Below are 72,089 nucleotides of genomic sequence, written 5' to 3' on the forward strand. Positions count from 1 at the left end.
CTCAGAATGCAGGTAATTTGTTCCCTGACTAATTTGTGGAGATGGTGGTGTGTGTGTCTGTGTATGTGTGAGTGAGTGTCAGAGCGAGTGTGTGCCTGTGGAGAGTAAGTTCTGAAAACAGCTTGGTGGAATTGGATTTCCTCAAAGCCTTGTCATCGCAAAGGTGGATTGAGTGTAAAATCTGTAAGGCATTATGGAAAATTGCAGGGGAGAGAGAAGAGAGAGTGAAAGAGAACGGGTGGTTGGGTGGGTGTGAGGTGGAGGGGGTTGCGGGTTGTGGGAATGAGCTCTTATATCACTAAATCATCCTTTGATGGAAGTAAAGATACATGTCCTGTGCACCTTTTCTTAGACATATCCACATTGATTTCTGTCTTTTACACTTTTTGTCTCAGGGACAAATCAAAGATGACCACATGTGATGGATGGCTAATCAGGGATGCTCTTCTATGAGCCATCAGCTCCGAGATGTGCACTGCTGCAGATCTGCCACACCAGCACTTTCCCTACAGTACCTGTTGCCATTTTGAATTTGGCACGTGCTGCAAAAGTCTCCTATGTGAGGGTGTTTGCCGACGTGTTCCCAGAGTTTCCAGCCTTTGTGAAACAAGTCGAAATGTGGGGAATTTACTCCTTTACCCAGCTTGTGTCATTTTGTTGTACCACAGTATGCACAAACAAATCTAAAACAGGCACAGTGCATCAAAGCCGGGAGTATTTGGGCAGCTCCGGTTACTCCTGTTGTTTTTCCATCGCTGGTCTGAAGTCTTTTAAGCCTTTTATGCAAAATCATCATTTTACCATCTTTTCAGCTCAAGGAAAACACGCTAGCCTATAGCTCTATTTGCATCTTTAGTAAGTTAATGCAGGGCATTACCCGCTCCTAAAAACTTAGGAAGCACGCGCTTGTCTGCTCTTGCAATAATCAACGGGCCTGTTGGGATCAACATCAGCAACAAACCAGCTTTCAGTTTTTCATCCCACAATGCAGCTCTTCAGTCTTTCGACATATCGCACAAGACAAAATTAGCATTTCAGATCAGAGCATTAACATTCAGTTCGAGGCAGGCAGACTGGTATTTACATAATCTGGATGGGTTGTCTCTGCTTTGTTGCCTATGGCTATTTGTTTCAAATGTCCACACACAGACAACTACAGACTTTGGGTTCACTTCAGTTATTGCCGGCTGTAAAGGCAAAAAAAAAAACAATAACAGGTAATAAGGTTGTTAAAACAGAATGCTCTGAAAATAATGTGGGCTGGTCAGGTGTGTATCACTTTGGATTCTATAAGGTCAAGTTTCCAAGCAAAACCAAATCCAAAGTAGTTTGCTAAGACACGTGAAAAAACTACTTTGGCGCTTAGTGAAAGGATGAAGAGGTTACCTCGCAGAAAAAGAAGTTACCAGAGGAAAGTGACCTAGCTTACCTGCTTCTGATCAAAGAGAAATTCTGGATAACCCTAATTTTAACTCTGGAAAGTAAAGGTGACGAATAAAGGAAATAAACTTCTGAAATGCCTCTGGATTATGGGATCATGGGTTATCCAGGTTGTGTTTTTAGAATCAGCAATATCATAGAACTGCAAGCCCCTCTGTTGACTTTGAATATAAAATGCAATCTGAACTTAGGCAAAGTTTCACATTTTACGTCCAAGACAGTTGCATTTCACATCACAGCAGTGCTTCAGAAACACATAATTATCCCCTGAGTAGATGAGCTGCTTGTCTATTTCGACATGATTTTTTGTGGAGTTACTGTAGCAGTGCATCAGCATGACATCACAGATAAGGAAGTGATTTCAGTGCTCGGTTGCTGCAGGCTGTTGGAGACAGTGGTGCATGTTCACTTGCACAGACCAAACTGTCCCAGGGCACAGGAGTGGCAGAGCCGTAATATGAAACATAATAACTGCATTTCTCTAAGGGGGTTCGAATTACCAAGTAAGGCACTTCCAACTTTGAACTGAAATGTGGACTAACTGACTTGTTTTTCAAATAGGCCTATTTATCTTTTGACAGATCAGTGTAATTGTACTGGGAAACAGATGTACTGATGCTGTAGTAGAGAAGTAAGGTGTTGTTGTTACAGCGCCATCAAGTGATCAGTCTTGACAAGCCAACATCTCAATCTCATTCTGTTTATTCATGCGCCCTCTGAAACTGGTAAAACCGAGTACTGACTTTCAGGTGACCTAAACTTTTTTTTTTATATATATATATACATACATAATGTTACATTTAATAAATGTAATTTAAAGGGTTCACCTGCAGTAAAGTAAGAAATATTATGTAACCAAATTATTTTATTGTATTTTTGCTTTAGGATGTGATATAAACTTTATGAAGCTCAGTAGATTTTTTTTTTTTTTTACACAATACATGCTCCCATGGGTGAAATAGTGCCAGAGTATTACTTAGTGAACTATATTTGCCGATTTGCAGTCGGACCTTGGAGTTGATTACGCACGGCACGGTCAAAGAGCCAAGAGAGGCGATGAAAGGATAAAATCGCTTGTGTCTTCGTTTAGACTTCCTAAATACGGTTCTCTTAACCGGATCCAGGCTTGTTTTAAAGTGTGATTCACAGATTCTGCATTGACGTGTTTAAAAAATACATCCTGTCTTACTGAATAAGAAAAACGCCTGGGGCAAAATTACTCCACAATGGCGTCTTTCATGAGAAGATCTGGGGCAGCCAGGAAATAGAACTGTCTCACGACTAAACTGACTTTAAAAAAATACTTCATGTGAACGACAAACGCAGGTTTGGGTAAGTTACGAGCAAGTTGTACAGCGACACGAAGACGGCGATGTGTGCGAGGCTGAAACGCGCCAGGAGCGAATTCACACGGTGGACAAGTAGAGTGTTTGCTCGACAAGATCGTGTGTAATCCGCTGTTCGCTTGGACCAGATGTACCAAAGCTTCGTAAATTGTAGCCATACATTTGTACAGTAACTAAGGAACAATAGCCAGGAAGTGGTTAAATATGTTTAAAGAACTGTACCGCTCGAATCGCTTGGCACATGCGTAAAAGCTGCTGCGCCTCAATGTCCCAGTCCACCCAGCCTCGGAAATAATAGCAAACCAAATAAATCTCTGCTTACCTGAAACATAGAGCGGCATAAAGTATCTTTTTATGCACCTTTTCCCTCCGATTTGGCCCACGATCTGCTTCTCTTCCTACACCAGTGAGAAATGCAATAGCTTGGCTAAGGTAGACAGAACAAAATACAGAGAATACTTGCTCCAGGGCTCCGAAACCCCTCAAGGCAAAGATCAGGATACAATTAGCTCATGTCTCTGCCCCAGTCTAAACCAATCTGCAGAAAAAAACTCCCAGCAAAGGAAGAGATCACAGCAGCAGTGCCTTAGTCCTTGTTGAGTTTATGTTTTCATAAAATCAAATAAAGACATTTTTTTCTGCATTTACAACACCCTCACTCTTCCTGCCTCCAACTTGCCTATTGCCTCCCTCTCGCAGAGAAGCTGATTTTAATCGTTATGATTAGTTTTGATGTAACGTTCCCCGGGGCGATTGCTACAAATGGATGGAGTGTTTCTTTGCCAGGGAGGAAAAGCAGCAGATGATGATAATTATATAGATTGTTGGTGGAGTCCTTTTGATTTTTTTTCTTCTTCTCCTACCTCTCAAACATCTAACCCTGTCTAATGTGCTTCTTCAACGCATGCCATCCAAGCTGCATGTGTACCAGGCAACTTGTTGATTAGCTTGGATTCAACTTTTTCATTTAATGGAATGTGGGTAATGAAATTCCCACTCCTTTGTGATCTTTTTAGTCTCTTTCCTCCCTTTGGACAGCCTCCAAATGACGTAGTTGTATAAATAAGCACTTGCAGCTTGCCTTGCCCCAATCAAGTCTGAATCAGTGCCTGAGGGTGATGTGCGAGCTCATTTCAAATGTTCAACCATGCATGATTTCAGGAAGATTGAGGCACTTCGGAGGCTTTTACATTTACTTGGGGAATGCAGTCAGCAAACGAAGTAAATGTTTAAAGTCATTCCTTTTGTGAAATTCCTTCATGTGAACATGCATAATTCTGTCTGTGTCAAGAGTGCTATTTTGTGCACATCTTGACTCAGAATTGACAGTTATTTCTTTACATTCTCAACAGTTATCCCCATCTCATACACAGTGGAATAAGGCTGAAATACCCGCTTTTGCGCCCCCTACTGTTGAGAGCATCAACTTTTTAACAGCAGCTCTGAACAATAGTCAGCTTCATGCTACTCGCTCTGAAAGCAAATCAATTTTGCCAATGTTATTGTAACATTAACCAACTTTAAAAGCAGGGGAAAAATACAAGACAAGTATAGAACAAACAACCATTTGAAACAAATATGTAATGTTCATCCAGGGAGACAACTGATTCCAGGTTTGTTCTCAAGTTCAAGCAACAGTGGAATAAGAATGCCCCGTCAAGGGACTAGTGACTGATGGATGCAAGCATACAAACAAAAGCTTTTTCCAATTCTCATCATCAAAAGAAATCCCTCTCAAAACATCTTTGTAGATGATAAACAGAATTGCATTTGAGGAGCGGCCAGCCATTCCTTGCCTATCCGATCCAAGGGCCATTAAACTTTCCACTTTTTGACCGGCATGTCCCACAGGAAAACAAACAAAAGATTAAAGTGTTACAATGAAGTTATTTGCCCTAGAGGTTACTGGCTTTCGTATGATACGCCAAGCCCCAAATATCATCCCACACACACGCACACACACATTTTTATGCCATTAGTCTGACAAACTGTAGTGAACGGAGAACGCCCCAGGACTTAAAATCCCATGCGTTATCCATTTCTACACAAATGGAGCCCATTCATAATGGGGTCCTCTCACTTCAGTATTCAAAATATGCATCAGATGTTGCTAAGGCTAACCAGTGGAGATCTTTGAATGGTGTTTGGTACCAAAAAACAAAGCCGTTGTTCTAATGCCGCTGTGGAAGGGTAGTATTGTCCTTGGCTCTAGACCCTAACTGCTACAGCAGCAACAGCGGGCGAGCGCTGGCTGGCTGCACCACATTTTGGTGGGCAAATTATCCAGATTGGTTGCAGATGTGAGTATGCACCAAACAGAAACTGCCTTGCCTGAATGACATCATAGGGAGCATGCACACATCCACAGGAGAGAGGAAACCTGGAAAATGTGTTCTGCTAGGTGGAATTGAAGGAGAAACAGACACATAAAAACCGAATTAGTTTGGTTATCAATCTTTTATTCTCTCACAACTTAAACATTAACATTTAAACAGGTAAAACATTCTTCCTGTTACAAATGAAAACAATGAAACACACTCTCTCCTAATTGACTACATTCTAAAGCCTAACTTGGGTGGGACCCATAGCTCATGGTGGTTAATGTTAGCAAACATTAAATTTGTATTGGTGTACAACAACTCTTCTTTACTTGTGCTACTGTTAGACAGCATTTTAGCATTTAGCATATCCCTGTAAAAAAACTGACCATTAAAACATTGTTAAAAAAAAAAGGCCTATTGAATTATTATTAATTTAACAACAATACAGTCTAAATTTAATGGCATCTGAATGTTTTTTTTTATTATCTAGGAGCAAATATACTGCTTTTCTCTTTATGACCTTTATTGATAACGTCAGTTAATATTTAAGTGGCTGAACAACCGTTACACCTTCTGATTGACATCGGCCTTCCTGGGTCTCGCAAACCAGTCAGCGTGGACTAAGAGAGATGTTAGTTTTGCCTCAGACCATTTTAATAACTGCTGCTATACTCGCCACACCCTTTTAATGGCCTGTGGTTATGTAAGGGAGTGGGATGGATAAGGAAAAGTGCTGAAGCTGCTCCAGAGCCTGACTCAATCTGCCCTGCAGGGTTGTACAGTTTTAGGCAGAACTATTCATCGAATATTATCTTTGGCACAATGTAATTTAGCCGTAGGGAATAACTGTGTTGCTCAAATGTTGTCCCAGTCAAAGCATCAAGTATGACCTTTATAGGCTAAACATGAACAATGGTAGGCTAATCATATGACAGAGGAGCTCCTTTCTTCAGTTAGTAATGGCAAGGAGTACTATAGTTGTGTCTTTGTTCATGCTTTATTCTAGAAACTTCTAATATGCAAACTCTGTGGAGCTGTGCATGTACATGTCTGTGACTCACTGTTACAATTGTGTTATTATAGCTTACAAAGCAAGCATGGTACACACATAAGAGTCTATTCTGCTCATGAAATAGTTTCAGTTTTTTTATATGACAAATCAAGGTTTGAAAAGTCACTTTTTCTGTAACGGAGAAAAGATGATGATGCCCCTTTTTTGACTTTATGACTGGCAGCACCATTTGTTGACTTCCCTTTCAGTCCCAAATCCACCCGTCCCACCCACAGTGGACAGAGGAGTCAGTGCCATTTCTATGAGGGGAAGAGAGACAAGAGGAGGGGGCTGCTTGGGTAATGCTGGGAGGCGCTAATAAAATGTAATCCTATTACATGGTTCCCACTAGAGGGCAACAATAATAAAGGTTTCCCTAATAACACAGGCAGACCAAACCCAAATGGAAAACAGCTCCTCCGGTCAAGTCCCACACTTGTACATATATCCTCTCATTAACGCAATTGCTGTTGGGCCACATTACACCGACAGGCCTTCGAGATTTAGCCATGATGGCGCTGCAAGAGTTAAGTCAAACAAATGTGTTTCATCAAACTGCAGTTTGGGCTTCTCTGCATAAAGGAATTGAAGGGAGGGAGGAGGAGTGAGGGAATGTGTGCGGGTGGGAAGTTGGAAGCAGAGCCCCGAGGAAACCAATCAGAACTTCTCCACCCGCCCTTCCTGTGTCAAAGCCACCGGGGTCTCAGGTGTGCGTTACATGAGCTAATACCAACCAAACTTGATTGTATTTGTTAGAGTAATCACAATTTTGCAAATTACCATTTTGGAAATGATAGTCCTATCATTGGAAAACAAAATCACAGTACAGTAGAGGAACCCCACAAACTAGAAAGCACCAGATAAGACTTGATAGCTTAGTAAACCGCCAAATGATGATGGTGTTTAATTCTTCCTTGTGGGCCAAACAAAATGAAACATTTCTTAATGGTAAAGTTACAAAAAGCTGGAATTTCATCAGATGTAATTCTTTACAAACAAACTCTTTGCACAGGAACAGAGGAAGTGACTTTCTTTGACTAATATGTTATAAGAAATGGCAATCTCCCTACTGGAAAAAAAAGATGTAAACACAAACTCTCATATTTATATGATTTGATAATGTAATGAATGAGTTATACTGCTTCCTAGCTATCTCGCATAAATGCAGTAGAATATTTATCACAAGTGACAGGGTGAGTGAGAATATCAATCATATTCTCAAGACAGCTTGAGTTATTAAGTGAGCCAATGTAACAGTATTACAAAACCCAGAATAACATAGTTATTTCTCTCTCTCTTTCTCTGCATTTGTGTATGGGGAGTTGTGTGTGTTTGTGTATGTGTATGTGTATGTGTGTGTTTGCGTACATGTATGTCTGTGTCTGTGTTTACGTGTTTGACAGCATCAGACAGAGAGAGAAAGAGTGTCGCATGCCTTCCTGTTCCTGTACCACCCTCCAACCCCATAGCCGCAGACTCAAGGCAGTTTCCAGAATCAAACAATTTCACGCAGCTACTGGAGGAGGAAATGAACTGAGCCCAGAGCAATAATAAAATTATACAAATGTTATTACAGACTCGCCTGCTACTGTCCTACTTTAATTCAAATTTGGGCACTCCAGGCGGTGCTGGTGGCAGAGACCTTCCTGAATAAATCAACATTAGCTTACGTCTAAATTATTAAGGAAGTGGGAGACTTTCTTGTTTATAGTATGAATTATTAAACAAGTGTTTAACGCTGTTTTTCTTCATGAATCCCCAAATATTAATTGCTAATGATCTTTAAGGTGTGTGTTTTATCTTTTTCCCCTTCTGTTGTATGCTGGGAATTGAAAATCAGAATGTTCAAGTCGCAAAAAAAATGTCTGTTCTCAGTTAGATAAGCATGAGATGCATTTTGAGATACACTTTCCCAGCCTCTGTATGATGTGCAAATGAAGCTCTAGTTACGACAATGGTTCCATCATATAGCCATTGTTGGTGTTTGCAATGAATGTGAATGTAAATTAATGAATTATGGAGGCAGCCACTGTGAAGGCTATCCACACATTCTCAGTTTTCTGCTCATCTCGCTGATTGGTCGCTATGTTAACAAACAGACTGCTGGAAAAGTGTTGGTCTATCGTTGGCTGTCACTTTTTATTTGCCATTTCGTAAGTGAGGTGCCTGCAAACAAGCCGTTGAAAGTTTGTCGACAGACAGAGAGGAGAATATTTTAATGACATGTTAGAATTTGATTGGCACTTTACAGCATCTGATCATTTATGTAAGGAGTTTCAACAGGATATTGCTCTGTATGCACACATAAGCCACGCATAAATATTTTTACTCTTCATCCCCATTATGAAATCCATAACAAAACCCCATTTCAAATCCAACAGGGACTGCTCTGCTCACCTGTCTTCAGATATATGATCTTCAGATGAGCAAAGGCTAATAAATCAAAAACGAGTGAGCCCATTCCCCACCGTCCGTCCCAAGAGGATGTCATGAAACATTACATTTATGTTCCATTTATGTGGGCTATAAATATGATTAAAGGGAGGTGAGAGGTTGCTGGCCTCAAGCCACTGAAGCCCTAAGTGACACAGGCTGCATGCCGGCAGGTAAAGGATAGGGCTGATAAGAAAATCAGGGATGTTCATGTTCAACTCCAGTAGGCCTTGAAGAACAGCATTCATTACCATCAATAATCTAACACAACTCGAGGTAAATCTGTGACTGTAAACTGTCTGCAACCCTTTTAATAAAAAGTTTCGAGAGTGCAGATTTGGTGAAAATAAGAATCCTCTCAAAAAATTGTAAAAATGTTAAAAACACCAAGGTCAAAAAAGTATTTTAGTATGAGCTCAGGCTTCTGTTGGAGCACTGTGTTCCTGTTATAGAATGCTACGCAACACGTAATCCTCCTGTGTAGTTCTGAATTAATGGCCTGGACCAATTTCAAATGAAATGTGGCTCGAACTGACTTGCGTCTACCCACGTTTGCAGTGCAACCTGTACAACCAAGGCTCGTGGGTGCCCTCCCCTGGAGAAATACACATGGGAGCATTATTGCACAGTAGGTGATTCACACTGTAGCCAATAGGTGATGCTGTTGTCACGCACAAAGGCTGCGCTTGGAAGAAGCAGGTGACAGGGGGGAGTTAGTCAATATGGGAGTGAAAGCAATTTTGATTCAGTCTCTGAATTATACTGGCATTCTAGCCTTGCAAACACAATACTGTTGCACCATGTAGACAACTTCAATTGATGCAGCAGGATCACTGGAGCTGATCATTTCCTCCACATTACAAAAAAAGATTGAATTGCACCCGTTTTTTTAGAAAAGGAAATAAAGTGCAGACATAACAGATCACCTCTATTTCGTACCACAAAGTGGTATCATTTCCTGTGCTCTCTGCTGATGGAATGAGATTACATGAAGCTATTCTCAGGGACTTAACTCACAAGGAACACACGTCCTGGACATTTATCTGGCCACGGGGAGACATAATCTAAAGGTAGATGAGCCAATCCATCACTGATCTGAACCTTTCCCCTTCGCAGTGCCCAGCTCCTACAGAAGCAAGTGACTCAAGTGAAAGGCCTTGTGGGTAATGGTCACGAGATTTCATATAATTTTGAGGAAGAAAACCTTTCTGCATGTATCCTGTTCACCTGTTTTTCATCTGTGAAAACAAAATAACAAGCCAAAAAGAAATTATTAATAATGACTTAGACTTAACATTATTACAACTTAACATATTTTACATATTGCAGCAATGCTAAATCAGATCAGCCAAATATCTTATCAATAAGTTAAAAACAGGTATGACACACAGCAAATCATAGAGAAATAACAAATTGTGTTACAGGAACCAAATCTAGATCTATAAAATAAAAAAACAAGTATTACAATTTTTACGGAATACAAAATAAACAGACACAATAAAAAAAACAGAAACAGTGTTTCCACAACCATGCACTGGTTGTTTCCCTGACTAATGCACTAAAAATAGAGAGCACTGTAAAACAACTCTGGTAATAAAGCTTGTCAGAGCTGCCTTGCAGTGCTTGGGACCAGTAATGTGCTTGATGATTACAAGGAAAATTTCTCCTGTTACTATATACTGTGACAACTTGAAATCACCGTTGCAACAGCTGTTTGAAAATGCAGCGGAGCCGCCCCTTTAACACTGATTGTTTGGATTATTTTCCGGTGCGCAACAGCAAGGAGAGAGAGGACTTCTGGGGACTGAGTGGACAGAGTAGACGTTGGGGAAAACAGTACGCCGGGTCGGAGGAGCTACAGCTTAGTGCGCAGCAATACAAGTAAAGGTCGTTTTAATCCCTTAAACACGTTGTCTAAACCGCTACAGACGGCTCCGCTAAACCTCTGAACAATCACTCTGGATACAACTCCGGATCCAATTCCCAGCAGTTTACTGGAACCCGCTAAAACCAGGACCGGATTAGGAGACTGACAGGACTAATTGCTGACTGATTAGACTAAAAGTCTGTAAGTGTCCTTTTTGCTTCATGAAATGTTATTTCGGTTGTACGGTTGGACTGGGACTAAAAAACTGCTTCATATAATTAATTTTCTGTGTTTGATCTACTCCTCAAAACGAACTAAGTTAAAAAGAAAACCAAAAGTGGGTGTTTCATTGGATTTTCTATTGGGGATTGGACATTGCACTTATTCTGTGGGACTTATGTTGAGTGTTTGCTTAACTTTTTTCGTTTAAATATGAAATTTGATGCATTCGGGAATGTGTGGTGTTTGTGGGTTATTATTTCGTTTGTTTGGGTGTACATTTATATGTGCACGCTTGTGTGGTTACGTCTTTATCCTAGATATAAAACACAAACAAAAACTGAAACTGACTAAGATATCTTCAAACGTCAGGAGGAGACCTGGCGGGCACCCCTTGGACCATTTAAAACTGAAGAAAACAACAACAACAACCACAAATGGGATAAAGACAACAAACTGTCACAGAAAAATGGCACCCCAAATGGGACTGAACAGGTTTTGGGGTTTTAAGAACTTTAAATACGATTGATTTCAACTGAAGGAAAAAAACAAAAAACGTTAAGAGGAAAGACACGTGATCTACAAGGATGCTAGGTGGAACTGGAACACTTTCTAAGAGAGAAACGGCCCAAACAAATAAACAAGAGGCCTTGGAAGGGATCCTGGAAGGACAGGGTATTCTCTTTTGGACATGGAGATTTGTGGGGGATCTGAGTTTTTCGATCCACTGATTCTCTTGCCGCAGGAAAACCCCGGTAATGGAAAGGACTGGACAGATTGGAGTCCACTCCCTGCAGCTGGCATCATTGCCACATGGAGGAGCTAGAGAGCTGTTTTGGAGAAAAATTCAGAGAACGTTGCTACAATGCATAAAGCTCATTTAAAGGAACTAGAGGACACGATGAAAAGCAATTCATTACATCTAATCAAGTCACTAGTACCATAAATGGGCCTTAAACAATATCATGGTGAACTTTTAAATGATCTAAAATCCGTTGTTTCTCGATGGTATCGGAAATTCAACATTTGGGGGGGGGAAGTGACGCACTGTGCGGTGAAAGTAAACACGCGACAGAGGAAATGACCAGTATTCGCCGTTTCAAAACCTCATTGCACCCCCTGATCTTCTGAGGCATCTACACAGACAGTACTGTGGCTTCCCCCTATTTTGTCAACCTTTGCAGTGCAACGTCAAAGACTGCGTCTACAGTCCTGTGCCCGGGGGTTACTAAAGGAATTCCTTTTCCCCAGTGCAAACCGAGAAAAAAAACCCGGACACTAGCCCGGCCTACCGGGGAAAAAGTCCAATTAAAAGGCACTTTCCAATGTTTGGAAGAATGGAGGATAACCATGACCCCGCTATTTCGGGAAAAGAGCAACGTTTCCTGGCTCTAAATCCACTTTCTGACGTTGAACTTCTTCCCACTCACGCAATGTGTTGCACGGAACAGCTGGGATTGGTGGGGTGTTCCCCTCTTGACATTTCAACCTGGAAAGAATTTGAGAACGTTTCCAGTCGGCTTTTGGGTGAGGATTCCAGGACGAACTGGCGAGAGGGTCAAAAACAAGGATACAACAGGAGACTGAGAGCATTCGGTTTTTGCCTACATGTATAGGTCACTATGCAGAGGTGGAACCCGATGGTCACGGGAGGAAGTTGTTAAGGACGTTGAAAAATATTAACCCTGCGTGGCCAAGTCAGCTAGAGGTAGCAATATTACTCCCGTGGAGGCTTTGGTTCGTTTTGGTCAACAGTTGGGAAGGATAAAAAAAACCAAGTCGGTACGAACAAAGGAAAAGACCATTGATGCAAAAACCATCAAACCTGAAAATGTTTCTACAACAGACAACGTCGGGGTTTCCCAAGTTTACTGTTGGGCTGCAAAAACTCTCATTCTCCATCCCCTGCCCAACTTATCAACCGGGGAAAGAACCGGTTCCAAAACCATCGACCCCGGGGTTTAATGGGAAGCTCAAGAAATCCTCCTACTGTTAACGCACTCTCGCACTACAGAATACTCATTTTCACTCAACACCACCACGAGGATCTTGCACGTCAATTAGTGGCCCCCTACCCACTATTGGCCCCTGGAAGGATCAGCTATCGTAGATAGCGGGTCCTCTTACACTTTGATTAATGAGGTGTCTGGGAAGTATTGAGGAGGAGTGAAGAAGGTGAAACCCTGGTCTCAGGGTCCTTTGGTATCTGGCGGAGGAACAGGGAAATATCCTCTCGGCTGTGGTAAATTTGTGTTCAACATTCAGCGGCACTCTGTCAAGTACCTGTGGTGGCCTGCCAACCTCAGCTTTGCCCTTCCTGTTGTCCCCGGACTTGACTTTGTCTTCTTTCCGGATTCCAGTTTGACGTCTCAGAGAATCTACTGGTTCAAATCAGCCGCAATAGGAAATACGCCCTTCCAACAGAACAGGGCTGTTCCTGAGAGGCCGACAATCAACTTGCTTTCTACTCTGCAGTTTCTCCTAATACAGTGGTGCGAGGGTTTTCCTCAAGGATTTGAGATGCTAACCTGGATGCTGTACATCCAGGTTGCACATCGGATGAGGCTGGGAAGGAAAAGCTGGGAGCCAACTCCAAATGAACCGGGAGTTTGTACAAAACAATTGGCAGAACACATGTATCCTTCCACCAATTTGTTTAATGAAATTCCTATCAGACAGAAACCATACCGTTTTCACCAGCAAAACTCCAAGAAATGAAAAGATCATGTCGAGGAAAAGTTGGCAGATGGAATCATCACCCCTTTACATCACCATATGCCGCCCCCAGGGGTAGGTTCCTAAGAAGAACAATACCAAGTCCGATTTGTGTAGATTTCCGCAAGAAATGCTGCAATCGGACGACCCCATATCCCATTCCAAAATATTCAAGAAATTTTGGAATCAATTGGCTGGATCATTTTCTTTACTACCTCGACCTCAACATGGGTACTGGCAGGTGCCAATGGATGAAGCCCGCAAGGACAAACGGCTTATATGGCCATTGGCCCGTTTCAGTTTCAAGTAAGCCCTTTGGACTGAAAAGCACCTGCAACATTTCAAAGGCTGATGGAGCTGGTTCTTGGTGATTCCCGTGGCAAGATCGCATGGTTCTTGGATGATAAATTAACTTCATCATCACTTGAGCAGCATACTATGATCTACAAGCGTTTTGGACGTTGAGGAAGGTGGTGACATAAATAAAAAAAAGTGTCAATTCTGCAGACCTCTCTCAAGTTCCTTGGTATGTGGTTTCAGTAGCTGGTTACAAGTAGACGAGGAAAAGACTCAAGCTGTCAGGCTTTCCCCACCCCCAAGGACTATTAAAGAGTTAGAATTTCCTGGGAATGGTTGGCTGGTACCTCGCTTTGTGCACAACTCTCACAGATAGCAGATCCACTCAAAGCATTGAAAGGAAAGGTCAGATACATCTGGACATCTGCATGCCAAACTGCTTTTGAATCAGAAGCAGCCTCTTGTTCACCACCAATTCTCGGCCACCCGGATTTCACTTTACCCTTTATTGTCTACACAGATGCTAGCGATGTCGGATTTGGGGGCCGTCTTGGCCAGAAGATGGGATTGGGAAGTGAGAAAGTAATGCTTTGCAGTCGCACCTTGAACCAGCAGAGAGAAACTATTCCCCGACAGAACAGGAATGTTTAGCGGTGGTTGGGCGTGGGAGTGGCGCTATACTTGGAAGGAGAACATTCACGGGAGTCCCCGGATCATTCATCATGGTGTGGGGTTTTTTTAAAATCAGAAACCTAGTTCTCGTCTGATTCGGTGGGCACTACGTTTGCAGGGGTTCTCATTCACGTTGAGGTACGAAAAGGAAAATACAACACGTTCTGACGCCATCTAGAGCTCCCGTGATAGTACAGACTATCAGTTTCCCACTTGCGCAGCAGTCCAACCCGCTAAAAGGGAAACGTTGGAGGATCTCCAAATTTCAGATGAAGACCTATGGGAAAACTCAGCAGGATGACGCAGAGATCTTGAAACTGTAGAGACCATACTCGACTCCGGAGAACGAAAGTCAATTCAGCCGCTCGATTATGATCTTGGAGGACAAAGGTATAGGGTTTTAAAAAATTCCTCATAAAAATCTGTATCAGACTCATTCCAACTCACTTCGTCGCAGTTGCTATAAACTCCCATGACCATCCATTGGCAGGTCATTAGGGAGATATAAAACATATAAAAGATACCCAAACCCTGGCTATTGGCCCCGAATGAGTTTGGACTAAAACACTATGTCCAGTGCTGCCCCAAACCCGTCAGGTTCAAAACCAGAGAACGAAGACCCCCAGGTAAATTGCAACCAAACGGTGGTGAGTCGACCGTGGGGAAATGTTGGGAGTTGATCTTATGGGACCCTTTGCCTAGGAGTTCAGCTGGAAACATCTACTACTCGTCTTTGGGGGACTACTACTCAGTGGATAGAATTGTTTCCGCTACGTCGGCCACAGCAAAAATCGTTTCCAAGTGTTAAACAAGGAATACTTACACGTTTGGGGAAATACCGGAAAAACATTTTTTCAGACCAGGGATCCAATTCACTCAGCTGTCTTTGGAGAAACCTGCAGGAAATGGAACTTACTCAAAAGAGAACCACACCGTATCATCCCCAGACCAACCCGACAGAAAGAGTAAACAGAAAATTGAAGGCCATGATTTCCTCGTATGTGGTGGGAAGCATAAAACTGGGATAAGTATTTTCCAGAGTTCCGCTTTTCCCTCAACACGGCTGTGCAGAGTCCATTTGGGGTGACACCCGCAGAATTAATGTTAGCCGGACACTTAAAGGTCAATGGATTCGAGCTGAGGCCTCAGCTCGTACACCGGATGAACCATCCTACCACAAAATGGCCCCAAATAGCTGACATGCAAAAAATTGGTTTCAGAAACCCTACAGAAGGCAAAGAGGCGTCAGAAAACCAATTATGATCGATACAGAAGGGAGCAAACTTTTGTGGACAAGGACAGGGTCTGGTTGAAATCTCATCCGTATTCCAAATTGGAAAAGTCTTTTTCAGCCAAACTTGCACCACGGTGGAAAGGACCTTATCGTGTCACCAGATCAGTTGGTCCTCTGACCTTTGAGGTGGTTCGGGAAGACAATGGGGAAGATCTGCGTGTTGTTAACGTAGCCCAATTAAAGCCTTGTTACCCTATAGCAGAACAAGTGGACGCCCTGCAGCGTAAACAAATAATGGACATATTGGAAGAGGAAAGTGATGAGGAGGACTTCCCAGGTTTTCCTAGTGATTGACATTGTTGGGACTTAGAAAATGGAGCCTTCCTAACGTACGGCTTTTTTCAGGGGGGAAGGAGTGTGACAACTTGAAATCACCAGTTGCAACAGCTGTTTGAAAATGCAGCGGAGCCGCCCCTTTAACACTGATTGTTTGGATTATTTTCCGGTGCGCAACAGCAAGGAGAGAGAGGACTTCTGGGGACTGAGTGGACAGAGTAGACGTTGGGGAAAACAGTACGCCGGGTCGGAGGAGCTACAGCTCAGTGCGCAGCAATACAAGTAAAGGTCGTTTTAATCCCTTAAACACGTTGTCTAAACCGCTACAGACGGCTCCGCTAAACCTCTGAACAATCACTCTGGATACAACTCCGGATCCAATTCCCAGCAGTTTACTGAGAACCCGCTAAAACCAGGACCGGATTATGGACTGACTGACAGGACTAATTGACTGACTGATTAGACTAAAAGTCTGTAAGTGTCCATTTTGCTTTTCATGAAATGTTATTTTCGGTTGTACGGTTGGACTGGGACTAAAAAACTGCCTTCATATTAATTAATTTCTGTGTTTGATCTACTCCTCAAACGAACTAAGTTAAAAGAAAACCAGAAGTGGAGTGTTTCATTGGATTTTTCTATTGGGATTATTGGACATTGCACTTATTCTGTGGGACTTATGTTTGAGTGTTTGCTTAACTTTTTCTGTTTAAATATATGAACATTTGATTGCATTCTTGAATTGTGTGGTGTTTTGCTGGGTTTATTATTTCGTTTGTTTAGGGTGTACATTTTATATGTGCACGCTTGTGTGGTTACTGTCTTTATCCTAGATATAAAACACAAACATACAACTGTACTAGACTAAGACTATCTTCAAACGTCAGGAGAGAGACCTGGCTGGCACCCCTTGACCATTTAAAACTGAAGAAAACAACAACAACAACCACAAATGGGATAAAGACAACAAACTGTCACAATACACAGTAAACGGACCAACTGTAACACTAATCCAAAAATTACAAGATCTGCATTTTCTTCTTCATTTCTTCAAATCAGCGGGATGACCCCACATAATTGGTTGACCCCACATACATTTCCCTAACACAATGTATTGCTGACTGTCATTCTGCAGCGTGCACCACATGCCAACACTGCTACAAAACCGTTCAGGGAGGGCCTCAGGAGGAGTATTGAACAGGTTGTAGATGTGTGTGGGATTGATCCACAGCATCACATTGGCTTTATTACAATTAAAGTAATTCAGTTTTGCTTTGAAGCCTCGTGGACAGAAATCAAATACTGCTTCGGAGGGGGGTATGATCAAGACGGATACTCCGAAGATTGGATTGGGATTCTGTTCTACAAATTGGTCTCTTTTTCCAGTGTCTTTGATAGTCATACCGAAGACAGCACTTCTCCTGTTGAGTCCTGGAAAGTGTCCTTTTTCTCAGCTTTCACCAGATTGATGGAATGGATAAATCCTGGCTTGATGGCAATCTCTTCTGTCTCCACTTCCCTGTATTTCGCTGACGTGTCCTTCTGAAAGACCTGCTTCAGCCTCTTCTTCATCTCAGGGTCAGGGCAGTATAGGTACTCATACAGACCAGCCGCCAGGATGCCCCCCAGAATGGGCCCCACCCAGTACACCTGCCATAAAAATCCAAACAAACACTTTAATTAGTCAGCTAGTTAATCTGTGCCTGTGGGAGATGTTTTATTACTAAAAAAATGCAGTCCTGGCATTGCCAGGTCCGCCACCAGGGAGCGCCAAGGGGCACAGTTGACCCCTGTCAAAGACCTAGACGAGCACATGCAAAGGTAGGAGGATGTGATGAGGGGCCAAATTTGGAACACTTTATCCGCCTGTCCATAAAACTGACAGCGTGCCTAGGCATTGCTACATAATGTGACAAGAGGGTCAACCTTAATCAGAGGCAGGTAGATCAGTGTCTGCAGCATCGAGCATTTCCCTCCAAGAGAGGACACTTCTGAATATGATACCAGCCACAGTGACAGTTACTGACAGCGTTATACCCAAGCATATCACCAAATCTCTCTCTCTCTCTCTCTCTTCTCTCTCTCTCTCTCTCTCTCTCTCTTCTCTCTCTCTCTCACCACATACACACACACACATACACACACACAAGTTGATGCTATGCTGTCTGCAAATAGCTCAGTGGCAATAATTGCCAGGATACATAAATTCAGGGCAAATGCTTTACATCATGTAGCTGGAGGATACAATGTGGTAAATTTGTGATTCCTCAGCATTTCTTTTGTTGGATGAAGTCATAAATTTCATTTAAACCATTTTTGTATTCATTGAAATAAGTGAAAGACTATTCTTTGATTGTATATTTAAGTGACATCTGTTTTTACTAGTCTGGCAATGGTGCTGAAAATGTGACCTTACCAGGTTTCAACATGGCATGCTAGGCTACTGCAGTTAAGCTTGCCCTGTTCAGCACATAATCATTAGCTAACATTTAGCCAACATTTCAGATCATTTTTACATGGCACTATGACATAACATTTGAACCAGTGAGCTGAGTTGTTATTCTTGAGTAGTCATACATAAATGCCCAGTCAAAGTGACCCACTGACTATCAAGAGTAACTGTGTACTGTTTTGGCCACACACATTCTCCTCAAGAAGATTATCCTCTTTGGGAAGTATCTCTTACCCAGTGGTTCTCGAAGTTGAGTGTGACCAGTGCAGGCGCAAAGGACCGAGCAGGGTTCATGCTGGCTCCTGTGTAAGGGATCTAGAGGACATACAACAGCATTGTTGTCAGTCTAAATGATAGAACATCATAGTTTTGTATAACATTATCATGCTATGGCTGCTTTGGCTTACAGAACTTGTCTCATACTGCAAAACATATCCTGATGTATCTATGTATGCATTTGCTAAACCAACCCAGGAACAAATGAGTTAAGCATTGCAAAAGATAACAACTATTTCCCTATGCATTTGCTCTGCAGGGTTCAGGGAGCCCCCAGAGATTGGTTGCTATGCAATGGCAACCTCCAACAAAGATGTGCAAGTGGGTGTGAATCAGTGAGAAGCCTAATATCACACATTGAAGAATAGATGCTTTGACGCACCTGCTCTTTCTCAAGAAGCATCAATGCTCTAGCTTTCAGTGAATGCTTAAGGGGCTTGCACTTGTAGATTTCACCAAATAAAATCCTCATAACAATTTGTATGAGCACTTCTTAAGTCAATTTTATTGCTTTAACATCAAGTACAATGCACTTGCCAGTGTCAAGTAAAATGTACTTACCACTAAACTAAACATCTGTGAAGATGCTAAGTAAATGTTAGTTATTGTATAGTAGTTAATTGTAAGTTATATTTATTTAATACAATTAAGAAAACAATTAACTTTCACTGTCACCAAAATAGTAAGTACATTTTGCATACCTGTAATATTTACTAGTATAAATTTAATAAGTAGACATTATTATACTTTTTCCTGATCACTATTTCTAATTACTTAATCATGTCTATGTTGCTTATTTATATTGTTCTATACATTTAACATACTATTGTCCCAAATCACATAACTAAAATTTACAATACTGTCCTGTCCTATATAATAAAGGTCTAAAATGCCCTAAAATGTATGATAAAAAAAACACCAATTGACTATTTAAGGTGCATTACATACTGTTGGGGCTAAGTGTTTAGAATGAAAGGAATAATGATATTCACACTGGCACATATTATTCCACTGTGATTACTTTTGCATTAACCCATCTGACAAAGAAAAATATAGTTTTGGAAGTCAACAAATCTGACCGCATCAAACAGTGTTTTGGAGAGTCAAAGCTGAAGATGGATGATGCAAGGCTATGTGTGGACAATGGAAGGTCCCTATTTGAACAAATCCTTGAATCAGTGTTTCAGAATCAGGTTGCAAAACATTTCTAAGGTTGGTGTATATTGTAGATTATTGTATACTGTAAGTATTCTCCCATCTAACTGCCATTTCACATCTATCTCTTATCAAACTTACTGAAAGGTACTTACTGCAAACAAGTGACCAATAACTACAGCAAAGCCAATGGAAAGGCTAGCAGAACCTCCTAGGTCTGTGCGTTTGGGATCACAGGTGGCGAAGATGGTGAAGACCAGTTCGAATGTGATAAGAAGCTCCACAAGCAGGGCATGTCCTAATGAGATGTTGGAGTTCACCTGGCAAACAGAAGATGTTCTTAATGAACTTTACTTAACTTAAAGAAAACGTATACACAGAAGTAAACACGATTAAGGTCAGAATCTTACCATGGTTACACCAAATGACCCTCTGACAGCAGCAGGTGTGACTAGGTAAAGGATTGCAGCTCCTGTAATACCTCCCAGGCACTGAGCCACCACATAGAAGAATGCCTTTGCCAGACTTAGCTTTCTGGTTACAACCATCGCTGCAGTGACCGCCGGGTTAATGTGTCCACCGCTAATGTGGCCAAAACATTGCACCATAGTGGCAATGCTCAGGCCAAAGCATAGGGAGATGAGGACTAGGTCAGCTGCGGGAGGCTTCTCCTCCCCTGCAGCCCAGTTGATGGTAGAGCCCAGACTGAGAAGGACAAAGATGAGAGTGGCCAGGTATTCTCCAGACACAGCCCGCCAGAAGTCCTTGGTCCAGATCCCTTTGAATGCCACCATTATGGTCTGACAATTACACCAGGACAGGAACCTCCTGGCAAAAAGAATAATGAGCTAAATGATTAGCCTACTTGTGTATTCCAGGTGTATGCATATGGCCAGAAATGCACTGAACCTTATCAGCATGGCTGCCTGTGGGCACAACATTTATAAATCCGCCAGGGTTTTCAGCCAGTGACTTCACATAATGCCATACAGAACATTCTTTAAACATTGTGTACAGGGGCAAATTATCATACTTAAAGTCAAAGTAATATTATGTTTAATTGCTGTCACTCATTGTACTTTAACCAGGATGGAGCAAAAATGCACATCTTTTCACTATTACTGAGAACATGATTCACATTAATTGAAGCCTCTGTTAAGTTACTGTACATTCAGAAAAATGTTAACTAATCAGCAAACCTCCAAGGCAACAAAGTTGAATTGATAACTTCAGTTAATTTTTTTCTGGATAAAAAAAACTTACCAAATGCAATAATGTGCTCTGCCTCTCTCTGTCCCGTTGTGTGTGATGTGTTTTCATTCATAAGTCCTGGTGAGTTATTCAACCAGCAGAAACATATCTGCCTTCTTAACATCTAGAAGTTGAAAAGGCTGTTTGACACTTCAGTACTTACAGGAAAGCAGCAGGCTGTGAGAGAGCAGGATATGAGCAGAGCGCAGGTCTGTCAGACGAACATGATCCACACATTGTGCTTCGGGATGCATCCAGCAGCTTTATTAAGTTACTAGCTAGGAATCACCTCACGGGAATTAAACAGTCTGCACAGGGGGAGGAGTCGTGAGATCTGCTTGCTGTGCAAACAGTTGCACCGTTGCACTCAATCAGTCATCTTAGTCAAATCAGAGCTTTGAAAACATGCTGGAGAGAGCAATACCCTGTCTGCTCGGGATCATTGACTCTTTTTCAAAATGTTCAGGTTACAGGGTAAACTGGTTCCAAGTCAGAAGTGTTACTTTTAACAGCTCTATGCCCTGTTACAGCCTTCCAATCAGATGCATTTCAGTGGCCCAAGCAAGGTATCATATTGTGGGTATTTTGTTCTCTCTCCAGTTACTGAAACAAACCTAGTTGAAGTTATTTGGATCCAGTATTAAATTAAATCTTGTGTTATGTCAATAGATGGACGACTCTCAACTTCTCAGTAGCTGGGAAGGTCAATGTAATACAAATGGTTTGTGTTCCCTAAACTACCTCATCCAGTCTCTTCCTCTGGAGGTTCCCCTGTCATATTTTAAATGGTTTGACAAGATAACAACAATATTTATACAGAATGGCAAAAAAAGACTTGGCTACTTTTTGATAAATTAAAAAAAGATTGATTGATAGAGGAGGTTTGGGTCTTCCAAACATGTTGAATTACTATTATTCTTTTCACTTAAGGTCGTGTTTTGTATTGAGCAATCTGTTCTTGCCCCATTATCGCCTCTACAAAGCTTGTCTGTCAAACAGTATGGTGTGGCCCAGCAGTTTGAAATGAATCCATATTTAAATGCCTCATCAAGTATCTGTCAGAATCCAAAGTTATCTATTGGTAGCTCTCCCTGTTTTTGGAGGGATTGGTTGGAAAAAGGAATTTTTACCCTGGGGGATCTGTGTGTATGTGGCATATTGAAAATCTAATAGCAATATAGCAATTTGGATTCCCCAAGTCCCAATTTTTTAGATAGTCGCAACTTCGCCATCTTTTAGAGGGGATTTTTGGATCCAGTTCGTCAGCCCCAAAGGCACAATAATGTTTAGATGAAGTGTTGATGAACTTTTGGAGGGTCAAGAGGCTTCTGGGTATTATTCTGTGCTCATGCAGGTCCTGGAGGATGGAGTCTGGTCAGCCCACAAGAAGACATGGGAAAGGGATCTGAATATTAGACTGGATTATGAGGAATGCGACAGGATTGGTGGGAATAATAAAACCTGTTATGTAAGGTTGTGTCTCATTCAGTTCAAGATTATGCCCACTTCTACTGGACGCCCTCCAAATTGTTTACACTTGGGTTGAAAGACACACCAAATTGTTGGAAATGTAAGACAAAGGATGGTCAATGACTTCAAGTCCTATGGTCCTGTGACTAGGTCCAGGAAGGCCCGGAAGAAAGGCAACAACCGTACAGGCACTGTAGCACTGTACTTACGCTGCCTTTTGGTGCTCTTCTGTCATTGATCTACAGGAAATAGGTACTGGAAACATGCGGAAAGCTATTTGACTTATAATGTGTGAAATGCCCAAGGTTTGTAATGGTCAGAAGTGAGCATTTGAGGCCATGCATCCCACAAAATCTTAACAGAGTTCTTACTTGTATCTCAGGGGGAAAATACATCTCCAGCTCCTTCAGAAAGAAACGTTACAAGTGTGAGAGCTGCCAAACTGAGACTATTTTGGGTGGAAGCACACTTTTTTCTTATTCACTTGCATCTATTTCACATCACTAACTGGATCACAACGTTTAGTCTAAGCCAACAAAAGTCAATTCACTTTAGAAACCTGGATCAGTTTCACCTAGAAATCTTAAATTCAAACCTCCAGAAAAGATGTGCATTGACTCCCAGTAATAATAAAATGAATGCAACTGAACAGGTCCTTAAAAGTGACACAAATATGCCAGTGCTTCATTTTATTACATGTAGTTTTGAATTGGATTACATATTAAACTCAGTGACTATTCGGACACGAATGAGCCCCAACAGCATTGTCCCTTTTCAAAAGGAATACATGCTTTATTAGACACAACAGAAACTGGGATAGTTACGGTGGCTCATAACATTCTTCAGATGATGTTACTTTTATCCCCCCAAATGTAATGAACAGTGTTTCTAAGAACTCATCAGTAAAACAAGGTATATGTATTTTTCTCCAGAATCCCTAAATTACATTCAGCTATAAATATGATCATTTTTTAACTTCATCGTTCATTTTGTAGCTATAATCTTACTTCCATTTCACTTTGGTTATAGCTGTCTGTCACTTCTATGATGCCAGTTTCATGGTTCAAATCTGTTGGAGCATTGGGCACTGGCTTCTATTTCCCATCAGCAATGAATTAAAAACGCATTGTTTGAGTGATAACTGCAGGATCCTCGAAAATAGATTACATTTTATACTGCACTTTGCCTTGTGGTGAAAACACACCACGTACAGTATCTGGTGACCATAGCAATGGTCTGACTAAGATGGTCTTACAAACCAATTATTTGAAAGTTTGAGCAGTTCCATTACAAAACTACTTGGAATAATAAAAAAGTGGATGCTAAACACTCAGTGGATATTGTGTTTTTTGTTGCTTGTTCTGATAGACGTCATGACACATTTCAGACACAACAAGGTCATAAGGAAAGTAAAGGTGATATTACATTTTGAGATGATATGAGGCCAAAATGGATTGAAAAATCACTGCAAAATAAATGTTTCATCTTATTTTACAAGGTAATATGAATAGGGGTTTTCTTAAGACACAATTTTGTTAAATTAAAAATAATAAAGTAGATTGTACGTAGACTTATTTTCTTTCTCAGCCTTTCTTTTTTTCCATTTCTCTTATCTGAATTACTCATGACGTAAATTAAGTACATACGTTTGCCCTTCAGATGAGCACAACAATATTCCACCAACGCACACTCACACGTAATAGATTAGATTAGATTCAACTTGTCATTGCGCAGACTGCAAGTACAAAGACAACAAAATGCAGTTTGCATCCAACCAGAAGTGCAAAAATAGCAGAAAAGTGCAATGTGAAATACAAAGTATAGACAGGTGGTGCACAGACAGGATAATAAATATAATGCAGTGTCGACAGTAGTATACAGTTGGTTTACAGATGGTGGTTTAGAGTAATATAAATTTAACATAAATATGTGTAGTGTATTAGCAGTTACCTTATAAGAGCAGAATAATAATGGCTATGTAATTTAAACAATGTATGAACAACATGTACAGATGTGTGCAGTAACCTTTTAGCAGTAACCTTATAATAGTAATAAGAATAATCTGGATATGTGCAGTGTTTTAACAGAATATATTGTGAGAAAAACAGAATAAATATGGATATTCAGTATGGACCACATAAACAAAAAGGAACAGTATGTACAGCTATGTGCAGTATGCAATAACGTGCAAAATATTTTTTAATAGATAGATAGATAGATAGATAGATATTTATTGATCCCAAAAAATGGGAAATTACAGTGTTACAGCAGCACACAAAATATACATACATACAATATACATGAAATAATAATAACAAAATATAAGAATAAAAATATAAGAATGTAAGAACAAATATTTAAGTATATACAAGATGGGAAAAAACAAGCAAAAATGTGCAGCTTTTGTAAATATAAGTATGCTAAAATAAATAAATAAATAAATAAATAAATAAAAAAATGTAAATGACCCAGTCGTGCCGGTTGCCCTTATTGTAATATGCCCTTATTGTAATATAAATAAATAATAAATAAATAAATAAATAAATAAATGAGTGAGCAATTTGTGTGCTGCAACATCAAAAGTGGTTAGTTACTCAACCTTTGCTCTGGATACTTCACCTGCTTTCCTTGGGATGGGCATGAAGGTGGTAGACATTAACTTCTAGAATGTACCACGAAAGCATGCAGCAAACAACTGTGCATCACTGTAAGAGTAACACAATCCATCCTGTGAGAGGATTGAAAAATTCTTGGCCTTTAGGGGGACATTTTGCTGTCTCAGTTGGGATGTAAAGATACGCTATTCGGGAAGAGGAGGATGATATATTGTCATCACTTGTCACTCTTCACAGATGCCAACTTGTATCCTCTTGCACCTCCGGTCAATATGAAGAGTATATGGTGGCCGATTAGTTCAGTTGGTGGAGCGGGTGCACATATGTGGAGGTGTAATCCTCAACGCCAAAGGTCAAGTGTGACAGTTTACTGCATGTCTTCCCCCCTCTCTCTCCCCTTTCGCGTCTCAACTTCCCTATCCATTAAAAACAGAAATGCCCAAAAACGATATTTAAACAAGTGAAGAGAAAATGGGGCAAAGTTTACATGAAAGGAGGATCTGCCTTTGGTCTCCCTAAAATAAAAAGGCATATCATTGCTTTCAAGTTTAGACTTCTTATTAAGGAAAACAAAGGGAAAAGTCAACAGCATTGACAGTAAACAGTGGTACCTTGAACTCAAAATACAATTAGATACATCCTGCACCATATGTATAATTTGGCAATTATGCATGCATTACAGTTTTATTTACATTGGTAAATATGGCCACTAGGCTTGCTCATTTTACATTGAATTTTAAATCTGCACACTATACAAATGATTTAATGAATATTAATGAACTACATAAATCATTATAAAACTGTTTCTTAGTATCAAGTGGAGTTCTTTTCCTTTACCTTGTGTCTATAGTTCCTCTAGGCATCACACACATCAGAGTAGTCCCTTCTTTCCTAATTAAAAACTCGCCTTAATTCTTTAGATTTGCATGTGTTTCAAATACACTTGAGTGAATTAATGTTTGTTGATACAGTATGAGTTCTGTTTGATTAGAGAGCTGTCCTCCAGATCAGGTTAAATAGAAGTAATTCTTTCAAATGAAATTCTAAATACGCGTGTTATTTGTCGATATGACTTTTTTTGGGCTATTTTCTGCTGCGTAACACATTTTGAATTGTGCTTAACAACAAATACAATTGAAGTCAAGTGGAGAACAACATCAACAACATCAACATTTGGGCTTTCCCTCATTTATTCAAATGCAGAAATAGAAACATGTCAAACTCTAACATTAGAAATGGTCAAACAATACAGACAATCCACAGACTATTGTATTCAAAAATCAATTAGGGCTGTAACCCTGGAGATTTAACAAAGGCAGCATTAGACTGTCTCTGGTAACAAACATGTTTCCCTTGCTGAGTTTTACTGCCATGCTTCGTTAGAGACACAAGCTACCGCCTTTGTTAGCGCTGCGCCATGCCAAGTTTTCTACATGCCACAGTGAGGAGAATCCCAACATTGTTGTGTAGGCTTGACAGGGAGCCAAATCAGTGACCTACTCTTGAAAGACAGGACATGTTAAAGGTTTGATTCTCATTGAAGTAAATGAATCAATTGGGAACAATCTGTCCGTGAAACAGTGTTTAAACCTTTGACAAAGAGAGGAAAAACAAGTTGCTACTGTAAGATATAATCGTGCAATCATGCAAGAGGATGGCTGCTAGCATGTGCATGCATCCAGCATGCATGGGACCAGAATTGTTTTCCAGGGAGTAGGATGATTTTTTTTCTACACAGCACATGTAGAAAACTCCCAGTGATAACAGTCCCCAGGTTTGGCACAACAGACCTGTAAGTGAATGCATTAGTTACATGTTGTAACTCTAGTTCTATGAGTTAATGTGGTTTCCATCAAAAAACAAAATATAGACATTTCAAACTATAATTGACAAGTGTTAATTGCATCAATAATTGAAACAAACATAAGTAAAGAAAGTTAACAAAGATCAACAAAAGAAATTTCATGATAAATAATTACATATCATCAGGGAGAGGCTGCAGATCATTAATTATTGCAACCAGGATCTTGCAGTTGTTATTATTGCAGCCCAAAATTAATGTACAGTTAATTGTCTGAAAGACTGTAATGTAATGTGTGATCTTTTGTGTGAGATTGACTCAACTGACTGCAATGGAGTAAGCTGTCAATCATCACTCACTCTTTTTCTAAGCCTACACACTTCACAAGAATTTTTTTGCAAGAATCCCTGCATGTTGCTGCTGCTCCTGTTGTACATAATCAGCCCCACCTTTACAGTAGGCCCTGACTCTAGTTTTCCTGCAGGGGAAGATTTGGTTATAGTCATTCCCAATCTCCCTGTGTGCAGCTTCAAGTGCATACTGCAGGGCATGATGACACAGAGCCTTAATGCTAAACATTGACTGCATGTACTCACTTCTCACATATTGATAAAACATTTCCCTGTGACTCATTTGTTTCAGTCTGAAACAAAGTCTGAGCAAATCTTTTGGTCTGATAAACACACACACAAACTTTCTCTTTCTTGCACTGTCCCTTTCTCGTTGTGTTTCTCCCCGTCTGTCTCTCAGAAGCACTTAAAAGACCTTGAGATTGTAGTGCTGTTGGACAAAAACAACTTGACAAGATCCCAATGTTTTCTGCTGTGGGGAGAGGTCACATTCCTTGTAAGCTTCATTACTCCTATTCAATCATCCAGAGAGTATACTCAGATTTTCTACTTGGCCTAACTTGAGCAAAAGGCAGAATTACTGTGGAACAAGTATGGAGCTAAAAAAACCCGATGTATCCTTTTTAATTAGGTCATGTTTTTGAAATACCTAACCACATCAAACCTTTAAAAAGCGGGCAGTTGCTTCAAGAATCAGTTACAAACACCCCACTGTGATTAGAACATTAATAACAAGAAGAAAAAACTATGATTTTGTTTGACCTGGCAGTGTGTGGTAGCAGTTTGAGTGAGGGCACCCTACTTAGCAACTCACAGTCACCACAGTGCCAGGGAGTTCCCCTTAGTAGAGAATCCTGGTCCTAAATCATTCTGCCATTTACTGCCACTTAATTCTTAGCAGATGAGGTACAGTGTGGCCATTGTGCCCTTTGATAGGGGCAGCCATCAAAAGGCTGGAAAGGCTCAACCTAATTTACAAAGCATTAAGATGCAAACCATATGTGCACAGATGCAACCACTGATGACTATGGGGGCTCAGCTTGTAATTCCATACATAGAACAGATAACTATTGTTGTCTGTTCTGCATTGTATAGTCTTGCAGTCTCCACTGTGTTCCTGATCTGCAGGAACAGATCCAGATATTGTATCAACAATATGATATTCACCTTAATAGATTACCTTGCCTGAATAACACTCCAAACTCATGCCATGTGACAGTACCTCATGTCATGAGGGGCCTTTATGGGAAAATCGCATCATCTTCAGCATAAGTCATCACCTGCTGGGGATTTAGTTTTAAGACCCCATTTCTCTCTCTCTCTCTCTCTCTCTCTCTCTCTCTCTCTCTCTCTCTCTCTCTCTCTCTCTCTCTTCTGTCTCACACATTAATTTTGACTTCAAAGAGATTCAGTGGTTTGATAACAATTTTTCATTGCCAATACTGTTATAGAGCTGCAGAAAAAAATGCATATAAACATTGACGACAACAAATGGAGGGCTCTAGATATACAAAAACTATCAGCACTCCAACCGCACTGCTCAGAACACAGCAACATTTCAGTGTGTTCACTCAGCTGGAAAATGGCAAACAATCCACTGGATTCTCTCACTCTAACACAGACATTTTCACAAAGATTCGCCCCTGTTGCATAGTTCATAAGATGTGACAAACACACATACTGTATATATAACGTTTGTAATATCCTATCAGACAGACTTGCATTGCAGAGTTATTTTAAACTGAAGGATGACCTGTCTATCTAAGTATGCCACGTCTTAATTTCAGTCCCCTTGTGAACTGAGTATGCCATTTGGGCCCCTGCTCTTCCTGGAAAAAGTCTCGGCAAGCTTGTCCCTGTTCCATCTAGTTTGTGAATTACCGCCCAGTGAGCAAAGATAATAAATATCTTGCTTTCACAGCAACTAAGCACCGTTGAGTAATTTTGTCTACATCTTTCCCTTTTTTAATTTCAGCAGAGGGCAGGCGCATTAGAGGGGAACAAATTGGTCTGTGTTGTGGGAGAGCCAGTGTGTGAGCAAATACTGATACTGTAGTTTCCGGGACCTCGACAGTATCCACAAACATCCAGCCTCTTGTTACATGCCACCAAGGAATTTAAACTTTTAACTTTTCAGTTTGGCACTTTCTGTGATTGATGTTCAGAGTAATTCTAAATTAGTACACGTCACAATTGGTGACAGTGAGCAACAAATACCCATTTGTGTGATAGGGAGTGACTGGCTTTCTGAAATTTCTACAATTTTCTGAAGAGCAGTTTTGGAAGAGGTATTCAGAAGTACCACAAAGTAAAAATACTCCATTAAAGGTAAAGGTTCTGCTAACTCCTTTATATACAGTTCAGTAGTCCAGGTTCCCAAAGGTCAATGCCTGCAAAAAAAGAATCAGAGGTTATGAGATGGTTATGGAAATGGTTATATAGAAAAAAAGGCATTTTGATTCATTTTTAAACTTTTCCTGAAATATTGGAGAGGTCTACAACCCGTTCTCTTTGAGAGTGCTGACTAATTAAAAGGCTTTCAGCTTGTTAGGCCAACTCAGAGAAGCCACTGAGTGAACACTGCTACACAGTCCTTTATTGCCAAGCAGCCCCAAGGCCATGCACATTTTGTAATCCATTTTGAAGCACAGAAAAGATATAAAGGTAGTTTTTGTATTTTTTTGTGGACATCAGGTTTTAAATCATGTATTATAATGGTTGGATGGAGGTTGACGTCGAATAAAAAATAAGAAAAACACATGAGAGAGGGCTTTCAGTTTCTTGCATGCTCAGTGCCTTAGATTAGGTTGGATTGTCATCCGCCTCTAGTAAGCAGAACTGACGGATTCAAACTGATATTCATCACCCAGTTCACAATCTGTAGGCTAACAATTCCCCCTGTATTGACACATTGTTGTTTAAAGTTTAGCTCACAAATGATTATCCTTATGACGCCATTACAGATGGCAGACAGAATAAAAAATTAAGCTTTTGTTTTATTTTTTTATTTTTTCAGATTTAAACAAAATCTATTTTGGGCAGAGAAATAACTTGATTTTTGAGTTGTGTTTGACAATACCTGTAAGAAATGCACATACATTCTATTGCAGCAGCCTCAAGACAGACAGTTAGTGACTAGCTGGGGAAGATAGCATTTAGAAGTTAAATAGTCAGTAAATACGGTTTGTTAAGATCTATGCTCTCCATTTCAACTTTATAAGGTGACAATACTGTAAGTCAATATTGGGTTTTCAGCTTGTTCTACTGCCCTCAAGTGGCCAAAGAATTCAATTAATGGAAGTGTAAATGAACAAAATTGGCATTTATAATGTATTTGTTCTCCTTCTGCATAGCTCTGGAACCTCTTTGTTCAACACCGCTATAGATGCTTCTATGACCTTTAACCAAAAACCGTGGCATTTTTACCATACGTTTGTTACATTTAGATGGAACTGCACGCCACATGCCTCCACCAGAAACACCTAAGAAGCTGCTGATCATAACTTTAAACTTTGACAAAAGATGTAGCTAAATGGCTGTTGGTGTTTGGTTGGTATACTTGTCAAGTAATGCTTAAGGATAACCACAGTGTACACAAGCTCCAAAAACACTTGTGTATGTGTCATTCTGACACATGTAGACAGAATGAACACAGTCTTCTCATTACCAAGCCTTTGTGGAGACAAGCTGTCAGGCTGAAACCCACAGGAGCCTACTGCAGATGCTGCAAACCATCAGCCTCAACTCTCAAAGCGAAGGAAATGGGATGTCTGCTAGCATCAGCATTAGAGGGAAAAGAAAATATTTACGGGGAAAGCATTCAAACTGAATTTCTGATTATAAACCAACTCTTCCGCAAGGTGTTAGTCCATTGGGTTCAGTTTGAGTTTACAATCTGCTGTCAGTGGAAAGATTTAACTATCTCGCTAATATGGCTGAACTGAATAATATTTATATCACAACCATCAGTTTGCATCACCACCAGTCATTATTATGAGGAAAAAAACACATTGGTGCTACACCTATTGTAGAGACAGAGAGAGAGAGAGAGAGAGAGAGCAATAGAAAGAGAAATCCACCAAGATACCCACTGACAACTCCTGTATTGACCAATGATCAATATGTTATTATTATGAGTTGTAGAGCTTGCCTCACTATTTATATTGATCCAGATGTCAAGAGGCTGTTGTTTAGGCCAAGGTCAGCCAATTAAATACAAATCCCTATGAATAAAGTTGAAATGTGACAATACAGAAAAGAGAGTTGTATGGTCTATAACCAAGATAATGATTATTCAGAAGCATTGGTATGATCACAATAAATCAGCCCTAACATCAACTTTTTTCATGCCAACTGGCAACATATTAAAATATGTATACTAGGCCTACAGAATACTCATGTCACAAATCAATAATACTTAACATGTTGTTATACTACAGGCCTACAGCCTGTGGCATTTTACACTGCATCACCATAGCCAAGCGGCTAACAGACCTTTTCTCTATACAGTCTTACTTGGTTATAGTCATGCATCTCTCGACAAAAGCGCATGGTTGAATTTCAGCCTAACGTTGTTAAAACCGAGAAGCTAATATTATTAATGAGAGGAATAAGTTAGCCAAGTGTTTAAATGCTATAGCTACAAAAAAGTGTATAGAATTAGCTTAGGTCAGGTGATTGGGACGCCTAGCGGAGCTGCAGTAGACTAGTGGCTAGCCTCCTGTGACTACACAGCACTTGACACTAAAAATGGCCATGCCACTAATTATGCAAAACAGTAGGCTACGCCTGAATATGATTTAAACAGGTGAGTTTTAAAAAAAATTCTCTCCCCCACTATGTCTTTAACCTTTATTCATTCAGTAATGGTCTACTGAGATGCAGCCTCTCTTTTGCAGGAACACATTCATACCATAACGGTCTAGGATTCATACAGTTCCACATTCATACCTGGAAGCTGCCCAGTAACGCAGTCTACTGGGCAGTCCCCACTGAGCAGCTCCAATGGAGCAGTTGGAGGTTAAGGGCCTTGCTCAAGGGCACCTCAGTAGTGGTAATGCCTTTCACTTTTCTATAGATTTTCCTGGCGGTCTGGATTAAACAAAGACCTTCTGTCACAGCCGCTACCTTTAGGCACCACTGATGCTGTCAAAGGGGTGAACATTACTAATCTATCCAAACCGTTTATATTAGTTGAAATATACGGTACTAGATTATATAGTTCCATTTGGCATTTAACTGGGGTAATGGGAGCTGGGACCGATAACGACGAGTCTACTGGTGCATCCAACCCGGCACTCCATGCCGGCAGTGTCTCGGTGACGGAAGACCGAAAACACAGAACACTCGATAACGTTAAGACTGAGCTGAATCATTTCCTAACTAGATACTTTGTTTCAACATCTGTCAGGACTGTAGATGGACATTAAACCAAAGACCTTATAGTGAACAGCTAAGCTGCAGATACGACCTGTGGATTAGCGCATGTCTGAGCTACAGATTAGCTCATTAGCTAGCTACGTAACTATTGTAATACATTCCATTTTATTGAATGTCTTGTCATTTTTTTTCTCTTTCTACCCAGTTCTCACGGGCAGGTCTGACCTATTAACATTTTTAAACCCTGACCTGTTGTCTCGTGTCCATTATTTGAGGGAGCAACAGGCTAAAGAATTCTCCATTGAGACTGTAGAGAAGTTGAACCTGGAGCACGAAAACAGAACGGCAAATGGTGAGTACCACACACTGATGGTGTGCAGAAACAGCAACTCTCTTTTAGCTTGAATGTGTGTGTTTTGTGGCAGCACCTTTTGTGGAGTTTAAATTGTTTATGCATCATGTGTTGTTGTCTGACTTGTTGATGTTTTATTCTGCTGTAGATTCTATATGAAGTGTTGAGCTATTTAATTTTTGTGGCTTTATCATGCTTTTTGCACCTGCCATTGTGTCCATGGACCTTTTTTTTTGTTCGTCATTTTCGTTTAATTGTCTGAGTTTTGTGCTATTTTCTAGTTAATTTTAATACAGCAACATTAATGAAGGTGGCTGTATATTTATAATCAGTATGCCCAAGCAGCAAAGCGCCATTAAAATTGAATTTATGTTGGTTATGGCTATGATGTTGTTCCACTACTGTGCACGTTGACCTTCAGTGCTATTTATTTGACATTCTTTATGTGTTATATAATTATTTGACAGTGATATCATAGTAATGTTTACACAGAGTACATTTAAACTGACCTACTTGTGACTTTTATCTAAGAACATTGTGCTGGAGTAAATATACTCTTTCTTTCTTGCCCTGCTTGTCATTGTGCAAAACACCTTTAATGGGCATCATAGCTAAAAGGGAATAGAATTACTTATTTATACCAGAAGTGTTGCAAAGTTGCACTGTGACAAAGCCTCAAACACCCTTTATTCCTCTGTCTTCATCTACTTTGAGTCTGTAATGTCACACAAGCTCCCAAATGACCAAGTCCAGCAGAACCTTAAGTGTCATCGACACTCTCTGTTCCATCCTGCTGGGTTGGTCACTGTGGTAAAAGGAACCTCCCTAACATCAACTTCTTGTTTTAGAGCAGAATTACAAACCTCAGACACTACAGAGCATCACCTTATGATGCTGTCAATAGACTTGGGGTTATATCCTCTATGAAGAGTTTCGAGAAGGGCAAATCCTAAGGACGGTGTAATAAAATGGGGGAAACCAAAGTACTTACACAGAACCATTTGAAGGACAATTTAAGTTGATTAGAAAAATTACAATCAGCACAGGCTGTTGGACAATAAACAAGGCAATGTGTTTTTTGATCAGGCTTTTGTCTGCATTTAGTTGCTTTGGTATTCAAGTCTTATCCCCTTTTTCTATTTTAGTGTAAAAATCTCCCATTGAGTCTTTGTAACAAGACAGGAGGACAATTTTATAAATAAAAGTCACTCCCGTTCCCACCAATTAAATTGAATATTTTAACTATTCAACATTGATGCAGGTCTTAGTATACTGCGACTGATAAGTTAATCTCTGGTGAACAGCCATTTAACATTGCTCCTTTAACCTCAGTGCCAAGCACAACCTCTTCCCTGAACTCTGTACACCCACCCACTCTTAAATGGACACTCACTTACCAGCTCAGTGCTGGTGACATAATATTCCTCTTTATTTTCCAAAAATAGACTGATGTTGGAGTCAGGCCCAAGAAAAGAAACATATCTCTTGCTCATTTCATCTATCACCTTGCTGACAGAATGTAGCTTGGCGGACTGAAGGCTTTGCATGAACTGCCCACAGGGCAACAGATGTCCTGAGCTCCAGACTATCAAGCCAATGATTGAACAACAGAAAACACCAAAGGCAAACTAACCAGAAAGAGTAAAACAATTGACCACACAATATCTGATGGTGAAATGGGCATTCCACTGATTTCACAATCATCATGGGGTTCTCTGTACTTCCGTCAGTGAAAACAGTAATATAAAAGGCTTCTACATGAATCTCAAAAGTCTGAGGGAATAAACCTCATGATGTCATCTGATGTATCTCAGTTTGGGCTTGAAATTTAGCCTGCTATTGTGATGCATTATGAAAAGTTTAGGATTCCGTGTTTTTAGAACTTGACCCGTACTAGGGATTTAAAATTAAGGAAATTATTCAAGTGCAATATAAGTACAATTATGACTGGAATATTATAAATAGGTGTATGAACTGCAAAAATTAGTAGTGGCATTGTAAAACTGGCTACCAATCTAAGAGAATATTATAGCATTTTTCAGAATCCGTCTCTCACCTTCTTTTTTATTTCAACATTATACTTTGCACATGGTCTGCAGTATATTCAGATGTACTTAATTCATATTGTCTTTAAACAACTACCACTTTATGTGTAGTAGTAAGTGGAGTATGTAGGGTTTCAGTGTTCATGCATTGTTTACAGTAAAGATTTTTATCCCCAGGTCAGAATACAGGAGCTCCACTTCTAGAAAAATACAAGCCCTGCAACACATCTATTTAATATAGTTGGTTCTTATTATTTTGTATGCATTATTGTTTGTCTGGATGATAATGTGTCAGTAACTGTCAGATGTGAAAAAAACTAAAACAAACTTTGAAACATGTCAAAAAGAATTCATGCATTTACGAGTTCATCGTCATGAGAGAGAAAAACATAATTCCTCTTAAAACGAGATATTTAAGAAACCGTTTTGAAATGATTGACAGTATATGTTATGAACACCTAGTGTTGCACGATACTGACAAAAAGAAATATTTTGATATTGATTATGAAAATTTCAATATCAATTAATTTCAACATTTTTAAACATGTAAAATTACAAAAAGTTACTGGAAAATGCTACAAAATAGATTCATACAATTTTTTTTCTTACAAAATAAGGTTTATTTCAACTGGACCAACATGAATAAAAATAAATAAGGACCATGTCTACAGAACAAGACATGTTGTGCTGGTTGTACAGTATAAAATATATAAAAAGAACAAGACACTACTTTTCTTTTGCTTCTCTGATTCGTTCCATTTTTGTCTCTATTTCTTTACTTACACTGTCACTCTCTTGAAATATGCACACACGTGGTACACTCCATAGGGTTTGTCACGTAGTGGCTCCGTGTGCTGATGTGTACTAACGTGTGCATGTGTCACGGTAATTGGCCAATGAAAGAGGATCATTATAGCGTTTCAATCAGGCTGTAACTTAAACACAACTAAGCCACACAGCCAACAGACGGGACGCAGCGCTCCACAAAATAAACAATTTATTGCATATTATTGTGACACTTTCAATATATTGCGATGACGATATTGAGTCGATATAAACTATATCTTGCACCCCTAGATATAATATTACGCAATGTTATCATATATATATATCATTTTGTATTATAAAATATCTACTGTAATTATGGATATAATAAATAAATGATATATATATATATATATATCTTTTTTGTATATTGATAAAATATCCTATCCTGTAAATATCATGGATATAAATAAATAATGTATATTATTATGAAAACAAATCACTAAGTGTTTTATTTTTTGAAATTATTTTCCTTTGACATACTTGCATATTTTCACCCCTACAAGATGAATAACCCTGCTGTTTCTTAAAATGATGCAGGCGCAGTGTTGTGCCTCAGGATGGTGCCAGTGTACTTTGAAAGACAGAGACCTCCGCCACCTACAGATCCACAGCTTTAAATTGTAAGTGACAAGTCTAGTGGCATTATATAATATTAACTTAACGTTGGATGTACTGTCACAGTACAAGCTTTCTGCAGCTCTTCATATTTATATTAGTCTATTCCTCTATTAACAGAAGGATGGCTTTGCAGTTGTGTAAATATTACAACTTGTGGTGTATCAGGCTATCATTTTCTTTACACAAATGCTGTAAAGACTTTTCTTAAAATAATGGCTTGGGAGGGGTACTAGTAATAGGGTTAATAAATACTAGTGTAGCACTGTAAACTAGTGCCCATCCATTCCAATTCCTGTAGCTTGAAAAAGTCAGTTCTGTGTTGATCGAACAAGCTGTTGGTTTAGGGCATTGTTCAGTAGCTAACTGAGACACGTACAAATTTAATAAAGCAACTTTACCTTTTTCCATCCAGACACTACATCCAAGGCCATCACTATGTGACATTCTGGGAAATGAGCTTATTTGCTTTCTTGACGTAAGTTTGATTATAAGATCGATTCCACTCTCATGTGTGTAAGATAAATATGAAGCTTAGGGCTTGGTATCGCCACTGTTTGATTTGTGATTCGCAAGCTTCCAATTTAATTCAGTTAAATTTAATTCCTGCCACACATTTTTGGGCACCTGGGTAGCTCACCTGGTAGAGCGCGCACTCACATACAGAGGTTTACTCCTCCATGCAGCGGCCATGGGTTTGACACCGACCTGCGGACCTTTGCTGCATGTCATTCCCCCCCCCCTCCACTTTCATGTCTTCAGCTGCCCTTCAAGAATAAAGGCCTAAAATGCCCAACAAAAAAAAAATCCTACGGTCTTTGTCTAAAGGCCCTTTTTGTACAGATTAAACAAACAACATATAGGCTGATGCATTCATTACTAAGCTTCATGCTGCTAGTTAAATGTTATTAGCTTTTGGTGTAGACAGGCTAGCTTCCCCGGTTCCAGTCTCTGTACTAAACTAAGCTAACTGGATGCCTTCCGTAACAATGGTTCAAAAAAAAAAAAACAGGTCCCAGAATAAATAATGTTTGCATGACACTACTAGAGGATGACCAAGCCTTAGAATCACAATTTAATCAGCTGTTTAATTTCCAGTGTCATTGACGTAACCTTCGATATAGCAAGTAATCCTATGAGATACTACCACACCAGAAATGTCTTTATTTTAATAACATATTTTCTTGCGTTTAATTTGGTTCTGTAGGGCTGCAGTAACTCATGCAGTAAATTCAGTTGTCTCTTTTCTCCTTTATGCCTGAGTTCAAACTGCATAATTGGTAGCCTACAGTGAGTGTTCTGGAGAGCATGCATAGGAGGAATATTTCCCTGTGGTGACATATAGTTGATGCAGAACAAAAATGACACTTTCTCCCCCACATAGTTCAACTGCCAAGTATAAAGCAAAAATAACTTTTTCTCTGGTGAGACAACTCTTGCAGCATAGACCATAACACAAAAAGGTCTTAACACTGTTTTCCCCAACATTGAATAGTGTATTGTAGGCTACTCTGATGTGTATTTATGGTCAGAAGTGAAAGCCAAAAATATCCTCTAGACACCAGCATGGAGACATGCATCTGTGCCAACTTTATATCAGCAAATTTCAATACTCTCCAGTAGCCGACTCCCTTATGAACTTTACAGGTTATTGATATTTTGTTGCTGTATGTGCTTGCATGCTGCAAAGAGATGTGGGCAGAGAAGGGAGGTTGACTTGTGAATTTGAAAAGTGAAACTGGAAAAGTGGTCGTATTTTGGAGGAAGGTAGTTGTGTTTTAAAGAAAGGGGGACTGAAGAATAGTTCCCTTGTGTAAGTGGATGTGACAGCTTCTCACCCAGGAGAGCACTTGTACTGAGTACACACTAGAGGCCAGCAGGGCAACCTGTCACACCGATCTGTGACTAAAGAACTCTATTAGCGAACAAGCACACTCGCACATGCCCATTCTTACACACACACACACACACAGAAAACCAATATGCGAATGAATGAAAGCTATAAATGTAGAGTGATTAGGTAAGAACACATGTAATATGGTGAAGGATAGGACAAGACTAGATTGACAGTCCCATTTAATAATAATGCTCATTTTAATGATCTTTTCTCTGGATTAAATCCTCCTTGTCACTACCGTCTGCAATATCATTGCTCAAAAGAGCACATTTTAACTTAACGTGATTCAAAGTACACGGAGCGTGTAACAATGAATGCCAATGAAACTAAGTTTTCTTCTTAGGACATGTTAGGCGGGGCATAACCATGTTTCACTCCACTCGGCATAGGACAATTATCAAGATGGATTTGCACTACACCATGTGTACTGCCACGAAGGCACAGTCTCTTTGAAAAGATAAGTTGGGCTAGGTGTTGAAATAAAAATGATTTTTATTTCCAATGAGCATCAAGCGAATGTGAAAGGCATTCTACAGACTGGACTTGGTCTTTGCCGCTCGCATGCACACATCTTTTCCTTTCCATTTTTATTGTTGAAAATAATTACCTTTTAAACACAGTTTATACATAATATAGGTTATTTAATGTGCAAAGATACCTGGAATAGAATAGCCAGAAGATTTTTACACACTGTCAATCATATTGACACTGCTGCATCCTCTGGAAAACCATGACCAGTTGGGCTGTCAGGGCTCTTTTGCTTGGTTCTTGTCCTTGAAGCCTTTTGTCATTTTTCAACTTCCTGCTTCCTCCCCCTCGGCAAGAGTAGTGGTGAGGTTTGATTTTTAAATGGCTGCTGGAATAATAGCCATGAAATCAGGGATGATCATTGCTGTCTCTCAAACCACTACCTCCCAATTGCAGGCTCTCACGTGACGCTGTCTAGCTTATCCATGGAGAGAAATTCATTGGAACAGGTGGAGCTGTGGACCATATCCCATTAGTGAGCCTGCCAAAGGCTGGTCCCTATAGGAGTAAACCCTCCTCTTCTGCACCATAGGCACACTCTACTATATATAGACTTACATTTATGGGCTAAAACCTGCTTCTTAGGCAAAAATAGGGTGGGATTGATGAGTATATAGATCACAGATAGCATCACCTTTTAAGAAATCTGTAAAATACTTTTATCTAAAACTCTTTTTCTTTGAGGAATGTACTTAGCCTGGAAACATTTAGAGAGCAGTCATTTGCAATGAAAGTCAGTGGCTGAAAATGTACTGTAGCCTTGTTGTGTGTATTGGGGAGTGCATGTGAAGGGCGGTCATGGCTCTGACTTTGGCTTTGACAGGCTCGGCTGTTAGCCCCTGGCTTCATGACTCTTCCCACATGGCAACACATCATGGCAACACTCTTGATTCTATACATAGTACAAGCAATAATGTCATAAAAATGAGAGCAATTGTGCGCAGTGATCTGTTTTCTATTTTGTTTTGTTTTTTCATTTAAAAACAAATGAAATCTACACTTAACACAATAACAAACAATGGAAAAGTTATTTTAAATTAGCAGGGTGGCATGTATGCATATGATGAGATGTGACCTGTTTAAGACATGTGACTTACTCCACTGAGTAAATGGAAGCTGAAGGAAAAACCTCTGTGTAAAAAGTACATTTTTTATGTACAATACAATGTGTAGATGGACAACTTTTTACTCTCTGCGTATTTGTTAGTCACTTTAATCAACGTTACTTCAATTCATAAACGCTGATTAATATAAGTACTTATTATCTTTTTATTTTGTGATGAGTTGCTATCACCTTTTTTGTTTCACTCAGTATTCCATGCTCCTTGTAGTATGAAGGGGGGGGGAGAGATCCTCACATTCAAATAGTTATTGTTAGAATGCACTAATGTCTTGATTTGAGTATTTTATTTTGTGTGGAAGTGGCTGTTGTTTTCCCATAAAATAAAAGAACAGAGCAGATGCTCACCTGAGCCACACCACAGTGGAACATTAGAGGACTAGCTTACATTAGTACTTTTTTATCTTAACTTTAAGGATTCTTTCAACAGTCTACATCAACAAATTGAACATATTAAAAGTTATATGGTACTTTAATAAAACTGCTTAAAAAAGTAAATAATTGATCCCACAAAGTGGCTGTCAGAACTACCTTTATGTTAGAAGTTTCTCCTTTAGTTGTTATTATTTATTAATTTATTTTTCAGGGACCATACAGTGCACATTATCCCATACATAATTATCACAGTCAAAGCCATAACAATATGTGTAGATGTGTTGCATAAAATGTTTCTAGCCAATAGGCTAATTTGCAACCCCAGGCCCTGGTCAGGCCTTCCTAAAAAGATAATCCACATAAAGTAACAACTCAAATGTAAGATGAACATTTCAACCCAATGTCTAACTCTAATTACTGACAATGACTGTGCCGCTTTCATGAGGTGGAAAAAGTACGCAGTGCCATTTGAAATTGAAATTTGAAGTTTTTACAATCTTACCAATTAAAGACTTTTACTGGTGAAATTCTTCCTCACACTGAAGTACATGGTAGGAGCCTACCTAAACTCACTCTTTCCCAAAGCAATTTGACAACTTGTAGAGAGACAGTAGTGGAGTGAGAGAAGAGGCAGAAGGATCACAGAGGAAGTGTGTTGCCATGGCACATAGTTAGAGGATCCTGTCGATTCAGAAAAACAATAGCATGAGAGCTGTAGCACATTCAGTGCCGTGTCCTTCTGTTGTGTTATACACTCTAATGCTGTATATTTGGGCTGCTAAGTATTTTGTTTCTCTTATGTCAGTTTCCTACTGGCTGGAACTGAATACTGTTGAAAGGCTATGAAAAATGTATCCAAGTTAGACTCCTGGGTCCCATGCTGAGCTGGAAAGCTGATTGAAGAAAAAGCAGTATAATTATCCTCATCAAGGGAAGAGCCTGTTCTGTATTTATATTCCAAAAAGCATTCTCACTAAGCACGCATCAATAATCCTTCTTTTCCCTTTCATGCTGTCTTTTTCTGCCTTTAAACTTTACATATAAGGAAGAGCTTCTCTCACCTTGTGTTCATGTTTGAGTTTTCCACTGACACATAGTAGAATGTAATATCGTAACGATAATAACAACCTCAATTCACAAGTGAGTGTGATAGAGTGTCCTTGAAGCACTTCTGAATTGAAAATGTTGCATTACTCTCTAGGGTGTAGTGGTGACTATGGATATAGTTCATGACTCTGAACAAAAAGGGGAATGTCAGTATTATGTTAAGAAAGTTTCATCTCATTTTTCTTGACCTTTTTGTTTGAATACTCCCTCTGATGGCATATTTTACAGCAAAATCAATATGTGCATTATTATGCTCTTCATGCACAACAGCAGCCACTGGCTACAAATTTTGCTTAGCAAATTATGTTCTCCAATTCACTAGTGTGTTTACGTCTGCAACAAGCAGGTTAAATTATAGGATCATATGGTATTTTAGTCACATAAAAACGGAGGTTTCCCCAGGCTGGAAAGTGAATAAATAAAGCTGCAAATATTCAGCAACAATACCAGAACTACTTAAAATTACTATAGCTGTCCTAACTGACTGTCCTGACTTTTGCACGCTGATCAAATGTGAATCAAGATTCTGTTACTGAATCGAATTTCCCTCCTCAAATATTTTTAAAATATGCTTAGCTTTGCTGTAAAAAGAGGATGGTTGCTCTGACCAGTATGTGGTGCTTGGTTTGGTTTGACTGTTGGAACATGGCGGACAGGTCAAAAACTTTCCCATTCAACAGCTTAACATCGCTGTTTGCAGGTTGGTCACAGTTCACGAGCAAGAGGCAACTTCCGGCGCTGAAAAACAAAGCAAAAAACGGCAAGGGAGACAATCTCCATAGGCCCTAAGGTTAAAATGCCCAACTTTGCATGCAGAAATAAAAAATTTCACCGCCTGGTGCAAAAAAAAATAGTTTTGGTCTCAACAGCAAATCTCCCCCTTCATGACAACTGTTTTTACATCTCACCCGTTTAAATTATATTAAGACTTAAAGTTCTGCATAATTAAGGACGTTCCACTGAGTGACAAGTCGCCGTAGGCCCCCTGGAGCCATTCGCTTTTAGCTTTATTCCGTCTCTTTGGCAACCTATGAAAAAGCTGCTTTTGTTAATAGTTAATTTCTCATGGAATGGCACTGGCATTCATTTATGCCGTATTCCTCAGTTTATTGTAACTGTTCAGTAAAGAATTTATTTGAGAGCACCTGAACCAATTTATGAAGCATGGTAGTGCTGAATCCCACTGCTGCTTTACAGCACTTAAAAGGTTTTGCAGACTGGCCCAAACGCAACGCTACAATTGCAGTGTCAAACAAAGTATAGCTAAGACATTGGCAATGCCCCCCCCCCCCCCCCCCAATGCCTTAAAATGCTGCCCTTCTGAGACTCCCTCCTTCTGTTCCTTCCCTCTACTGTTTTGAAGCTTTAAACGAGGCTTCAGAGGGGCTGGATTCCAACTTGCATCCTCAGCCCTCCAGACCACGACTAGCCTGTTACAAAGTAGCAAATGTAGTTATAAATGTCATTGCAGGTAACTAAAACATTTTTTTATTTTAACTATTTCTGTCTCCATGTGATGAAACGTTTTTATCGCTATGCTTAACATTGCTTTGCCCAACCCATAATAACCTCACCCACAGGAAATCCAGTTACATTCCTCATAGATAAACATGTTTTGGAAAACCAGCCTGTAGAATTTCTTTGTCTCATAAAAGGTAAACATACCCCTCTCTCATAAGTGCAATATTAGCTTGTGTCTCTCATGCTTATGTTTCATTTTTAAATAACTCACACTCATTCTGTCCTGCACTGCAGTTACTTAAACGTCATTAGCATAAACGCACAACCAACTCTAGACTCACTGACATCCAGTTATAAACATCCAGTAAATGAACATTAACAGATACATAGCGGTTCTAAATTAGTCAGTCGCGCTTCTAACAATCTAAGCATTCATGTCACAGGCAATAGTATAAGTCACAAACATGTTGTGCTGGTGAGGATCCAGTAGCAGAATACAGTAGGCTGGATGAGCAGAGACACAGAAAGAACATAAGCATAAGAAAGAAAAGAGCATATATTATTACAAATCAGCTGGGGAAAGATGTTGTGTGAGAGTAAATCAAATGGCTTTAAAACAACAGAAGGACAAGTAATGAGTTCATTAAGACAGCATTTAGCACTATAAATACCCAATGTGTTGCATGATAAAGAAGAAAAAAGGCTTATTTGTGCATCAATAAATTTTTCAGTAATAACCGGCACAGCCGAATACCTGCTTTCATTTGTTCAGTTTCTCTGTCCATCTGCCTGGTTATGCCTGCCTACTCTGCACCAGTTTGAGATGAAAAGAGTCTGTTCTCAAAATGTTTTTTAGACAATGTCTACAACAATGTTGGTAGATCCAAAAGATCCCTCTCCAGTTCTAACAGGAATGAAATCATAGCAATTTTCTTGGCTGCATTTAAGAGGACTGCTGTAACTGACCTAGGCCTATCTTTTGATGTAACAGACATGAAGGAGAAACTTGGAGAACAGTAACTTGTTTTACTTTTTTCCAGTTATATAAGGCAGGCTTCTGCAATACAAGTGTTCAAACGGCCAGCATTTGAGGGTGATTAAAGAATAGAAAATGTACACATAAAATGGCTGCACATCTCACCCCTCAGTAATGTCACTGTACTGTAAGATTTGCGTTTAATGAAAGGAAGAATTAGCCTGAATAAAAGACTACCCCGAAATACAACCAATGTTTGCCCAGTCCTTTCAACAAAAATGAATGCTCAATAAATCCAGATAAGCAAACTCCCTCATTTAAATAAAAATACAGTAAATCAATGAAGAGGTTTGCTGTGCATAAAGAAAGAAATGCAAAAAAGAAGAGAGAAGTAATGATGCATACTCCTCAAAAAGCAAAGTCTACAGCCTGGATGGTACAAGGCTGGAGCAGATCTTGGCTGAGCGCTCTGCAGGAGGGCAGTAGCCTGCCACAGCGGTTTGAACTATGTGGTTGAAGTCGGAGCTGGGGTGATGGTGGGTTTCAACCCTAACAGCACAGAGCGTAGGAAAAAGGGTTTAAAAAATGGGTTCAGTAAACATCCAAAACGTAAAAGGAAAAAAGTAAATAAGAATTACATACAGGAAATCTTTTAAAAAGCCAACTTGGCTGGCATGAAGATCTGCTACAGCAATGAGACCAGGACAGGATGGATAGCGTTGCATCTTAGGAGATCAACACAGCCGAAAAATCCAACAAGTCTTAGTCATTGTATTGCTCTTTTAGTCTCTAGAAGAAGTGGATTACCAATTGGACTAAAAATTTGTTGGTATGACATTGTAAAATGGACATTTACAAAGCCACAAACCAGTACAAACGAATGTCAGTGGTGTGCCTATCTGTAGTGGTGAATGGTTAAGTCTACCAATGGTAATCATAAAGTTTCCTTGTGTTCCTCCTAACACAGCACAATACAAAAAAGAACCCCAAGTCCAATGATGTACTCTATAAAACTTTGAATCAAATTACTTATATAGTCATTTGCAGCCTGAGGGTTTGTTGTTCTGCTAAAATTACATGTGACTTATCCCTCTGCATTGTGAAATCAGTAAAATAACAACATTAACAACCCAGTATTAAAGAAGAATGGCAAACACTACATTTCAACCACATAGATTGAATGCTTCTCTAAATGCAGTGGACGTCAGTCACAATGAATCTGTGGTGCAGATAGTCAGGGAGTGGTTCTACTTTCTGTCTCGCACGAAGCACACATGCAAGATATACTTGCTATGCTTATTGGGGAAGACAAGTCAAGTTCATTTTAATTTTCCCATGCCTTTGTCAAGATGCTAGTGTATGTTTAAAATATTCTGTTTGTTTTCATTTGTTCTTTTCCCGGAATATAGAGAATAATTTATTCTAGCCTATTTCGAAAAATCTGTTTGTCAACAAAAGACTCAAAAGACATATTCATAAGAGAGATTGATGGCAGTACTGTGTAATGAAGACATGTCAGTTATGCAGTATTCTAAATTTCCTGTAACAATAAGCCTAAACCTGTCACAACTGCCATTACCATATTCATAGAATAGCCTTTAGTGGGCTGTGAATAGCAGCTTGATATATAACCAGAATTGTTTCTGAATAGTATGTGAGTGAACAATAAATATTTTAGTAAATACAAGACATTTTTCACTGAGCAATATCTACAATTTTTTTTCTTCACCACACTAACCACAGCTATTAAACTCTTGGTGTTACTGGAACCCAAAACAAACTGGCCAGTATCCAAAAATGTACGTACACATATATCCAATTAATTTAAAAAAATGCAATATGTGCAGTTGTAATATGTATAGCCTAGGATTTATGAGACAGCTTTATACTTTTTTCAGCATTATTAGCTTGACAGTCATTTATGGTCTTAAAACTGGATGGGTTTTCAGTTTGGATTGAATAAACAAAACATTCAGTTTCACCTCACTGGGTTAAGATCAGGGAGCAAGCTGGCAGCACTGTGATGTTTCTGGAACTGTCTTAAGATCGTATGACACATTGTACTGCTGGAAGAATTCATCTAAATAAAAGGGTAGGCCTAAATGTTTAGGTACGCTGTGCCATTAAAATGATAATTAGTTGGCACTAAAGGGACGAGTGTGCTTCAAGAAGCCCCACTAGAAGCAGCATGTACGGCCTCCACCCAGGATTGACCTATGGATTCATGCATTTTATGCTAAACTGTCACTCTGCTGTGACCATGTTGCAACACAAACCTTGATCCATTTGGACTATAAGCAACACTTCCTGTGGTGCAGTGGTGATGACATCCCCACCATGGCTTCCGCTCATTCGTTTTGAGCTGACCGAGTGGAACCTGGCATGGTGTTTTGCTGCTGCGGTCTATCCATTTAAAGATTTGACTAGCCTTGTCGGATTTTTAGATGCCCTCCTGCACATCACTGTGGTACTGAGCTGTTTCTTGCATTTTTGTGGGCCATCTGTCAGCTTGAACAAATCTTGTCGTTCGACTGTGACCTCTCCTGGCAACAAGGCCCTTTTGTCCACAAACCTGTCACAGACTGGAAGCTTTTGTGTTGGTTTGTTTATATTTTTTGCTCATGGCACCATTTTGATTAAACTGAAGTCACTGTAATGAGGGACTGGCCCAGAATAGTGAATGTGTTTATGTTGGAATTAGCACATCTGAGATCATCACACCACATTTAAAGTTTCTTAGATCACATCCTGCCCATTCTAGCATTTAGTTTTGGCGTTTTCCATTAATGGTACCTGCTGGCCTTGACTCAGCTCAACTCGACTTGACCACGGTGCTCCGTCCTCCTTTTTTTCATTGCAGAGTACCGCCTCATGCGTGAGGCGAGCATGGCTTGTCATCATAGCAGGAAACTGCCGTGTTCCAACGCAACACACGCACAGAATTTCAAAAGTGTGTCGATTTTATTGTCATGTGAAAACAAATTAGTTTAAAAAGAAGCTGAAGGCAGCAAAAAAAAAGAAAGTTGGCTAAACTATTTAAACACAGCTGGTTAGTTCATGACATCCCCGTCTGTCGCTAGTAGTGACAACGACCAATCAGTAGTCTGCAGGTTTTCACGTCACCTTTTGGTATTGCCTCAGCTTGCTTGGAACCTCGACTGGGGTGGTACTGAAAAAAGTACCTGTTAGCAGGTACCAGGGAATTTTTTTCCTAATGGAAAACCCAAAAAAGGCGAGTCGAGTCAAGGAGGCACCATGTTGTGGAAAAAACACCTATAGTCCCCAAGAGTTTCTGAACCTCTTAAACCTTTTTGCTTTATTTATATACAGTATGACTCGCTGTCTGGAGGAGCAAGCTGTTTGTGTAAATGAGAATGTGTACCTAATAAAGTGGGTAGCAAGTGTCTTGTAGATCCTTTTCTGAGAACAGCAGTCATAAAAAATCTAGTCACATGCAGTTTTAAATACTACCATGGACCTCCACCTTTTTAAATGTTGGGGAGCGCTGATAGTCGTTATCAGAGATGACTTATAAAATTAAAAGCTGAATAGCAGGACAGCAACCCTGTCACTGCAAAGGGCAAGGGATTCACATTATTTACATATCTTTTGAATATCAAAACAATCAGCAGGAAGGAAGCTGCTTTAAGCCACCACTTTTGTCCATACTCAAATGTTTCAGCAACTGTTGGATAGATTGCCATGACATTTTAGACCAACATTAGTGGTCCCCAGGGAATGAGGCTTAATAATGGTTGTCCCCTGACTTTGCACCTATCGCCACCAGCAGCTAAGTTTTCACTTAGCTGGTGAAATTTCTGAACCTTTCAAACATGGATTGGCACAAAATACAGATATCCATTGTTCCTCAACTATGAATCTAATTGACATTAGTGATCCCCTGACCTTTCCTCTAAAGCCACAAGCAGGTTGACATTTTTGGATTTGAGTGAAATGTCTCGACAACTGTTGGAGGGATTGCCAGGAAATGTTTGAAGAACACAGATGGTCCCCGTCAGTATGAATTGTAACAACTTGGGTGAAGCCCTGACTTCAAGCCCCATAGTCACCTCAAAATTTATTTTCAAAGTCAATGACATTCATCACTCACGCAGCATTCTGTATCTCGTGCTAATTAGCATATGTTAGCAAACTAACTGAAATGGTTAGTATGCAGGGTTTCCCCTAACAAAGACCTACGTGAAAGAATGACATAATTATGCTATATTTTATTATATAGCTGGCTACATTGTGAGCGGAATGTATGCCAATGTTCCAACACTACGCTTTCAATATAATCAATGACATTGACTACACCAGACACAAGAGCAGCGCATGGTGGCGCGTATTCTCCGCAGAGATCGCTCTACAAGCGTAAAAATAGGATTGTCCTCTATTTCTATTTTTTGACGCGAGGTGTGTGCAGTTCTTTTACTTAGAAATGGATCTGAAGTGTCATTTATTTTAAATTAAACTCATAGGCGTTGATTTCGGTGGGGACGGTGGGTATAAAACGATCTGATACAGATTTGTCATGAGTCATTTTGTACCCACCACTTTTTAAAAAAACCTCAAGCTCAATTTAGTTTAAAAAAAAAATAACAGCTTGGCATGGACAGGGAACGAGGGATCGTATGATCATATCTATAGGCTACCTACTCTTTGTCTGAGATAAGCAAAGGTATCATAGTCAGGCAAGTCATTTTAGCCTGCATACAGTATAAAGCACCATACCAGGTTGCTAGTGCCATGGACTATAACATATGGAGTGACAACCTGTAGAACAAATGGTTGTTGCTATACACAGCATGGATCTGCAGACCACTGAGACAAAGGTAAGTTAATACAAAAAATATGTAAATATGTTTATTACTTAAGATTTGCTGGTGTTGTGGCTAGGTCTTGTGCATTTGCACACAAGTGATCAGCAGTTCCTCTTCTCTTGCAATTCATGTTAGCCTTAGCCACCAACTTATTTTTACGGTTTGCGTTTGTACAGCAAGCATTGGTATAGTGGAGATGATCGTGGAGTAGTCAGTATCTTGTTTAATTATTGCTTTAATCTATTGCTAAATTTGAGAATAGTTGTGATGATGATGATGATGGGGATTGCATGCTTTCAAGTGTTGGTCAGAATGACAGATGTAGATTGGATGGATGCTTATTTTTGTGAATTGAGAGCAGTCAGTTTATGATGTGATGTAGCGTTCATCTGTGCAACACCTATTTTTGCTTTTTCAATCTTGGAGAAATTTGGAGTGCAGAACTTGAAGAAGTTGTGTGTAGATATGGTCAATTGTATTGAAAATATTAGCAAAAGGCATAGACATACATTTGCCCACTGAACTTCCAACTCGTAGCCTATGGTAGGCCAGGCCTATGTCGAGGTCATACGTCTAATGCTTTTTGAAAACTTAAGGCTTTCTTCTTCATAAAATGTGTTGGACATCATCACATTTTCGAATACATTTTTATTCATTTGATTTATTAAGCTACAGGACAGCGTCTTCAAAATATGACCTGCGTGAAAGAGAGAAATGAATGCATCATTGTACCCAGCACTTCTGAAAATGCACTTCTGAATGCGTCTCTGTCCCCTGCACATTTCAAACCCAACTGACGCCCATGATAAAACTACCAATATACAGGAAACAACATAATGACTGTGAATGACTGTATCGGTTTCATTTTGAGAGTTTCTGTTTTTATTTTTGTTTCCTTCACCTGCACCCTCTGATAACAGCTGACAGTAAATTGACTTTTTCACAGCGCTGTGCCAGCTCAAAAAACTGAAGAAACCTCAATCCCAAAGCAAAAGCTCACTGTGTCTCACACAAGCCTACGCCGTATGTGCACAGCTGGTGTGGCCAGTTAAAACATACATACGCTCCGCTAACGGTCCGCATACGTTACGCTTTCCATGTAGTCAAAGTCACGCAACCTTGTCCCTATTTTAAACTGTTGCTAAATAGTTGTGTGAGGTGTAAATCAATGTTTCTTTAAAATTTATATTCCAAAAATATGTGCACTAAACCACAATTGTGCTCAACATTGCCCCCCCACCGGAAAAGATGGCAAAGGGACTCGGAAGGGAAACACTAATATGACATTGTACTTGCTAAACATCAGCATGTTGCCATTGTGAGCATGTTTAAGTGCAACCCTACATCTGGCTAGTTTTTTTCCCCCAGTAACACTTGACAGACGAGCTTTTATACACAGCCTTTTGTGATGCACCATAAAGTTAGCAAATCCTCTTAGCACTATTTAACTAATTTAACATCCACGGTAGGAAGGATTTCGGTCACCTTGATGATAAACTCATACAGGCAGTCTTGTAAGTTGCTGTGATGGTGAACTCCAAACTGATCAGACATGCTGTAAAAAGACCAACTACCTTGTGGTCTCTGTGTCCTGATGCCATGAGTGGGCCTTGAAACAGAGGCACACTGTCTCACCCACTGATCCCGCTGAACGCTGACATCAAAACAAACAGACAGAGGAAATAAGCCGTGGCATTGAATCGACAAACAGCTGTCAACCATTCCTGCGTTACATGACGGCCGCTGCCGCACTGAGAACAACAGAGCATAAATGGGAAGGGACAGATGGACACGCTCCGTTTGGGTGACAGAGTGCACAGCCCTGGGTAAGGTGTGGGACAGACAGCTTTTTATGAAGAAATATGTTTGACACAGTAGACGCTTGCTGCAAAATCACATCAGGTTGCCTGAAGAGGGTTTGTGACAATAGTTTTTATCCATGAGGACAAGGAAGCAGGATGGATAAGAAAACAGTTGGACCATCCGAGTTGGACCATCCAGTTTCAAGCTCCACTGACAGAAACATCCAGTCAAAGTGTCCTTGTGGTGTTGGTGATCAAATATGAAAGTGTAGTAAACATTTCCAAGCGGAAATAGCCCCAAGTAATCTTTTTCATGACACAGGAATTTGATGATTAGGCTTAATAGTCAAATCAACTGATGTTCATAGTTTAATTTCTTCAGCGTTTTCAATTTTATCGTAATAGATGCATTTCACTAGGAGTTTTGAATGGGCTCAATTAGAATGTGAATGGAAAACAATCAAACTTAATTGCACTGGTGAGGTTGTCACAAAAACATGCATGCCAGCAGTTCCCTGAAAATGTAGCCAACTATGGCATGTTATTTTCGTAATGAAAACGATATGTATGCAGTCTCCAGGCATCCCCTGGTGTACTGTGCAACACTGGCAAATCTGGTAATTCAGTTATGGTCACATAACACTCTGACAGTAAGAGTCATATTTTTGTTTCAAAGTTTAAATCACGGTTTAGCTCAGACCTCTCTTGTGTCTCTTGTTATTGATTTATAGAGGAAGATATTGAAAATCAGTTAATATTTAGTGGAATTTTGCGTTATCACAGACTGTTAAAATAATATTTTGCCAATAGCTTCAGGCTGTAGAGGCAAAGCGGGACACAGATTACCTCTCCTTTACCTCTTTTGGGAATAGCAAGTATTCTTTGTCTCCATCAACACCATAGATCTTCTTGAATTTGACAACTCCACTCAATTGTCCTTGTCTAATGGCTGGTATTTTCATATTGAAATGCACAACAATATGCAACCGCTTCAGGGAAAACAGATGCAGACTGTCTAGCCTGGAAAATAATTGTATTTGAAATTATATATTTCCATAATAGCAATGTCACTCATGTCTCTGATATAAGTGATAGGGATGAACTTTGATTTTGGAGCTGTCAGGAGGTGCCAGAGACATTTTTGTTGCTGTTCCGTTTTCCCTCAGTTGTGTAAACAAATGTGGGCCAAAGACTCTCAAAGAAGTATTTGATGTTCTGTGTAATGTTTGAGAATCTATACACAAACCAAACAGGCAAACATCAGAAAAACTACAATGATACTACTAACAAAAATATATAGTACATTTTCTGTCTTTGTTGGTGCTGTTACAGTATGTAAGATTAAAGGAATGGTTACAGCGGAGAATGTTTAAATTCCATGTTGGTAAGGGCCAAGGAAGAAACTGCAAAGATCACACAGCTGTTCAGACAAGACTGAATAATGATATTGTGTATGAAAATAGATATGTCAGACATGCATGAAAAATCATTCTGTTTTGTGTTCTCAATGAGATAAAGTGTTGCTCTCTGATGTGATTACATGGGAAATTGAGTCTGACATATAATGTCCATAGGACCTACTGGTTGTATCCCGTATGCCTATATGATATATACAACCCTTGTAATACACATTTTTGTAGTCTGGAGTTTGAATATATATATAATGTTTTTTTTAAGTTAAGTTTAGCTATCTTTCCTTGAAATGCATGCACAGATGAATACAGAATTAATTAGTTTTTGTGACAGATGGAGATGACTAAGACTTTTAAAGCTACACTGTGTAAGAATTTCTCCCATCTAGCGTTGAGATCATATATCGCAATCAACTCTCTCTCTCGCCACACAGTTCAAAGTACGTATTGCAGCTTTGGTAGCCGTCACGCTTCAAAAAGCGAAAGTCTACAAAAGGCCGTCTATCAGCCGTGGTTGTTGGGAGTGCATGTCAAAGAGTGGCGCGGATGCGTGCTTCACACCGTGCCACCCGCGACAGAGAGGAGAGAGAAAGAAAAAGAGACTGCAGCGGTCCGGAGGATAATTAACTAGTTGAAAAGCAGCTCCAATGTTCACTATTTTTTTGACGATGCCAGCAGGGTGGGAAATTTGCACCCGCCGCCAACCATTGGCGGGTACTGGCATCACAATGGTGGTTCTCTATCGTGATGCCAGTCGACCATCACGATGAACGATAATATGATGTCGTCCATCGGCACAACCCTATAGCCTAGACGACCAGTCCATGCACTGTACTTACTGTGGAACCTACTCGTCTTCAAAAAAATTGCAAACAATTTGTTTGTTAGTGGAACAACTAACCTTAAATTAGAGGCAATAAAAGACCACGAGTCAAGTCTCATGTCAAGTGCCATGCCATACAGTTGGCAAAGATGGGACCCCAGGAGTGTGGCAATAAAGGCAAAACATCACTTTTTTTGCTTGTATTTATAAAATATGTATTAATAATACAAAATAATGTACTGAAGCAATGCAAAATATGCTAGTGCACTTTCTTTTATAAGTTTTCAAATTTATCAACTCTTTTATAAATTCAGGAAAAAGTGTCTGGTAAAAAATATACCTATTAGCAGCAGCTGTGAGTCAAAAAACGTGAAAGGTGGAGCAGTATAGCCTGTATGTCCCTTACCGGCTAACGTATTTCAAGATGGTGCATGACTATGGAGAGTCTATCAGAGTTCATGTAAGCACAAATGTAAAATTTCAAGCCAATAGGAATACTTGAAATTGATGGTGGAATAAAAAAGGTTTTTGAACGGGCAACACAGATTTTGATAATGAACAACTACAAACGTTACACAATGTAGCTTTAAGAGTCGAACATTGAAACTTAATGTAACTTAAGATAGATTGTGATCAATGACTACTTTTCGGAAAACAGATTTCATCCTGTGATGCTCAACAGCACTAATTAATGTGCCACTCTCCTGGCAGCCACTCAGTGTGGACCTAATCCTGTTTATAGCACCACATTTAATCTGTCAGTGACCACACAAGTGAAACATTTTCCTCTGGTTGTTTGACCACATGGAACACTGGCAAGCTCTTTAAAGTCTATAATTTTGAATACCGAATATTCACTTCAAATCAAAACATAGCAGTCTCATGTTTCATTATTTACTAAATGATGCCATAGAACATTTTCTTTTGTAAAGAAACACATAATTGTTAAGGAAACAATAATCCCCTGTTCCTGATTTATTAAATGTGCTATTTGTGTGATGAGAGCATGCAGATCAATATCTTTTGTAAAACATCCTTTTTTCTGTGTGGCATATTTCCAAATACTGGCTTGGCTCAGAGCGCCATTATTTGGTTACTCCTAATGGCCCACGAGACCTGTCAAACGCTCCTTGACTCCAGAATAAAGATCAGAAATTACAAGCTAAGAATGAGGACATTTAGGAGGAAGATATACAAGTATCACCAAATTTCCAACTCTTTTTGTCTGTTTTTAGTTTGTCTTTTAGTGTAGGTAGTTACATTTAATAATGTGAAAGCCATAGGATGATTTTGCCCTCTCATACTTAATGCTACACCAGTTTAGATTATTGTGGGGATAAGCTGTCTCATCTCCAACTAGTGTCCACACGATTATCTGACTTGGGTCTATTTTTGCATATCTGGAGGATGGACTTTCTTTTACCAAAACTTTCAAGGACTTTACTCTGGATATTTTCAAAGTTTTGTGAATCTATTTATTTTTTCTCCCAACATTATGATATATGGTATCTCAGATGAGCACTTGAAAGCTGCAAATACCAAACTTCTTCACATGTAAAAATAAAGATGGAGCGCACTATGTCCTATATTCATGAGTGCATGTATAAAAGTGTGTGGTTAGGTTTTCTCTCCTTTTGGTCTCTTACGAAATGCATAAGTGCCTATTTTGGTTTAATCTGCGTTTGACTAACAAAATATTCACTAGTCACAAGATTTATCAGCATCTGAAAGAGCCTTTACACTGCTACTTCACACGCTTCTGTTATCAATTTTCCACAGTATTGCAATTATGATGTGTGACTTTTTTATTTTTTTTGCACTGCATTGATCCCCTAAGAATTCAATTATGGCTTGCCCCTACCTAGTGGGAGGTCACAAAGTAGTGTCAACAACTGTCTCTCGAGTTGAGAATCGTGGCCCCGCTCAAGGACACTTTGACTGGATGTTTCTGTCAGTGGAGCTTGAAACTGGATGTACAACTAAAGGACCGTCTAACTGTTTTCTTATCCACCCTGCTTCCTCGTCCTTAAGGATGAAAACTATTCTATATTAGATACAGTTGGGTTCAGAATAATAGCAGTGTGTTTAAAAAAGTAAATAATGCTCAAACTCCTTAGAATAGCATGCCCAAAGTTGATCAAGTTTGTGTTATACCTTTACAGAAAGTGAAGAAAAAGCAATATTACACTGTTAAAAAAGCAGTATTTTTGTTTTTCATTACAAACCTCAAACATTTATTTTATAAACTGAAAAATGTCTCAAATGTTTGCTTTACTTTGAATCACTGCACTAATCTTTAGTTGCATAACCATTATTTCTGAGAACTGCTTCACATCTGTGTTGCATGGAGTCGACCAACTTCTGCTACCTGTGAACAGGTATTCCAGCCCAGGATGATTGAACTACATTCCACAATTTCTCTGCTTTGCTGGGTTTTGCCTCAAAACAGCATTTTGATGTCACCCCACAAGTGTTCTATGGGATTGAGGTTCTATGGATTGGGCTGGCCACTCCATCACATCAATCTTGTTCATCGAACAAGACTTTGCTCGCTTACTGGTGTGTTTTGGGTCATTGTCTTGTTGAAAGACGATTTCAAAAGGCGTTTTCTCTTCTTCTCTTCAAGTATTTTGATGTATTGAAACTGATCCATGATCCCTGGTATGCGATAAATAGGCCCAACACCACAGTATGAGAAACATCCCCATAACATGATTTTTGCACCACTATGCTTTACGGTCTTTTGTTTTTTTGGCCCCTAGACCCAAAAAGAACAATTTTGCTCTCATCAGTCCACAGAATGTTGTGCCATTTCTCCTTTGGCCAGTCAATGTGTCTTTAAGAAAATTTCAACCTATTCAGTACGTGTCTTTTTTTCAGCAATGGGACTTTGCGTGGGCTTCTAGCTGATAGCTTTGCTTCATATAGCCTTCTTCTGATTGTAACAGTACTCACGGGTAACTTTAAGTCTTCTTTGATTTTCCTGGATTCCTGGTTGAGCCTTTGCCATTTTGGCCATTCTTCTATCCATTTGAATGGTAGTTGACTGTTTTTTTTCTTATGTCCAGGCTTTGGATGCCATTTCAAAACATTTTAAATAATTTTGGCTGAGCAGACTATAATTTTCTGCCTTTCTTTATATGTTTTCCCCTCTCCAATCAACTTTTTAATCAAAGTCCGCTGTTCCTCAGAGCAATGTCTGGAACGACCCAGTATTTCAGTGTGAAATGCACTATAACCAGCATGCACAACATCTGCTTCCTTCCTTCCTTAAATATGGGCCATAATTGACACCTGTTTCTTCACAGAATCAATCACCTCAATAATTGAACACAACACTGGTATTATTTTGGACATGCCTCTTTCAATTACAGATTCAATTACACAGAATGAGCAGCATGCATGTCATGACTGTTGGGTCTGTTGGTTTTCTATGGCTCAACAACACTTAATAGTAAATTATTTGCCATGTATACATATTATTTCTACCAAAAAATATGATTTATGAGGTTCATGATGTTGGACTGCTATTATTTTGAATACAACTGTACATTTCAAAGCTATCAAATATTTATACTGTAACAAGAAGCAGGTAATTTAACAAAAAAAATCCAGCTCCTCTGGCACCACCTACATTAAAGCCTGTAGTTCGACTTGCAAAAATTCACCGCTCCCGGTTGAGATCCTCCAATGAGAGCCAAGGGGGGTGTCTCATTGTGTGTCAATCACTGCTCATGCACATGCATTACATAGCTGCCCCCCCCCCCTCCCCGCACACGAGCTGCTGTTAGATTTCTCCCTGCTCTATTGTTCACAGCACTCCCTTGTGGGGTGGAGGGGCTTAGGAGATTGTTTTGGGCTTTAGCTGAATGGGCTGTGGATCTTTGCAATCTTACCTACAGCAACTTTTTAAATGAACAAAAAATACAAATGTAAATGTATTCCCATCAATAAAAAACAAAGTATTAATCATAAACAAAAAACAGAACGTGTTTAATTTCTCTGGCTTTAGACCTAACAGCCCACGGTGTTTTAGAGTTGCTTTGGCAACAAATGACAGCTGCCACTAGCATAGCTTGAGCTAAACAGGCCAACAAATAATCACTTGTAGAACTACAATTTGGCATATCTAAACAACATCAAACAATTACCATCAACAGTCATACCCCTTAGGACCCAAGTCCTTTTGCCATTGCTGCTTCAGCGTCGTCATTAACGGTAACATTACTATTAAACAAAGCACCATAGTAGATTAAATACCACAGACAAACTAAGTACATCACTTAAACACAAGTAAAAGTGCTTCGGTAAAATCTTCACGTTCGAAAGCCAACTGGATTTGCAACTGCGGATGGGGCGTCATCTGGTAGGAATCCATAGGATCATAGGCTAGCTAACGTACTGATGGCTGATAAAACGCCGGTATTGCAAACCTGTTTGATGGATCCAAAGGATAGTACGACCAATCTCATAAAATAAAGTAATGCTTTAATTGCGGTTATACAAAATAACCTAAAAATTGTCACAGGCCTACTATCCATCTTGTCTTCTCATCAGGATACTGTATATAATGGCGGTTTTCCACTGCGTGGGATCTACTCGACTCGCCTCGACTCTACTCGCCTTTTTTGTGTTTCCATCACGAAAAAAAGTCCCTGGGACCTGCTACCAGGTTCTTTTTTTAGTACTACCTCAGTCGAGGTTCCAAGCGAGCTGAGGAGATACCAAAAGGTGACGTAGAAACCTGCAGACTGCTGGTTGGTCGGATCACTGCGTTTTTAGCAAACAAGAGTGCGGAGTGTGTGTCCAGAACAAACGGGACATTTAAAAAAAAAAAAAGAAATCTAGCCAGACACCGACAGATTATCTACTCTCTGCACTATTCTCACTTATCAACTGTTCAATATTAAAGGCTATTAGGGGCTTTATGTCGTTTCCAATATTGCACACTGTTACTTTAAAAAAACAAGACAATATATCAAAGAAAAGTTTTTATTTAGCTTTTCAAGTAGCTCATCAAACCGTCCCGTACATCCCGGCCTTCTTCCTCTGCACCCTGTGACAGTGTCACCACCGGCTCTGCTGTCCCAGATGCATCCCAGTCACAAGCCTCTTCATGACTCTCTAAAGATTATACGAAGCCCAGCAGGTCAGAACCAGAGGTCTCACCAGTCGGACATCGAACGCCCACCAGACGGTCTGCGGCGGGGATTTTGCAAAGCGTTAATGCTCTGAAACACAAACAGTACACAGCATACATATTTTGGTGTGTAATCATGGTTGCTAAAGTTCATGTACTTTATATAGCGTATAGGCAAGGCAAGGCAAGGCAGCTTTATTTGTATAGCACATTTCAGCAACAGGGCAATTCAAAGTGCTTTACACAAAATCATTAAAACAGATAAAACACAAGTACAACAGTTAAAAGTCATAAGCATTAAAATCAATAAGCACATGAATAGACAGTTAAAAACAAAATAGAAACATTAGGACACATAAAACACAAGAATAAAAGTTACAGTGCAGCATAAGAAAGAAATGAGCATTAATTTAAAGAAAGGCAGCATCAAAAAGAAAGGTCTTCAGCCTTGATTTAAAAGAACTGAGAGTAGCAGCGGATCTACAAGTTTCTGGGAGTTTATTCCAGATATGAGGAGCATAGAAACTGAAAGCTGCTTCACCCTGTTTAGTTCTGACTCTGGGGACAGAAAGTAGACCTGTCCCAGATGACCTGAGAGGTCTGGGGGGGTCATAGTGTAGTAGCAGATCAGAAATGTATTTTGGACCTAAACCGTTAAGGGATTTATAAACTAGCAAGAGTACTTTGAAATCAATTCTTTGAGACACAGGAAGCCAGTGTAAAGACTTCAGAACTGGAGTGATGTGATCCAGTCTCTTGGTCTTAGTGAGGACTCGAGCAGCAGCGTTCTGAATCAGCTGCAGCTGTCTGATTGATTTTTTTGGGAGACCTGTAAAGACCCCGTTACAGTAGTCAAGTCTACTGAAGATGAAAGCATGGACCAGTTTTTCCAAGTCCTGTTGACACATAAGTCCTTTAACCCTGATATGTTCTTAGGTGATAGTAGGCTGACTTTGTATTTGTCTTAATGTGGCTGTAAAGTTCAGGTCTGAGTCCATGACTACACCAAGATTTCTGGCTTTGTCTGTTGTTTTTAACATTTTTGTTTGAAGCTGAGCGCAGACTTTTAATCGTTCCTCTTTTTTTCCAAAAACAACTACCTCAGTTTTTCCTTCATTTATTTCAGAAAGTTCTGGCACATCCAGTCGTTAATTTGTTTGATGCAGTTAGTCAGTTTTTGTATTTGACTATAGTCCCCTGGCGATAAGGTTATGTAAATTTGTGTGTCATCCGCATAACTATGGTAACTTATTTTGTTTTTCTCCATAATCTGAGCCAGTGGAAGCATGTAGATGTTAAACAGAAGAGGCCCCAGAATGGAGCCTTGCGGAACTCGCGAGGTCATATTTGTACGCTCAGATGTATAATTACCTATTGACACAAAGTAATCCCTATTCTTTAGGTAGGATTCAAACCAGTTTAGTACTAAGCCAGAAAGTCCTACCCAGTTTTCCAATCGGTCTAGTAATATGTCTGGTCGACCGTGTCAAATGCAGCACTGAGATCAAGTAATACTAAGATTGAAATTTTGCCACTATCTGTGTTAAGGTGGATGTCATTAAAAACTTTGACAAGAGCCGTTTCAGTGCTGTGGTGTGGTCGGAACCCGACTGAAAGGTATCAAAACTGTTGCTTAATGACAAGAAATGGTTGATTGTTGAAAGACTACTTTTTCAATGATTTTACTTAAAAACGGAAGGTTTGATATGGCCATAGTTGCTCATTAGTGACTTGTTCTAGGTTGTTCTTTTTTAAAAGTGGCTTGATACTGCAGTTTTCAGGGCCTGTGGAAAGATACCTGAAAGAAGAGATGTGTTCACAATCTGTAGAAGATCAGAGTCAACAATTGGAAACATTTTTGAAAAGTCCGTTGGTAGAAATCAAGGCAACAGGTCGAGGTTTTCAGATGTTGAATAATGTCCTCCAGGTTTGTATGGTTGGTTGTGTGAAATTCTGTCATATTGGAACTAATTTTGCTTGAACACTGTGACAACATATCCTGAACTTGATATGGAGGCACTGACTGTTTGTCTAATCTTCTGAATTTTGTCTTTGAAGAAGGAGGCAAAGTCATTGCAGGCCTTGGTAGATAAAAGTTCAGATGCTACTGGTACTGGAGGGTTTGTTAACCTATCAACAGTAGCAAACAAAGCACGTGAATTATTATTGTTTCTAGAGATAATATCAGAGAAGAAGGACCTTCTTGCATTCCTCAGTTCCAAATTATAAATGCGAAGTCTCTCTTTATAGGTGTTATAATGGACCAGGAGATTTGTTTTTCGCCACCTTCGTTATAGTAGGCCTAAATACTGACCGGGGCCCCTAACACATGCAAATGTTAGCTAACGTTACCAGGAAACTTAACTTACCCTTTTTCATCAGCGAACAACCGTCATATCGACGTCTGAACTCCGTCGGAATTCCCAAACTCCTGTTTTTTTTAGCGGTGATTTTTGTTGCTTCCTTCAGCTTCTTTTGAAACAAAACATTTTTTCTGCAATGGAAAACGGACGCAGAATGCGTCGAGTAGAGGCGAGTTGATGCGAGTCAAGTCGAGCTGTTACCAGCAGTGGAAAAACGCCATGTGTCTTTGCTCTGAGTGCCACACTTGAAAATTACCTAGGCTACTATTTAAGGGTTATGTGTTTTTAAATCAAATTATATCCACATGCAACTATTCAGAATGTTTAAATTACTTTCAGTGCAAATATAGAATGTGGAGACAGCATGACATTTATACTATCTATCCACCACTGACATTTTGGAACCTTAATCAAATGATATGTGTTTCCTAATCTTAACCATCCTTCTGGACGTTAACTGTCATGAAAAAATATTTCCTTAGCTTTAACTGAGTTATCCATCTAATCTTCCAACTTATCTTAACCATACATTAGCTGCTATGAGTGGATACATTAATATTGAAAAAACCTTCCATTGTTCATTCTGCAAAAAATTTTTCAATATGAATGGTCTACGTAATGCTGTATGTAGACGGAAAATATAATCACATGTCCCTTCAAAATGTATTCTGTTGGAAATGGCAGAATATAAATATAAAACGTGGTAGATAAGGTTGGTGTTTTTATACACTTGCCTGTCTTTCTTCTTGTCTCTTTGACATCACAGTAGTGTCAAAAGCAGCTGCTTCAAATAGCCACATTAACAGCAATGTAAAAAGGGCTTAGACTGCCTAACACAATTACTGTTCAAATTATTCTCAAAGTGCTTGGTGTGTGAATATGGTCTGATCTTCCACAGAAACGTGCAGAGGTTCTGGAAGTGCATAACATCTTAAAGGAACTCAGCCTCTTCAGGGGATAGAGACTTAACAAGCTTTACGCCTTTGAGTTGCCTGGAGACAGTGGCAGGGTTATAAAGCATTAAGGAAGGAAATCATGTCCCCCTGAACACAAGAGAAAAAAGAAAAGAAGCTGCAGAGGTTCTGACTAAGCTGTGGGCGGTGGCTCTCGAGGCTACAGGGCTGAAGACAACAAACGGTGAAGGACGTTAAAGAAGAGCTACGATGGCGGATCAATACAGTCAACATAATTGCCAATCACTAAGGTAGTGACATTTAGATAATGGCCTATTTAATGCCATATCCAGATATAAAGCTTTAGGAAACAATTCCTATAAGATACTACTGTTCGAGTCAGAGATTTAGAAGTGACATTTCAAATTGCCATGCTACTGTGCAGACAATTTCCTTACTTAATTATAGAGTGAATTACTGCAGTGTTTAATAGGTGGTGTCAAGCACTCTTAAGAGGTATATTTCTATTACTAATCTTTTTCATTTTTTTTCTGCTTCATTCTGTCTTCCCCTTCATTTCTCTTAACAAAAACTCTAAAACGTGACAGTTTTGTTGATGGGATTGCAGGATTTTGTTCTGCCCTACAGGCAAAATCGTCTGTGGTTTGGCAACCTTCTTCTTTTTCCCTTTCCCTCTGATGATAACCTGGAAAGCCTTCGGTTGAAAGTCAAATCTTCATTTGCCTCCTCCTAATTGTCTGTACTTGTTACTCGGGGAAGCCAGTAAAGAATAATTTAATCAGGGGCATGAGGAACCTTACATTTCTCATCCTTTTTAGCCATGCCCGCGGCACCGCTCTGGGCACGGCAACGTCGGTCAATTAGTGCACCATTTTTGATCCAGCTATCTGATAGATTGCCATGACATTTTGGACAGACATTTATGATCCATAGATGAATCAAAATTACTCTGGTGATCCCCTGGCGTTGCTTCTAGCGCCACCATGAGGTTGACATTTCTGCTTTCCGTGAAATAGCTCAATGCCTAATAGATGGATTGCCTTGGAATTTGGTACAGACATTCATGTCTTCCCTCAGGATGATTGGTAAGAACTTTGATATATGACTTTCTGTTTAGTGTCATAATCAGGTCAAAATTACAATTTGTCCACGTGTTCATTTATAACCACATGTAAAACTACTTTGTTCTCATCAGCCTGTGCTGTATGAACATAATAAAACATACCTCAAAAACTCATCACGTTATCGTTATCATTGTTGGCATGATGCCTAGCATTAGAATTTAGCTCTAAACTTACACTTTCCAAACAATTCACAGAGCTGCTTGCATGGCTGTAGACTCAGTCTTGTTCTATTATGTTTTCATTTATTTTTAAGGTTCAGGGAAAAGGCTAACTGCTGATACAAATCCTGGGGGCATTTTCTTCATTACATTTCTCAGAGGCTCAGTCAAGCTTGTGCCCTTCTTGAAATGCCTCATCCTTCTGTGCTATATCTACTGTATTTTTAATTGTTGATGTAGATTTGAAGATTCTGAGGGACAGTTTTGACGACGGCATATTGTCTGAAGAAAATGAAAGGGGGCGAAGAAACCTTCTGGGAAAGATTGTACAGTCTTGTCTTTTGGGAGAAAAACAAGAGCGAAACACAGACCTTGGCTAATTTGATTGACATCTATTTTGATGGCTGCTGAAGTGTCCAGGTGCCCTCTTATCTAATTCTCTGTACGGCTGGGAGGCTGGAGTCTATAATAGCCTCATTATGGAAGCCTGTTAAATTCATTATGAAAGAAGGATGCCGGAGCGACAGTGAGGGCAAGAGCTCAGTAGTTCTGACATTCTTCTGGCAGAGACTCTGCAGGGGGAATAGTGTTTCTCATTTTCATTAGATTTCATTAGATAACACCTCGCTTTTCACACACAGTTAAAAAGATGAGATTTTTTTTGCACTTTTGCTGTGTCCTCTGCCCACACAGAGCTGCTTCCAAAACTGTGTCATTTAAGAAATGGAACATGTAAGCTAAACTCTTGTCTTGATTTCAATGTAGTGGATATGATTTGAATGTCTCTATATTTACTGCATTTAGCAAATTAACAATCAGAATGTTCAGATATATTAAGCATAGTATATCATCCGGACAGAGCAAAAAATTCTTTGATACAGCCGCCCATGTTGTGTCACTGAAAACATGCCACAGTCTGCAGCACCTCCTCAGTCACTGCATACATTATCACTGTTCCAAGCAGATGAAGATGTCACGCTGTCTTGCTCTTGGAGGAAAATATGTTGGACTGAGTTTGACAAGGACAATTTTTATTTCTGTGTATTGTTTCTGAATGTTAGTTTCGCAATGCTTTTACTACCATAATTTATGCACAAACCATTAAGAGTAGTGCAGTAGTAGTCAAACAATTGAAATGTTTAATCGCAAATTTTTATCTATTCTAAATATCCCTTGATTTCTTTTTGTCCCATTATTTTTTTTCTCATTTTACTGCTCTTATCAGCATGATATGATACTTTTAAAATGGTGCCTGAACCGATATATATGTGGATATACTGTATATATATATAATATAATAGAGAGAAGAGAGAAGAGAGAGAGAGAGAGAGAGAGAGAGAGAGAGAGAGAAATATATAAAGGAGTCCCTTTTACTTGTATTTGTCTGTTTCTGTATTTTCAAAAATATTAAACAGTAAAAAGTTGATAAAAAAAAGGAGCACAAAACGACAAGCCCAAACAAGTGTGTGCTGCGTGCCTGTTTTGTTTCCGGTCTAGTTAGATCCGGTGTGGTGTTGTAGTTTTTATAACGTTACTAGTTGTAGGAACAGCATGTGGAAAAAAACCATAAAGTTTGTAGGCCAAAAACCAGCAGAAATGAGTAATGAGAAAATTACTCTTTAAATATTCTATTGAGGGTGCCCTAGTGGTGTAATTGTTAGGGTGTATAACACATAACTGCAACATCTATGGTTTGACTCCTGGCAGGGGGATCTTTGTTGCATGTTGTACCCCTCTGTTGTGTGTGTAGAATGGTGAAATCTCATGACATGCTATGCTACAGTTACTGTAGGAATAATGTTCCCTCTGTTGGGTTTTTTCCCATTACATATCACTGCTGTCATAAATACATTACGCTGCTGTCTATTCTATATTGAACAGGCAATTTAAAGTGCTAATACAAATTTGGCCTCAGCTCTTTGTCCTGCTGCAACCATCTTAACATCCAAACTCAAACCTCTCCTGGGTCACACCTTCCTGGTGTTGCCTTTGCCGTGCTATTTCTCTGTCCTGTTTTGTCCTTTTAAACCTTATGCAAAATATTAGTCAGTCATGCTGTAGCATGTTTCATCATTTGGCCCTTTAACTCAGCCTCTCTCAGCCAACTTTTGCTCAACAATCAACTTGATTGTTATTCGCCCTCCTAAACCGTTCCGAGTCACCCCACAGACTTTGGCTGAAATGTCAACCAAGTTAGCACCCAGTCTATACCTGTGTTCATCATTAGCATGCAGGAAAATATTCTCAGCCACATAAATGCTACCACATGGAGCTAACAACTGTGCAAGAAAAAACAACTCCACAGCTACACCACTGGCTATCAACAAAGTTCTTGACAAGCTGCTAATGTCAAAGGTGCGCCTGTTTGTGAGTCCAAACAACTCCTCTGCCGTTATTGGCAGGTCCTCCATCCCAGCCTTTGAATGAACCCTTGTACCCCTGTAATTCGAAGTTTCTCACATTTGGGAATTGTTTGCAGTGCCGCCTGCATAATATTTATGTTATTGCTTTTTCTATGCTGCTTTGCTATGTTGACGCAGCAGAAAGCTTCCCAAAAAGTAGAATTGTACTGCAATGTATAAGTGTGTCAAAGTCAATATTTGCAATGCGGCATGAGTGTTCCTGACAAGTGAAAATGTTATAGCCATACAATGAACAAAAATATTCTTTCTAAAAAGAAATGATCCCTGAGAATTAATCTTATTATTTTGTTTTTTTGTTCTAAATAAGCTCATGGGCAAAGTTAAAACTTTAATGCATTTATGATCAATTTTAATGGAAAATACATTTTATGTAATATTCTTTTGTCGGCTAGTTCTTTTGTAGTTTGGGGCCGTAAGAAAGGAATCCTTTTTCTTGTCTTCTGATATAATTTCAAACCTAGAACTCTCGTTATTTAAAATGACGACTAGTACGCTAAATACCAACGTTGATAATACTTAATCCAGCTCTGTGTCATGGCAGTGTGTTTAGATGACCAGTGTTTGGCTCACCTCTGTGCACCCGTGCACGGAGCTCCTTGCGGAGCAGAGCATCAGAGGTCAGCTGAGATCTGCCAGGTGACTCAAAACTCTGCACCTTGGTGCACTGGCGCCACACAGGGAAGCCAAACACTGTTTATCTAAACACTGCCCACACAAAGTTCACTAAGATTAAAATCAACAAATCAGTATCCCTTTAATTAATAATAATTATACCAAATTTGCACACTAAAGGATTTAGATGAAGAAAGAAATTTAGCAGCATTGTATTTTAATTCATTCAAGCCAGCAGGGACACATTTTCTTGCTTGTTTATGAATGTGCCATAATTCTCAAAGGTCCTGTTCAACCCCCTCAATGTGTCATGTTTAATCAGCAGTTTATGCCATGTAAAAGATGTAGGCTGGTGCTTACCTAAGACAAATGGTGCCTCTTTACATCCTTAACTCACATCCTGTAAGTTTGGCACACAAGGCTGTTCCATGTTTTCCACTGCCGTAAACAAAATTATTCCACATCGTTTGTTCCCTGCCATAAAGTGTCTGACAAGCTGTCCAATATAATGTTTCACACAAACAGCAATTTCTTGACAAGACATACAATGACAGCCATACCACATAAAGATCGAAACTGCTATCAGGATTTCAGTTCACTGTAACACTGTTTATGCTTCTGCACAGCAGGGGAAAAAGAGCTTTTTATGTTGCGTGTTTTGTCGAGAGCTGTTCATTATTTTTCAAATCTCAGCTATTAAAAACACAGAACCACTGAAGTGTAAAAATGCTAGCTTCAAATAACACACCAGGAGTCAGTTACTGTAACTGTAATCCTTTTAAAATAATAATAATAATAATAATAATAATCAGGGCTCTAGAGCACGACCAATTGTGGTTGCACATGCGACCAACTTTTGTAGGGGTGCAATAGCGTCGGCCCACACTTCTGACATTTGTCTACAGTAATTGTTATTAATACAGCTGTTTATTGTTGAGCATGAGAGGGAAACCTGTATTTGTACCAGTGTTTCTGCTGGTAATTCTCTGTTATTGCAGCCGCCACAGCGAAAAACACAGAAGAAGTTATTGAACGCAACGAACTTCAGTTCGTTGAGTAATAGCGTGTGAGACGGAGCCTGCTGGACCTGGGCGAGAGATGTGACCCATGGCCAGAATATCATACTTCATAAAAATGCAGTGCAGTGACGATACAGACATTTCATACACAAGACGTTGTGTAACACAGCTGACCCGCCAAAGCGCATTCCAGCCGTGCTGGACCCATTCATAATGAGTCAGCCGTTGTCACTCTGTGAGTAGCATCAGTCAGGAGGGTTTGATGCAAGGGAGTGTGGCGAGCTGGTTTAGCCAAGGCCAAAGGGGAAGAAGGCCAAATTCCAGGTGTTACAGGGCATGCGACAGCAAGGTGGGACCATGAGACTCTGGGCCATGAAATGTCAGGTCTCAGTTCAGGGAAGCACTTTTAAACAATAGCACATTCTATTTTGCTTACATGTTTTATTTTTGCAGCTCAGTGAAGCACTCTAAACATTTTTTTTTTATATACAGTAAAATTGTGCTTCAAATAACCAAAAATATTTACCTACACCTAATTCTTGTTTAAAAACATTTACATAATATACATGAATGTATATAGAGTGTGATCAAAAAAGGTGACCTTGAAATTGTGGCGTTAACGGTGACGCGAGGGAAAAATTTGGGTGCACCTAAATTTTGTGCTAGTGCACCAAAAAAAAAAAAAGTGAGGAGCACCAGTGCAACCAAGGCAAAAGGTTAAGGTGGAGCCCTGATAATGCAGTGGGTGGAAGGGGCTTAGATTTCAAGTCACACACTTTGTCATTCTATTCCCTCTTGAATTCCTTTAAGACAATTTAGAGGGACACCTTCTGAACATCGGTTAAACGGAGACACCATCCATGTGCTAGGCATACAAATAATGCAGTACATTTAGATTGTATTTCACCGAGAGGCAAATGTAGTATTTATATATATATATATATATATATATATTTTTTTTAAACTGATATGTATGCATATGTATATGACAGATTACTTCAATTTGTCCTTCTTGGTGACTAGCTCACATACCCATTCTCTCTCTTTTTCCAATTTCTTCAAATGTATGGATAAGCTACAGCCTCTGGAGACCTACATACTGTATGACTTCTTAAACTTGACCATCTCTTAACACAAAGAAAATAGCCACATGGTGCTCAATGCACATTTGTTTTTATATAGTCAAGAGCAGAATAATGCACTGAACAAAGAAAAGTTAATAATAGCACAATGAGCTGGACCCGCCACGCTGTCCCAAAACCTACTTTGGTTTGTATTAAATTAGCAAAAAATCAAAGATCTTCAGGAAAAAAGTCTCCAGATATCCCAGTTACTAGGATAACTCAGACCTTATTGTCAACAGTTCCATTTTCCTTCATGATAAAATAATTTACCCTAAATACGGGACCTGTGTTCCTATTACTAAACAATACTGTGCTTCTAAAGTAATACATTATTCTAAAGTGACAGAATCTCCCTGTAACAAGCGGTCATTGAGTCATCAGCACAATTTTGTGCTCAGGGCAAATGGAGTTCACAATGGAATGATGCAATAAAGAGCAACAATGTTTTCATTGTCAGTAACTGCTGATACCCAATCTACTGTATGAAGGTACTGTGATTTCCTACAATTAGTTCCCACACATGAGTGCCTAATTAGTAATCAGTACAAGTGCTCAGTGCTGATAAAATACAAAAAGATAATCTGCAGAATACCTTTCATTCGTTCTTTTTTTTTTCACTGAACTAAGCCGGGGCTTTCAACAAAGTGCTGCTATTTAAATCAATACATCCCTCATTACAGAATGATGAATATTTCATCAGCAAGACTATTACTTCAACTGAATAATTTAACTGTGTTATATCAGTCAGGGTTGGGGGTTCAGTTGGTACCATGGTCCCTCAGCTTTTTAAACCCAACCGCTCATTATGTAGCTCTTAAAAAGCTAAATAACCCCACCAAAAAGGTTCAGGATTAGGTTCAGATTAAAATGCCAGGGTTGCAGTTCACTCCACTGACAGTTAAGGTATCTTCAGCTCCAATTACCAATGTTATGTACATTGTATTGAGAGCATTTCTCTTTATTATAATGAGCTCCATGAATTGTAAATGCCATATGGATGTATGGCTTTTGTGCTCCTTATAAATACCAAAACCCCTAATGACCTAAAGCAGTAATCTATCAAATATTCAAAGGATTTAAAAGAATAAATGTGGGGGGCACTGGAACAATGTCTGCACATTCTAGTTTGTAATGGCCGCATTACATTTCAACTTGAAGATTTCTTTTGTTCCATTCTTTGTTGTTTCAGACGCACAAACATGTTGTTGGGACTTATGGCTTTTGTGCAAACAAAATGATCAAATTCAGGGTTCTTAATTATAAAACTGGGTGTACGTTCCTTGCTAAAAGTGTATGTATGCCCAAAAGCCAAAAAGGGCGTACGCCAAAAAGATTTCAGATTTATAAAACCGTGCGCACGGACATCTGTAAGCAATGTTTCCTTTATAAAACACGGATACCTACAAGTGTGCGAACGTGAATCAGCCTCTTAACCCGCCCTGTACACACCCATTTTTACCATAAATAGCCAATGCAAAGCACCTTGTGAATGCTGATAAGTATGGTAATGAACCTGGCAGTTCTTTTGTGACGCCGAACATGCCGAATCATGATGACATGATTATGGAGAAAAAGCAAAAAAAACCTCTCCGACGCTTGGGAATTGCTACAAATCGAAATTATAATTTCGGCCTGTTCTCGCACAGTGCAGGGAAACCTGACACAGGCATTGCGGCACTAAGGGACAGTTTTGATAAATAATCAGTCCTATAGGTATATGATAAGATTTAACCTTAACTTATTTTATCCAAACAAGTCTTTGTGATAAAGTTGAAGATTATAATATTTCTATAAAACACCCGGTTTCCCTTAGAGTTGCGAGGACATGCTTGGACCGTGATGGTTCCAGCACGTTGCCCTTTCTACTGGACTCAATTCAGTACATAAATCCAAGAGCACAGCTTTAGGGAATTTAGTTATTTAGTTATTTACATTGTTCTGCGGTTATCTAATGGTATTTGATGCTATCCTGTATTCCATGGAGTCGGGCCATCTCCTCCTCCTGCGATCCGTAGTAGACAATGTGACGGGGAGACAGCGCCGATTAATTATTAAGAATTGAGTTGGATTTTACAAGGTGTTTATGTAACAACTCACTCAGTACAAGCGCAAGTGCTGCTGGATTTAGTCTTCATGACAGCGTAAATAAAATGGAGAGAAAAAACGTGTGTGAGGCATTAGTACCATTAAGAAAATATCAAGAGTAATCGTTATTTCCACATTTACTTTCTGCAGTCTGACGTCAGTTCGCCACCTCACCATCTGCGTCACCAATTTCTATTGTCTCCAAAATATGTGTACGCATGGGTCAGAATTTGCGTGGAGGACCACACATTCTTCCAACAAGTATGTTTTTTATAAATCGCAACCTTTGCGTGGGAAGTGGCGTACGCACATTTTCAGCCCCGCTTTGCGCATATGCCACGTTTCTAAATGACTACTGACTTGCCTGGAACATTGAGCAGCTGCAACAATCAATTATTTGATCAATTACAATAAACAGTAACGAAAAGTGATACAGACATGATTAATAAAATAAATAAATAAACCCACAGGCCAAGCATCAACTTTGAAGCTTTAGTATTTGAGTTTTGTTTTACTGGCATTACCATCACCTATTTCAGTGGCAATACCACTTCTTACAAGAAAAACCACAACATTGTTCATGTATCTAAAGCGATTCATGTTTATGACCCCTTGTGGCTGTGCGAATAATGACTTCAGTATTTCTGTCAGAAGAAAGGCAAAAGTAGCCTGATGTTGCTAGAGTGCTGTAAAAGGGTTTTACAAAGGAGGGGGTAAAGTGGATGGTTCAACAAAAAAGTGTGACTTTGACGTGAGAGACAGCTTTTGGCTTCCCATTTCCTACTAACAGTCAACGTGGTTTTCTTTTAGTAATGACCACAATTATTCCCTAGAACCTGAACCAAGTGGTATGTCTAACCTTGACCAAATCCAAGTTTTGGCAGATCAGAAAACGGTCACATTAAACATGTTTTTTGTTTGTTCTTTTTTACTTTCTATTTCTTCTTTACCCCTTTTCAATTTTCAGCTTACAGAGTCACTATACACTACATAGTGTCAGCTCTTGAAAACACAGAACCACTGGCTGTAGTTCCACTCCGTGATGAAATACAAGTTTAAAGCATTTAAATAGAAAGTTTTAAATGAAAATCTCCGGGAAATCATTTATAATCATTCACTAGATTAGAGTACCATTGCAGTACCAAAACATATTCTGCTACCCTAAATATATACTGAGCATGGAAATGTTACAAAAAGGGTAGCTTTATTATTGGTGACATCAATTCACTATCATACATTAAATATCGAGTGTGTAGATTTTAACCTTTGGGATTTCCACGGGGGAAAGGGAAAATCCACCTACCCCCTATGGACTTCATCAAAATGAAGATAAGCTTCTTTCAAGTGTTGAGCTGTGCTGGGTATTAAGTAACACAAGGTCAAATTCAATGCTCATGTAAGATTATGGAAATGTCAGTCTTTCTCCTTCCTCTCAACTCTGTAGTTAGGAACACTGACTCAGAGCGAGCACACTGGTTAAGTATATGATACACAGATAGTATGTGTTGATTGTATGAGAAGCGCCTATTTCTGGCACATGCCTGCTCACTTGTAGTCTTACACTCAGACAGGTTGTAATTTCTGTGTAATTGCTTCCATTAGCATGAATTGCTCTTCTGAAGCTCAAGTATATAATGCCATATTGTGAATGCAGATAGTGGAGCATGGGCATCACAAGCTCTGCGATCTGCTCCTTCAAAAGGCTGCACTGCCCCTTTGAAAATACGTAATTTATCAATTAATTCATTATCAAACCACATAAATCTAATGTATGTCTGCGGATATACAGTAACTTTATCCTCTTAGGCAAAATGTAGGCTGCAGTGGATAAAATTGCTGCCTCATCAAGCATGAAATGACACTCACATTCATGCAGCATTTTAATCACAGATCTACAGAAGTGGCCAAGATGTCATGCTTCCACTGGGTGTTTCATTTTTTGTCATAATTATGTCATAAGCATTTCATCTTTGTCCTCTCTGTGAGGTTCTTATCAAGGCTAATCCTTCTTTTGCCCTTGGATTTTGATAAGACATATTAAAACTGGCAGGTGTCATTTGAGCAGTGTTTAAATTTAGGTTTATCTGTATTGTAAACTATGACATTCCTTCTCTTTGTTTTAACGTGATAAAACTTTGTTAGTATTGATATATATGGTTCAATCGGAGGCTGTGAAAAGTCTGTTTCCGCCTTTTTGTAAAGAACAGCAACTGTGGCGAGATTCCAGGTTTTCACAGTGGAGAAAAAATCAAAAGGTCATCAAACCTCCCCTGCAGCATTTTAAAC

The 72,089-nt window shown here is 39.5% G+C and overlaps 2 protein-coding genes and 2 long non-coding RNA genes across 6 annotated transcripts in view; 2 read left to right on the top strand and 2 right to left on the bottom strand.

Annotated features, from left to right (window-relative positions):
• Window positions 1-3,458, bottom strand: part of LOC116699117 (BTB/POZ domain-containing protein KCTD1) — a 12,976-nt gene extending 9,518 nt beyond the window's left edge. Inside the window, exon 1 of one of the 2 annotated variants that reach the window (XM_032531528.1) lies at window positions 3,109-3,458. Coding sequence is in view for 1 of the 2 variants with exons in the window: in XM_032531530.1 (XP_032387421.1) it covers window positions 3,109-3,117 (9 nt within the window). In the remaining variant the exon portion in view is untranslated. The remainder of the gene's footprint in view (window positions 1-3,108) is intronic. The other variant, XM_032531530.1, reaches the window with a different exon arrangement.
• Window positions 3,459-8,660: 5,202 nt separating this feature from the next.
• On the bottom strand, window positions 8,661-21,433 carry aqp4 (aquaporin 4). 2 transcript variants are annotated; one of them, XM_032531531.1, is made up of 6 exons: window positions 21,226-21,433; window positions 20,222-20,639; window positions 19,967-20,131; window positions 18,615-18,695; window positions 16,912-17,578; window positions 8,661-10,270 (listed from the first exon to the last, which is right to left on the bottom strand). In XM_032531531.1, exons 1-5 carry the CDS (start codon window positions 21,297-21,299, stop codon window positions 17,327-17,329), a joined length of 990 nt encoding a protein of 329 aa, XP_032387422.1. In that variant the 5' UTR covers window positions 21,300-21,433; the 3' UTR covers window positions 8,661-10,270; window positions 16,912-17,326. The 2 variants fall into 2 exon arrangements, with proteins under 2 accessions (XP_032387422.1, XP_032387423.1); XM_032531532.1 differs by having other exon boundaries at window positions 21,075-21,312.
• A 2,878-nt stretch (window positions 21,434-24,311) lies between these two features.
• LOC116699119 (uncharacterized) lies at window positions 24,312-35,062 on the top strand. Its single transcript, XR_004334371.1, has 3 exons — window positions 24,312-24,552; window positions 27,720-27,725; window positions 35,050-35,062. It is a non-coding gene; the product is annotated as an uncharacterized LOC116699119 (long non-coding RNA).
• A 12,423-nt stretch (window positions 35,063-47,485) lies between these two features.
• Window positions 47,486-70,121, top strand: LOC116699120 (uncharacterized). Its single transcript, XR_004334372.1, has 4 exons — window positions 47,486-47,495; window positions 47,772-47,775; window positions 58,357-58,361; window positions 69,921-70,121. It is a non-coding gene; the product is annotated as an uncharacterized LOC116699120 (long non-coding RNA).
• Window positions 70,122-72,089: the final 1,968 nt, after the last annotated feature.

Source organism: Etheostoma spectabile, chromosome 12, assembly GCF_008692095.1.
Source record: "Etheostoma spectabile isolate EspeVRDwgs_2016 chromosome 12, UIUC_Espe_1.0, whole genome shotgun sequence".
Classification (NCBI taxonomy): Eukaryota; Metazoa; Chordata; class Actinopteri; order Perciformes; family Percidae; genus Etheostoma; species Etheostoma spectabile.

What these genes read in the sequence shown, in the direction of transcription:
- aqp4 (XM_032531531.1), bottom strand. Translation starts at nt 21,299, where the DNA reads ATGTGTGGATCATGTTCGTCTGACAGACCTGCGCTCTGCTCATATCCT. An exon ending in TCACAGCCTGCTGCTTTCCT is followed by an intron (nt 20,640 to 21,225) that starts GTAAGTACTGAA and finishes TCTTTTTGCCAG; the next exon opens with GAGGTTCCTGTCCTGGTGTA. An exon ending in TCAACTTCGAGAACCACTGG is followed by an intron (nt 17,579 to 18,614) that starts GTAAGAGATACT and finishes TTTTTATGGCAG; the next exon opens with GTGTACTGGGTGGGGCCCAT.